This window comes from Macrobrachium rosenbergii, chromosome 41, assembly GCF_040412425.1.
Source record: "Macrobrachium rosenbergii isolate ZJJX-2024 chromosome 41, ASM4041242v1, whole genome shotgun sequence".
Lineage (NCBI taxonomy): Eukaryota > Metazoa > Arthropoda > Malacostraca > Decapoda > Palaemonidae > Macrobrachium > Macrobrachium rosenbergii.
The window spans coordinates 87959556-88031644 of record NC_089781.1 but is presented as its reverse complement, the minus strand read 5'-3'; the positions used below and the strand labels follow the sequence as shown (position 1 = coordinate 88031644).

General features: G+C 37.8%; 2 protein-coding genes across 5 annotated transcripts; both read right to left on the bottom strand.

The window, feature by feature from the left end:
• Positions 1-35117: 35117 nt before the first annotated feature.
• On the bottom strand, positions 35118-50941 carry LOC136826964 (uncharacterized). Of its 2 annotated transcripts, none has more exons than XM_067084570.1 (7): positions 50809-50941; positions 46292-46463; positions 45611-45718; positions 45316-45453; positions 42299-42407; positions 38025-38134; positions 35118-36735 (listed from the first exon to the last, which is right to left on the bottom strand). In XM_067084570.1, the coding sequence occupies exons 2-7, from the start codon at positions 46418-46420 to the stop codon at positions 36490-36492; spliced, it is 840 nt and encodes a 279-aa protein (XP_066940671.1). In that variant the 5' UTR covers positions 46421-46463; positions 50809-50941; the 3' UTR covers positions 35118-36489. The 2 variants fall into 2 exon arrangements, with proteins under 2 accessions (XP_066940671.1, XP_066940672.1); XM_067084571.1 differs by having other exon boundaries at positions 36475-36735; positions 50715-50819.
• A 3052-nt stretch (positions 50942-53993) lies between these two features.
• Positions 53994-61822, bottom strand: Sce (E3 ubiquitin-protein ligase Sce). 3 transcript variants are annotated; one of them, XM_067084569.1, is made up of 4 exons: positions 61401-61822; positions 58197-58478; positions 56131-56785; positions 53994-54716 (listed from the first exon to the last, which is right to left on the bottom strand). In XM_067084569.1, the coding sequence occupies exons 2-4, from the start codon at positions 58401-58403 to the stop codon at positions 54490-54492; spliced, it is 1089 nt and encodes a 362-aa protein (XP_066940670.1). In that variant the 5' UTR covers positions 58404-58478; positions 61401-61822; the 3' UTR covers positions 53994-54489. The 3 variants fall into 3 exon arrangements, with proteins under 3 accessions (XP_066940670.1, XP_066940668.1, XP_066940669.1); XM_067084567.1 differs by having other exon boundaries at positions 61647-61790; XM_067084568.1 differs by having other exon boundaries at positions 61635-61784.
• Between the last annotated feature and the right edge of the window lie 10267 nt (positions 61823-72089).

Here is a 72089-nt window from a genome sequence, read left to right as displayed (position 1 = left end):
TCGAATTTTATCAATTAAACAAGTAAAAAATGCGCCGAAGTTTCCTCGGCGCAGTCGAGTTTTCTGTATAGCCGCTACAGCGTATAATCAAGGCCACCGAAAATAGGTCTATCTTCGGGTGGTCTCGGTATAATGCTGTATGAGCTGCGGCCCATGAAACTTTAACCACGGCCCGGTGGCATATTCCCAAGTCTGGAAGAGTATAAGGATAGGGAAAATTTGGACCAATCAAAGCGAGCGGAGCTGATCCATGACGTCACAAGCCACGCCCTTTAGCTCCTTGGTCCCATATCCATTACTGCCAGTCACGATGCCTAAGAAAAACTTCCCAGTTTCACAGCTTATGTCTTGTATGACTTATACGTTTTAGTCAGATACATCTAAACATAATGCAACACTAATTTAACAACATAATATTCTTCAAATGAGATACACCGTGAAATATATTATGCATTATTGGCTTCTCCTCTTGGCAATAGTGGTCAGTGCCTGTTAATTCCTGCTCGCAAAGTCGATATTTACTGCATAAGTAATATTTTCATTGTGAGTTTCTAAATTATATACTTGAAAATGTATGTTTAATGCCATTTATAAAGAATTGCGATCACTCATGAATCAAACAATACACAAGATGGTAAAAATGATGGTATCTGACCTGTTTGTAGGGAAAAATAGAGAGAGAGTAGTAGGCTTACGCTACGGCTTCCTTTGGACATATGCTATTTTCGCAGTAATGCACATTACTGTGCATTGTATAAAAGCAATATACTGGTCATTACTAGGTCATGAACAGGAATCAGACTGATATAGTCCCTACTATTTACAGGGACACAGTATCAGCTTCATTCATTAAATTACTTCAAGAGCTAATGTGCCCTTAATTAAGGAAACCTATGGCATTGTTGCTTTGGCGATCTAAGTTAGCCTACTGTAACCAAATATAATTACTTGACAAACTCATCCTGTCAGTAGCTAATCTGAAAAAGGTTGTTTTTCAAGGTGTACTTGATAGGCTGTTGTAAAAATGCCTTTTTGAGGTGGATTCCCTTTTGATAACCTTCAAAAGAAAATGACGCTTAAGACTACATAAGTGTTGTGTGGTGCCCAACGCTTGTCACTTTGCCATTTCAGTATTGTGTTTAAGAATGTGTGTGTGTTCGTAATTACGTGTCCTGTTTAGGCAATGGCATCATCTAAAATTGTGTTGTCACACGCCACCATTTGATTCACTACGTTTAACAGACATGTACAGTAGAGGTTCAAGAATATTGTGCTTTTAGTTTATTTTTGATAACGAACTTAAGAATTAGCTTGAAGTTTTTTATGTTGATTTGAAATTTGTAAGTCAGGTCTGTGCTTTTAGTTTATTTTTGATAACGAACTTAAGAATTAGCTTCAAGTTTTTTATGTTGATTTGAAGTTTGTAAGTCAGGTCTGTGCTTTTAGTTTATTTTTGATAACGAACTTAAGAATTAGCTTCAAGTTTTTTATGTTGATTTGAAGTTTGTAAGTCAGGTCTGTGTTAACTCGAAGGGAAGGAGCAGCTTTTGGCCTATTTTTTTGTGCAGTTGGTCAGTTATTTGGTGTCGTGTTGTGTGTGTGTGTGTGTGTGTGTATGCTTTAGAAATGGCTATTACTCTTATTCTTTGAACTTTGTAATTTTGGTTAGTTTGAGTGCCTTTCAGTTGTAACCCCGTTTCATTTATTTCTTATATATTTGCCTGTTTGATATGTTTAACCTTTAGCTATTAAATTAATTTTAAGGTTGAATTCAGCACGTGTTTTCAATGTCCTTCCATCTTATTTCATTTTCCGGTGATCATAATTTAGCGAATGGTGAATATAATTTGATCAGGTAAACTTGAGTATTGAGTCCTCTAAGGTCTGAAAATCAACCCATGATTACTACTGTAGTAAGATGTATATATACAGTATATATATATATATATATATATATATATATATATATATATATATATATATATATATATATATATATATATATAAATGAAATGAGAGAGAGAGAGAGAGAGGCGCGTTCCTCCGTCGTATCTCACAGACTTACGATCTGAGCCCATGTCTATAGGGACTGTTCAGTAAGGGGAAGTACTTAATTGTGGTACTATTCATTAATAAAATTAATGTGTTATTCTTGTTAGTACTGAATTCGGTTGAGATAGATCTCCCTGTAATTTAGAAACCGCAAAGGGCGCGTGGTGGTGTTACATAAGGACTTTGGCGGTTTTGACATACATACATACGTACACATATATCTATCTATCTATCTATCTATCTATCTATTTATCTCAAGGCTTCCCCGAGTGCAAGGTTGCTTTCCTCTGCGTCTGAACTAAAATTGCCTTTATTCCATGTTTTTTGCCTTCGACTTTCTAAAGAAACACCAAGCGTATATATATAATGTATGTGTACACACACACACACACACACACACCCTCTGGTGATCCGATGACGGGAAACCGCGTCTATAAATTTTTCGCCGTAAGTGCTCCGATGACGCGAATTCCGCGCCATTCGTAAGTTATTTTCGTAAGAATTTACTTTTTTTTTTTACATATATTTCTGTCTTTCAACAACATTTCCGTCTTTCAGCTTCAATTGCTCAATTATTTTCTGGGAACACATATTGCTTTTACGTGGGCTATTTATAGCAAATTTATTCAGCTTTCCATTGCAATTTTCAATATTTTCTTTGCGTTATGCATTACCGAGTAATTACGAAAAATGTAAGCGTAAATATGACCACTTGAGAACCCAGTCGAGCCGCGTAGTTCCGCCTAGGGTTTACGAGTGCGTGAATAATTTTTGTACGCCTGTTTGTGTATCTGTAAATAACTTCAGTGTGCATGTATTATATATCATTCGAACGGCCATTCTTTTTACTTTATCGAGCTGAACGCTGAACGGCAAAATGTAAAAATATCAACGTTTCTATATAAAAATCTTTAGAACAATTGACTGTACGTGAAACAAAACTTATCTTTGAGCTTCAATTGCTCAACTATTTACCGGCAACACATTAATTTTAGGTATTATATAATGTAGGAAATTTATTCAGCTTTCCATCGCAGTTTTCACTTTTTTTCTAGCATTATTTATTACCGAGTAATTACGAAAAATGTCGGAGTTGAACGCGTTGAACGCCGTAGTTCGGCCGGATTTTATGCATGCGTAGATAATTTTTGTGCGCTTGTAAATAACTTCAATGTGCATGTATTATATCATCCGAACGGCCATTCTTTGCACTTTATCGTGCTGAACAGCAAAATGTAAAAATATCAACGTTTCTATATAGTAGTTGCCGCATATTTTCGTAGAAAGAGAGAGAAAAAGATTGTCCGTAATCTAACGACAATTGTTCAGTTTTATTCCAACAATACATATATCTTTATTTTATGCGTTTTATAATAAATTTATTCAGCTTTCTAATGCCACCTTTATTTTTTTTCTATCGTTATTCCTTACTTAGGTACGATACGAAACGTTAACATAAATAGGTTGGAAAATCTGAAAATTGCACTCCGTAAAAAATTAGCATTTTTTAATCGGTAACAGCTAATTAGCAACCACATTTATAGCAAAACGATTCATTCCATGTGAAAGTTCAAACATTCCCACACAATTTACGTGTCAAATAGACTCCACAAACCTAATTATTATATTTTTAGTGATTATTTAAAAAAAAAGTCTACGAGTTTCCTTAAAAAAACTTTTCCGCCCGAACCCAACTTTTCCCTCCACGGCATAAGTCGCGTACACGGTAGCGTTACAGGAACCCCCGTAATCGCGCGAGGCCTAATAAGTCATGTTAAGGTGGTAAACAAAGTACTTAATAAACCATCTTTTGTAATAATGTGAAAAGCCACGTATCAAAGACGCTTTTAATTTCGATGTCCTGCCCAGCAAATGTGAACAAAGATTAAGAAAAGATGGAAAATCTGTTGATGATTCTCATTAAAAAAAATAAATCGCTATTGTAAATTTGTACAGTACTTCCAGATGACCACTTTTAGACAAGTCTGCGAGAAAATTAACTTAGCAAACTGAAAAAAGACATAGACATGCAGCCAAGCTGCCACTCTCATCGTAATGTCTAGGTAGACGAATATGTTTTGCGATTAGCGAAGTTAAGCTGCTTTGGGTGTGGTCAGTAACTGGATGGGTGACCGTCACCGAAGCCTTGTTTTATGCTCTCGTATGAAAAGTGTTGCTTAGTTTCATTATGAGAATCTGTTAAATATATAAATATACACGTAAATAATTAGTAAAATGAGAGGAACTGAATTCTGTGGTGGACTGGAATCCTACACATCAACAAGTACGCCTTAACCACTTGCTTATAATACGAAAACAGGGGAAGGTTTCGACGTCACCACCGACTTCAGTTTTTTTTTTAGTTCTTCGTTTTATGAATTTTTCGTGTAGATTTACATCCATATATAGAATATAGTCTCATAATGAAAGAAAAGAAGCCTTTTAAAATCCGAGAGAGAGCATACAATAGGGAATCAGTCGCGGTCACCTTTCCAGAGTACTGACCACACCCAAACCTGCTTAACTTCGCTGATCTCAAAACGGCCGTTGCGTGTTGTTAAAACGCCGTTAGCGACGCAAAATGAAGGTTATTCTATCAAATAATATATTTATATCATGGAACTATCGTGTGCGGCTGCAAAGAAATTCCGATCGTATAGGGGAAGGCCTTATACGATCAGTATTTCATTGATTTATGGTTGTCGGGGTAGAGAGATATGACCACTCGGTTATGTCGCTCTACGAAGGAATATGTCTTGGAACTCCTACAGTATCTAAAGGCTGACGAACCAACGCCAAATCAAATCGCCTTAAATTACAATTATATTACATCCTGCCAACATTTACTGTTCCCAAAACACTTCTGCCACCAACAAATGTCTTCTCTTTATAAAATCGCGCATGAAATCCACCTTGAATTATATTAATTGCATCGAAAACATTTCAACAACGAGCGCTATCTCGAGCACCTTGCCATCGTCGTGGCGATGCGATTTTGTTTTTCTTCTCTTCGTCTTGAATGACGACGTCCAATGGAAACAAAGATGGCAGCTTGCGATCGCTTCTGCAAGTCCTCCTTGCTTTTCATTTTGGTCAATTTGGACGACGTGCTATATTATTTCCAATTTCAGTCTCACAGTGACCTCAATAAAAATAGCACGATTTATTTAGTCTCATAAAAATGTCCCTTTAGGTGCCGTAGATTTCTAAATTGGGAGAGTGAAGACGCAGTCTGGTAGTCACCACAATATGATATTACACAAAATGTCGAAAAAAAACGAAGACTGTTTATTTAAAGGAAATTCAAAACATCATTTTTCTACATATCTACCATCTAACTCTATACACTTTTCAAGGCACTGTTTCCACCTCTGCAACCCCTTCTTTTTTAGAAATTCAGGGCCTTTCTATTAAACCATGTTGAAACTGCATATTTAGCAGCATCCAAAGATTCAAACCGGACTCTCTTAAGTGTTCCTTGAGTTTTGGGAACAGGAAAAATCTGAAGGAGCAAGATCAGGACTATAAGGAGGATGTGGAAGAGTTTCCCACTAAATTTCCATAGGACCTCTCTGCAACCCTTGATGAATGTGCTGGAGCGTTATCATGATGGAACAAAATTATGTGCAACTTTCCTCGACGTTTTTTAGCCAATGCAGTCTTCAGTTTTGCAAAACACCTGTGTAGTAGTTCCCGTGATTGTTTTTTTGTCCTTCAAAAATCAAAGAAATCACTCCTTTGGAGTCCCAAAACACTGTTGCCATAACCTTCTGGGCAGATATCGCCACTTTGAACTTCACTGGTGCAGCTGAACCTCTTGGTAACCATTGCTTTGATTGAATTTACTTTCTGGGTCATATTGATGGATCCAAGTTTCATCTCCAGTAACAATCCGTCAAAAACTCTGATTCATTTGATTCAATCTTAGTTAAAACTGCAAGAGAAAGTTCAGCTCTTTGATGCAGTTGGTCTCGGCAACGCTTTTGGGACCCAACGTGCTGAAAGTTTCTCAAAACCAAGATTTTCATTTAAAATTGAAATGCGGAACCATGGAGATCCCAGTTTCATTAGCTATCATATCGATAGTAATCCATGATCTTCATCCACTAGATTCTGCACCAAAGCCACAATTCTTTCATTTTTTGCAGTCGATGGTCTTCCCTCATGGTTGTCTTTGAGGTCCTCCCGACCATCCTTAAATCGCTTTATCCAATCATAAACAACTGATTTAGATGGAGAAGAATCTCCATAAACTTGTTGCAAAGCTTCAATAATTTTTCCTGGTTTCCAATCAAGCTTGGTCAGGAACTTGATGTTAGCTCTCATCTCAAAATTTTTATTTTCCATGGGTTCAAGAAGTTACTTTTCTGAAGCAGATGTTAACACCACGGTAGCAAGAGGATGACTGAGGTAAACAAGTCTATATGGATCACTACATCACAGATAATTGTTTACTAAGTATTTAGGTTGTTTCATTCTGTAAATACATCATTCAACAATTTTTCCTGGAACTTTTGACTTACCCTCGTATTTGGAAAGTTTATTGTTGAATAAAATAATTTGCTTCAAGGACCAGAAACTGTATGAGGAAAATGTTGCTATGCTGATTGTGAAATGGTTTAATTTTGTTCTCAGCTTTCCAGTGAATTTCCTTGGATATTTTTATTAAATTTTGAATTAATTATTGAATTGTTTTGTTAGGGGAATAAATAGAATCTGGAGATTTTGGAAGTTATTGCAAGTTATGATATTGTGCATTTTCTGGTAGGTCATATGGTGAAGTAATGAGCCAATTTTGGGTCAGATGTTACTCAGAAAGGAAGGCACGCTAAAAGAACCAGTCAAGAAAGAGACTGAAGAAAGTTTTCAGACAACTATGGTAGATGGAGTAGATTTACCTGTTCAGGGAGATAGTTTAGATGTATCTTTGCGTTATTGCGAAGGTTCATGAGAAATTGTGTTCTAATGTTTTCTGCTGTTGCTACCTCAGGCAAGAAGGCAAGGACAGTGTGCTTTGTCTGCATCATATTATATGTTGACTTCATTCTGGAAAGCCTTTATTTAAGCAGAGATTACTGTATTTCATTTGTCTTTAAAGCTTTTGTTAACTGGTCATTTATAGTGTAGTCTGTACTAATGAGGTGTAAGATATGGATAAAGAGCATTGTCTCTGTTTCCTGATTCATATATGTACAGTAAGACTCATTAAAAATTATTTATTAACATCCAACAAATAAAAAATATAATACAGTATATTGCAACTGACAATCCAGGTTTAATAGAATAGAATAAAGTGTAGGATTTATGACAAAGGCAAGCACTCAAACTTATGAGATCATTCAGCACTGAAATAGAAATCGACTATAAAAAAGTTTGTAACATGAGGAAATCCCTTGCAGTTGCACTACGAATCAATTGTTAGGAGAGGGTGGAAAGTAAGATGGAAGAAGAGAATAGGAATGGAGGTACAGTAAAAGGAATGAGAGGGGTTGCAGCTAAGGACTGAAGGGACACTGCAAAGAACCCTAAGTAATGCCTACAGTGCACCGCATGAGGTGCACTAACAGCACTAATCCCCGTAGGGGGTCCAGGTTTAATTGCTGGATCTTTCCGTTGTCTCAAGTTCACTGTCATTCTGGTCAGAAGTTAGAATAACTTTGCACTGGTGCAAATGGAGGTTGATATTAACTTAGCTTTCAGGTTTAGTGTTGTGGATTTCTGTTACTCTTAATCACAAAAGAGGGTTTTCTTATTCACATACCTAAGGAACTTGCATTACCATTTTTCTTTGGTGAGGTTCACACAGAGATTATATTTGGAAGTATGATATTTAGGGCAAAAGCCCAGGCACTGAGGCCAAGAAGGCCATCCAGTGCTGTAAAGAAGAGAAAATAAATTATGTTAAGGTAAATGAATTTATGAATTAGTGAAGGAAATGATTAATAAATAAAATGAAGCGATGTGACCTATAGATAAAGTAAAGATATGAAGTATAATGAATGATGTGATATACGTATAATAAAAAATTTAATGTCATTAAAATTCTGTACGATGTAATATATATATTAGGAAAAAAATTAAATATCATTAAAAATTTTTATACACTTTAAAAAAGAGATGATAGCAGAAATATCTGCTTCATCTCCCAAAATATCTGAAAGGGATTTATCCTGGAAATATCTTTCTCTTTGGTTAAAATATCTGGGACAGACCACCAGAATATGCTCCACTGTTAGTGTCTTGTCACAGTAAGCACACTCTGGAGGGCTGCTTCCTTCTAAAATAAACTGATGGGTTAAACGAGTGTACCCAATCCTTAATCTGATTAAAATAACCTCTTTTCGTCTGTCAAGCTGGAATGACGAAGACCATGGCAGTATATTATCTCTAATATTTCTTTATTTTTTATTATTGGCAAGAAGAGAAGTCCACCTTTCTTGCCATTTACTTAAAACATAAGAGCTAATAGGACCTTTTAGGTATGTATGAGGCACTTTTCTGAAAGTGGTTTCTGGTAAAATATTAGCAGCTTTCACTTCCCTGTCTGCCATCTCGTTTCCATGAATCCCCACGTGAGAGGGGACCCAACAGGAAGACTGATTTACTCCAACAATAGATACAAAAAAGCTACTCCTGAACTTTTTGAATTAATGAATGAAAGCTATTAAATTTTTTAATAGCTTCTAAAGTGCTTTTAGAATCTGAGTATAGGACAGAATTGGTGTCACTACTTTGAAAAACTAAAACTAGGGCAAAGATTATGGCTGTTAATTCGGCAGTAATTATTGATGCAGAGTCAGGTAATTTAGCTGTGTTCTAAGAATTTTCCCTTAATCTCTTCTTCAGTGCAGTCCTTTTTGTTAAACAATTTCTTACATACTAATGCTTCTGGAATATGCCATGGAGGATTTACAGGATATTCTACTTCTAGGACTCTCTGGGATTTAAGATGATTATTCCTAACATCCTCATTCAGTCGAATTTGGAGTGGTTTAGAAGCTCATGTACAAGAAAACTTCTGAGAGTCTGTTTCCTTTAGTACTTGAAAGGAGGGATTTTTGAGAGCACTTTTCATTCTAGCCACATATCACAACCTTAGCTCTTGCCTTCTTAGATCAAGGGGAAAATGATATGTATCGATGTACATGCTTTCAACAGGTGGAGTTCTAAAAGCCCCTGAGCATATTCTCAACCCCATGTTGTATACAACATCCAGGTCCTTTAGCTTGGTTTTACAAGCTGAGGAATAAATTTGACAGCCATAGTTTAGTGTAGATCGACACAGAGTCATATAGCCTCAGAAGGGATTTCTTATTAGCCCCCAACTAAATCCAGAAATAATCTTTAAAATATTCAAAGATTGTTTAACATGAATATTTAGGCATTTATGTGGCTGGCCCATGTTAATTTATAATCAGTAGTCATCCCCAGAAATTTTACTTCATTTTCATAAGGAAGGATAGACCCTTTTAGACTAAGTGTGGGAAACTCCTCCACCCCCACCACCTGGTAAATCTTACTGCATCTGTTTTGGAAGAGGAGAATTTGAAACCATTCTCATCAGCCCACATAGTAATAGCATTAATAGACCTTTGTAAATGTTTACATACAGACAAGGAATCTTATCCTGTGCAGTATATTGCAAGGTCATCAACAAAAAGCAAGCATTTAACAGGGGGCAAGATTTTTTCAGCCACACTATTTATTGCCACTGGAAAGAGTGTTACACTTAAAACGCTTCCTTGGGGAACTCCTTCCTCCTGCATAAAAGGTTGGGAGAGGGAATTTCCCACTCTTAGCTTAAAAATATCTGTCTGGTAAAAAGGAATATATAAACCTGATCATTCTTCCACATACGCCCATCTTGTGCAATTGTTTCATGATGCCAATTCTCCAGGTATTGTCATATGCTTTCTCTAAGTCAAAAAATATGATGATGGTCTGACATTGTTTGGTGAATCCTTGCAGAATTTGGTGGGTCAGCCTCAGCAAGGGATCAAGGGTGGAGCGGTTTTTCCTGAAACCAAATTGAAATGGCGAGATTAATCCTTTGGTTTTCAGGTGCCAAACTAGTTTAGTATTTATCATTTTCTCCATCAGCTTACACACACACAGCTGGTAAGAGCTATTGGTCTATAGCTGGTGGCTTGGGAAGCATCTTTATTAAGCTTTGTAATAGGAACAATTATGGATATTTTCCAGTCCTTTGGTAAAATTCCTGTTTCCTAGATTTTGTTTATAATCTTGAGTAAATATTTTTTGGCATCGTCTAGTAGGTGTTTAAGCATTTCATATATAATTGTATCCTCTTCTGGAGCTGTGGATTCACTTGAGGAGTACCTCATGAAATTCTCTCGGAAAAATTTGTAGTTTTATGGTTCAAATTTTCCCGAATCAAATTTCAGAGTCATTTCAGAATTCCTAATTCTTTGAAATTTTGGAGAATAATTGGTATGGCTGGAAACTTTAGAAAAGTATTTTCCTAGCTCATTGGCAACTTCAGTTGGCTCTGTGATTAGAGTGGTATTTATTTTTAATGAGGGTAATGGTGATGCAACAAATTTTTCACTCAGTTTCCTTATTTTGTGCCACACCACTCTTAGTGGGGTCTTAGAGTTTATTCCATTAATATAGTAAAGCCAACATTCTCTTTTGGCTTTCTTAAAAAAGCGCTGCTGCTTGACTAAAGCACATTTGTAGGTTAATTTACACTGAGGGGAGCCACTAGTCTTGTAAGGTCTGTAGCACTTCCTAGTCACTTTCCTCAGAATACCACATGTCTTATTCCACCAGGGAACTGCAGGTCTACAAGGTTTTGCGTTTTGTTCATGAAACTTACCTGTCAGATATATATATAGCTGTATTCTCTGTTAGTCCGACAGAATTTCAAAACTTTCGACACACGCAGTGGGAGATCAGGTGGTTAGTACCCATTCCACGCCGCTGGGAGGCGGGTATCAGGAACCATTCCATTTTCTATTCAGATTTTTCTGTCGCCGGTACTGTCAACACTTGTTTTCAGTACCTCCGTCTTTGGATTTCGGATAAAACTTGATTGTCACTTGAGTATTGGTTTGATTTTTGGTTTTTTGACTTGGACTTGTGGCTAGGCATACGCTATTGTGGATTGTTTTGGATTTGGCTTTGTTTTTTCCTGGGAGTAAGATGTCTGAATCTAGTTCTTCTAGTTATCGAGTTTGCCGTGTGCAAGACTGTAAGGTGAGGCTACCGAAAATTTCGCAGATCCTCACACTGTATGCTCGGGTTGTAGAGGACATGTTTGTTTGTTGAATGACCGATGCAAGGAGTGTGAATCTTTGTCTGATGCTAGTTGGAGGACTTATGATTCTTATGTGAGAAAGCTAGAGCGAGATAGGCTCAGGAGGTCTTCCTCCAGAAGTGGTAGGAGTCAGGGTAGTGTGCTTTCACCTGTTAACCTCCTGTAGACGTAGCTCTTCCTAACCCTGTGGTGTTGCCCCAACCCTGGGGTTGTGTCTGCGGATGGTGATGCCCTGGCGATGATTATGTCTTCCATTCGTACCTTGAAGCTAATATGCTCGCTCTTCAAAGTGCTGTGAAGTGCAGTGATAGTGTCCGTCCCCTAGTGTTGTGGAGGGCGTCAGATCGGCCGTATAACGCCTCTAGGTCTAGACCTCTGTCGGACTCCCAGGACTCAGGGAGTGGGCAAGTCGAAAGCCGCAAGAGGGTTACGCGGACCCCACCGATCTGGCGCCCCTTCGCATGTCCTGATGACGCTTCCCAGGCTGCCAAGGATCGTGCACGGCACGAAATCTTGGGATTGCTTCTCTTCCCCCGATTCCTCCTCCCCGCCGGGAATGGAAATCTCGGGATTCTCGCCCTTTGAAGAGAAGCTTCAAAGAAGGGGACGCCCACGTCCCTTTTCTCGTGACGCCGCTCTTCTCCGGAGGATTTTGACGCCATCCCACCGCAGAAGAGGACCAGGGCGTCATCGGACGATGACGCTTTTGAGCGCTCCGCCGCTCCAGAAAGAAGGCTGTTGCTTCCCTGTGAGAAGCAAGAAGGCGCCCTCGCCCCTCTTCTTCTCATAGGATCAGTCCTTCTCCTGAAGTAGAATCTTCTCCTACTCGTAAGCTGCTCCTTGGCATGCAGGAGCAATTGGCTTTTTAATGGCCCAGAAGGAGACCGATGCGTGTCGTCGCCGAAAGGATTCCCGGCTGCCGATCAAGAGGTCTAAACCTTCCCCTTCTCCTTCTCCTCGCTCGCCGTCGTCTGCGTCATGCCGCCGCTAGAAGTCCTGTTGCTCAGCGTTTTACTGGACTTGGCAGGGATCGCACTTTCCGCTTTCGATACGCTTCACGCTGCCAGGCTTGACGCCCCTCGCTACGACGACCCTCTTGTTTCTCGTCATGACGCTTCTCATGCTGCCAAGCGTGGCGCTTCATGCTGCTAAGCGTGACGCTTCATGCTGCTAAGCGTGACGCTTCTCATGCTGCTCGGCAGGGCGCCTCCCTTGCTGCTCGACATGACGCCTCCTTGCTGCTCGTCATGACGCCTCCCTGGCTGCTCGTCAGACGCCTCCCTTGCAGTTCGTCAAGACGCCTCCCTTGCTGCTTTCGGCACGACGCCCTTTCTTGCTACGAGGCATGACGCCTCCTCGCTGCTCGCTCTCACCAGGACTCTCGCCGGATCGGTCGCCAAGAAGCTCGCCGAGTTCTCGCCAGGAAGGGGGAACTCCGGATGTCGAGACTCTCATTTTGATTCTTCTGCTCGTGACTTTCGTGACTCCTCTCGGACTTCTTCCAAGCAGAAGTCCCTTTTGCATGTTGGTCTGCAAGGACTTCGTCCTTCCGTTTCTTCTCCTGCCCCTTCCGTTGCTCCTGTGGAAGAAGGAGAGAGCTTTCTTCGCTCGGATCCTGCAGTTGAGGATCAGACATCTTCTTCTTCAGCTTCTGCAGACTACCAAGTCTTAACTAGGCTGCTGAAAGACTTGTTTGGGGACAAGTTTCAACCCTCTGCTCCTCGCCCTCCCCTCGCAGCTTACCTCGTCTAAGTCACAAAAGTCTTCTGGTTTTGTGAAGATGGCTACGTCTCTCTCTCGAAGAGGGCCTTTAGCAAAGGTTCAAGAGTGGATGGACTCCAGGAAGGCTCAGTGCAAGACTTCTTTTCGCCCCTACCTCCATCAAGATTGAGTGGAAAGGCAGGAATTTGGTGCGAGACAGGAGAGGAGGTTGGTTGGAGAGTTCCTTCCTCTTCCCAAGGGATTTTGCCAGCCTTGTGGACGCTCCCAGAAGGTCTCTCCTTTCTTCAGCTAAGGTGTCCTGGTCTTTATCTGAGATTGATCACCATCTGAAAGGCCTTTTCAGGTCCTTAGAAGTTTTTAACTTTTGGACTGGTGCCTGGGAGTCTTGGATTTGCAGGCTCAGTAGCCCCTGACTCCATTAGCCTGGGAGACTTGTTTAGTGTCCTATCCTGTATGGACAAGGCGGTTAGGGATGGCTCAAGAACTGGCTGCCCATTTCTGTGCGGCCCTTTTAAAGAAGAGAGCCATTTACTGCAACTTCAACTTCAGGCGAAGTCGGTCTCTCCTACTCAGAAGGCAGAATTGTTGTTCGCCTCCGCTTAGCCATCTTTTCCCCAACCCTTAGTCAAGGATATGGCCTCCACGTTGCAAGAGAAGGCTACTCAGGACCTCCTGGCCCAGTCTTCTAGACGTCCTGCAGCCCCTTCGACTTCTTCCCTGGACAGACTTCCAAGATTCAGAAGCCCTTTCGTGGAAGACCTTCCTCTAGATCGTCCTTTGAGGCAGAGGTCCCTCAAGAGGTAGAGCCCTTCTAAGACCAGGGGCAAGAAATGACTCCTTAAACCTTCAGACACCGGTAGAGCCAGGCTCCTTTCTTTTGCAAAAAGCCTGGAGAGAGAGGGGACGGACAGCTGGTCCCTCAAAGTCATCGAAAAAAGGATACAAGATCCCATTCCTCGTATTGCCTCCATTGACTACGGTTCCCATAGATCTGTCGCCATCCTATCATCAGGAGAAACAACAAATTCTCTTCAACCTGCTCGATCAAATGCTCGAGAAGAGAGCTGTGGAGCAAGTCTCCGATTTACAATCCCCGGGCTTTTACAACAGGCTGTTTCTGGTTCCGAAGCAGTCAGGGGGTTGGAGACCAGTTCTGGACGTCAGCAAGTTGAACCATTTCGTTCTGAAGGAAAAGTTCGTAATGGAGACGTCCCAGTCGGTCATAAGAGCCCTAAGACCAGGCGACTGGATGGTTTCTCTCGATCTCCAGGACGCCTATTTTCACGTCCCTATACATCCTCTATCGAGGAAATACCTGAGATTTGTCCTGCGGGGACAGGTATTCCAGTTCAGGGCCCTTTGCTTCGGGCTCAGCACAGCTCCTATGGTTTTCACGATCTTGATGAGAAATGTTGCAAGATGGCTTCGCCTTGGAGGAATAAGAATCTCCCTTTATTTGGACGATTGGCTCATTCGAGCCCCGTCAATGACAAGGTGTCTGGAGGATCTTCACACGACTTTGACCTTGACGAAGTCCCTGGGACTTCTGGTGAATTTCGAAAAGTCCCATCTGACCCGACTCAGTCCATCGTTTATCTGGGGATTCAGATGGATTCAGTGGCTTTTCGAGCTTTTCCGTCTCAAGAAAGACAACTTCAGTGTTTAGAAAAAGTTTCAGCCTTCCTGAGGAAAGAAACATGCTCGGTGAGGGAATGGATGAGTCTGCTGGGGACCATTTCATCACTGGAGAAGTTTGTTTCCTGGGGAGACTGCACCTCAGACCGCTTCAATTCTTCCTTGCAGAGAACTGGCAACGACAAGGAGAATCTGGAAGCTTCTCTGAGTATCTCGCCAAGGTAAAGAATCACCTGAGGTGGTGGCTCGATCCTTCAAAGTTGGCAGAAGGCCTTTCTCTTCAACTTCAGAACCCCGACCTAGTGTTGTTTTCCACGCGTCCCATTTCGGGTGGGGAGCAACACTGGGGAGGGAAGAAGTGTCGGGCACCTGGAGAGGGGAACAGGTGTCCTGGCACATAAACCTCAAAGAATTGGGGCGATTCAGTTGGCCCTTCTTTTCTTCGAGGAGCGAGTCTCGAACCGAGTTGTCCAGATCAACTCGGACAACACCACGGCCCTTTCATACCTCAAGAAACAGGGGAACTCACTCTCGGTCCCTGTTCGCCTTAGCAAAGGACATTCTTCTGTGGGCACAGGCCCGAAATATTACGATCCTCACGCAGGTTTGTTGCAGGCGTGAGAACGTCCGTGCGGATCTTCTAAGTCGGCAGCGACAACTGCTCCCGACCGAATGGATCCTACACCAAGAGGTGTGTCAAGAACTGTGGAAGCTTTGGGGACGTCCCTTGGTAGATCTCTTCGCAACCTCCAAGACGAAGAGACTTCCTCTTTACTGCTCCCCTGTTCTCGACCCAGGAGCTCTCTCAGTGGACGCTCTTCTTTGGGATTGGTCGGGGATGGACGTGTATGCCTTTCCTCCGTACAAAATCATCGGAGAAGTCATCAGAAAGTTTGCGCCGTCGGAAGGGACGAGGATGACGTTGATCGCCCATTTGGCCTTCGAGGAATGGTTCACAGAGGTCATGTCCTTCCTAGTAGACTTTCCGAGATCTCTGCCCATGAGAGTCGATCTACTCAGACAACCCCACTTCGAGAGGTACCACAAAACCTCCCGCTCTGTGTCTGACTGCATTCAGACTACCGAGAAGCTGGCCAGAGCGAGAGGTTTTTCTAGACCAGTGGCGGAAAGCTATTGCCAGGCGAGAAGACTCTCTTCCAGCAATTTGTACCAATCGAAGTGGTCCGTTTTTAGGAGATGGTGTAGAAAGAAGGGCATTTCCTCCACCACGACCTCTGTGAGCCAGATAGCAGACTTCCTCTTTTTTCTGAGGAGTGATGTGAAACTTGCAGTCTCGACTATAAAAGGGTATAGAAGCATGCTTTCATCCGTTTTTAGGCATAGAGACTTGGATCTGTCTAACAACAGAGACCTTCACGATCTCTTCAGATCCTTTGAAACCTCGAAGGTGCCTCGGCTAAGGACTCCTTCTTGGAATTTGGATGTTGTCCCTTCGGTTCCTCATGTCCAGTTCGTTTGAGCCTCTTCTTCTCGTCATTGAGGAACATTACTAGAAAGACTATTTTTCTAACCGCTCTAGCAACGGCAAAGAGGGTTAGTGAACTGCAAGCCTTTAGTAGGCATATAGGCTTTAAAGGGCATAACGCGGTTTGTTCCTTAAGCCCTTCCTTTTTAGCGAAAAATGAAAGCCCGTCTAACCCTTGGCCCAAGAGTTTCGAAATCAAGGGTATGGCTGAAATCCTTATTCAAGAGCCAGAGAGAGTCCTTTGCCCTGTTAGGGCTCTCAAAGTCTACTTAGACAAGACGTAAGGAAAGTCGAGGTCCCTCAGATAGTTTATGGTGTTCCGTAAAGAGACCGGACTTACCTATGTCAAAGAATGCTCTGGCTTTCTTTCTGAGAGATACGATTAAAGAAGCCCATTCATCCTGTCAAGACTCTGATTTGAAACTCTGAAAGTCAATGCTCACGAGGTGAGGGCGGTTGCGACTTCAGTGGCTTTTTCAGAAAAATATGTCACTCAGCAACATTCTGGGTGCCACATTTTGGCGAGCAACTCTGTGTTCGCTTCACACTACCTGAGAGATGTGAAGACGACATATGAGAACTGCTTCTCGCTAGGACCATACGTTTCCGCAGATACTTTCCTGGGGCAGGGGATGACACTCATCCTATCCTATAGTAAATGGTTGGATAGTGTTTTTTATGGTTGTTGGGTCGACTGCCTGTGGCGGACTTCCCAATCGTTAGCTTTAGTTGCAGTTATCCTAACTTAGTTAGGCTTGGTCAGGTGGTTGGTTTTGCTTCTTTTGCCCTCATTGTATGGTCAATATGGTCTTGTCACACTGTGGTCACGCCCCCGTGGACAGATCATCTAGAACTCACCAGCTATACAGGTCACACCCTTGCTGGAGACTCTAGTTAAGCAGAAGCGGACTTGGGTGACAGTAATCACGGTCAGCTATGCTAACAGGTAAGGAACCAAAATATCTTTCACCTACTTGTAGTGTGTTTTTTCCAAATCCTATTCTGTCTGTACCCACCTCCAATGGTGGTATTCAGCTATATATATATATCTGACAGGTAAGTTTCATGAACAAAATGATATTTTAATGATAAAATAAAGTTTGTTCATACTTACCTGGCAGATATATATATTCATAGTGCCCGCCCACCTCCTCTCAGGAGACAGTGGCACTAGAAAATCTGAATAGAAAATGGGAATGGTTCCTGATACCTGTTCCCCAGCAAAAAAATGGGTACTAACCACCTGATCTCCACTGCGTGTCGAAAGTTTTGAAATTTGTCGGACTAACAGAGAATACAGCTATATATATATCTGCCAGGTAAGTATGAACAAACTTTATTTTATCATTAAAATATCATTTTGTTTTTGGAATCGAGCCATCAGCACTTTTCAAAGTAGATTCAATAAAGCAATCATAGGGATCTAGATGAGAAATGAAAGGGCTCAAACTCCCTATCTAGATTGACACCCTTACTGAATTTATCCCAGTCTGCATCCTCTACCTCCCACTTACGTAAAACTTCAGATGGAGCATTCTGAGCATATTTCAAATGGTTCGGGTAGTGATGTAGTGATCACTTCCATTTAAATCTTCATTAACAGACCAGTTAAAATCAAGGTGGATACTTGTTGAAGAAATACTAAGATCCAGTGCAGAGAAATGATTATCATGAATGTTGTGGAAAGTCATTGACTCATTATTATATAGGGTAACATCATTCTTGTCAATAAGGTCTTCGATTAATTTCCCTTTACTGTCTAAAAACCAATTCCCCAAAGGGGGTTGTGGGCATTAACATCACCTAGGAGAAGTAAAGGAGCTGGAAGTTGGTTAATTAAGCACTGCATATCTCCAGTGTTAAAAGCAAGGTCTGGTGGAAGGTATAAGGAGCAGATTGTTATCCTCTTTTCCAAAATGACTGAAATAGCAACAGCTTGTAGAGTTGTATTTAATTGTATTGTGGAGTGCTGTAGAGATTTATTAATAATTGCAGCACCTCCATGGGCATGATCACCAATTGGGGATATGACTTAAATATGGAATAATTTAGTCCAGGATCATAAGGAGAGTTGCCTAACATTGTTTCCTGCAGGCATATAATCCCTGGATTGATGTTTCCTGCAGGCATATAATCCCTGGATTGAATTCATGCATTAAAACTTTAAGGTCTTCTTTACGGGCTCTGAGACCTTTACAGTTCCACTGAAGGATATCGAGCATGAATGCTAAGGTGGTAAAATGTGCTACTTCCCACTGCTTGGAGGGGAAGTACTGTCCCTAGGGTAGAGTGGCAAATTCTCCTTTATTAGAGATTGTTTTCTTAATCCCTTTTCATCTAAATTGGAGTTCGGGGTCTATGGTTGATCTTCATATTTTTCATTATGATCCTGATGTTCAGAATTTCTACTGTGATTCTGTGCACCACTAATCCTATTTGTCTTAGGGCGGCAAGACTGAATTGAACTCAGATGTTTTTGGTCTGAATCTACTTTTGGAACCACCTTTCTATGAGGAGAGATCTCTTCCAAAACACTGAACCCATTTGAAGTTTTTATTGTAAAACTATCATTATTTGGGGAAGTATTTCTTGTGTGCTTCTTGGTAGTTGTAATTGTAGCTTTGTTATTATTTGTGTCTGTGGCTGTGACGTACCACCTATGATGGCTCTTGAACTAGCTGTATCTAATTGGGATTGTTTTAGCTTATTTTTGTTTGAAGTATTTTTTTTTCAGAACACTTCCTGAATTATTAGTTGATTTTGCACTTGTTCTATATTTTTGGAAGATGAATTCAGCTATTGTAGAGGTGGCATTTGTATGACTTGAAGATAAATTTTCTGTGCTTTTTGAAGTTTCTTTTTGTACTGGACTTTAAAGCACTTGCTGACAAAAGTTTGACCGTTTGGAGGTTTTCATTATTATTCTTTTGACAGTCCAGAAATAGCAGGTTTGTGATATCTGCTATCAAAGCAGTTATTGATGGCCTTACATTGCTGGAATGTTTATAACTATTTATTAAGATGCAAAGGTAGAGTTGGCTCTTTTTGTTTGCTCCATTATGGTAATATTGTTCCGAATGCTGATATTTTCACTTGTCAGCCACTAAGCCAACACTTCTTTTATTTTATCCTCTGTTGGGCAAGCCAATCAAGTTGAGGAGTGGATCACCTGTGAAGAAAAACAGCCAGGAAGTTACAGGATAAAATTATCATGCTCTGAAGAGCACTTGGTATCAGAACACCTTTTATTGTTATCACAGGAATTTTGAAAAATGGCCATTTCTTAGCATTTATTTGTACACTGTGTCCAAAGTGTTTTATATTTTTTAACCTGATCCTCTCATATCACAAAATGTGGTATCAGGCAGGTAATTGGAGGAGGAGGAGGTTAAAAGGATAGCTCCATCTCAGCTTTTTAAAATTTATTTATGAAGACCCACCATGCAGCACTTAAGTAAAGTTATCCCTTTCAGTGTGTTGAAGAATTTGTGCCAAGATGAAAATGGATTCAACATTTCCATTTTCAGGAGGTTTAAAGTCAGATAGTAAAATTGCTTGAGTCTCATTACCAGCTTTATATTAGACTGTTCTTTCCATAAAGTATGATTTTAAATTTCCAGTGGGAATGGAACTTTAGTCTCAATACATTCAGTGGCTTTTATTAAATTTTTATTTCCCAACAAGTAGATAGCAACATGCCATAAAGGGGATGAAGAGTTTCTTAAATATAGCAGGCTGGGCCCATTTCTTCAGTCTTAGGAATAAAATCAAATGGCTCATCATTTAGGTTTTTTCACTGAAAACACTTTCATGCTGAGAACATTTCATCAAAAGAATGTGGCACTCTGGAGCAGAAAATTTTGCAATCTTTTTTAAATGAATCAATTTAATTTATTCTTTTTACATCTTTGCCAAATTGTTTTAGTACACTGTATAAACATTCATAATCTAATGACAAGCCTACATTGGTGCAATTAAAGGACTATTATTTGAATCAAATCCACCAGGAATTTACTAACACCCTGGTGTCTCAGTGTTTTGGTTCTGTCCTCCAAAAATTCAGGCATATATGTTTATCCATGTTCATGTATTAGTTGCTTGATGTTTGCCGTTAAAACTCCATTTTTAATCCAGTAATGGAAAACTATAGCCAAATCCATAAATTTAAACCAGTCTGCATGCAGAAGTCCAAAAATTGAACAGCCAACACCCAAGAGCCCCATGCACAACCTGACAGCATTGAAAGAGGGCTCAGAAAGGAAAAACCTTGAGGCAGCTTCTACTGTAGCTTCCCACCCAACACACTGCCAAAACCTGAATTAGAGACCCCAATCCAGATGCCAAGCATTTGCACATCAGACCACCAACACAAACTGGCTTCAAAGACCCACCCAAAACTGCTTTGTTATGTCAAGAAAGTATGTGGATTAGGTATTTGCATTCTCCACCAATGACACAAGTGAGTGTTGACTCCAACAGTCCACCCCATACCCTACCCTTTCAGGATATTTTGCACCAATACATTGTACAAGATTGTGGCCCAGGTATAAGCCAAGACGCCTGCACATGGGTTTCTGCCCCCAATTTAATGACGACTGACTCCCCCCAAACATAATGGTGGGTTTTAAAAAAAAGCCAAGAGTCTCATCTTCTGAGTGAACCAGCCCCCTGGATTCTGATGATATCCCCCAGAGATGGTTCTTTAAAAGAATCCCAAGATAGCAATGGAGAATCCCATCACTATCTTTTCAATTAGGTCCAAACCTTATTTTTTCCAACTATCACCACAACTCCACAATTAGTTTCAACTGCAAACCCTTCCAAAAAACAATCCTTCTCAGATTCACCTAAGCAGTAAAATTTTGCAAATGTGGAAATGTCCACACTAGAATTTAAACCAAAAACTACATAGAGAATTAAATCAGACCAAGACCAAAGGCCAGGGTTCCTTAGCCAGATTTCACCTCGTCAAGGCGTCCTACTCTGAAGGTAAAGATTATATTTGAATCATTGGTGGGGTTCCATCTTCCAGTTTTGTGTCTGAGGGTTTAACAGAAAAGGAACCAGCATACAATGAAACAGAAGTAGTTCCCACTGATGTAATCATAATGATGATACAGAGCAGGATGTGTTGAATAGATAAGTGTTCTTTGGCCAAATTTACTAATTTCTACAGGTGATTTTGTTTTATAGTTGTTGAATAGTTGATGGTAGTTGATGGGGTTGATGGTACTGTCAAAGAGCTAAGCCCATGGTCCATTTCAAGGAAAGCTCATATCATGGTTGTTAATTGCCCAGAAATGGTTGTGCTACTGAGAGTGTTCCTGAGTCCACTGATGTCAACAGAACTGTGAGGAAATATGTGATTTTTTTTTTTTACAGTATTTACAATCTTAATTGTATCACATTGTTTCTTTTTTAAAAGTAAAAAGTATACTTCACCATTTATAATCTTGTGGTCATATTGATAGCTTGAGCTGCATGTTTGTTAATTTTTTGTAGATGAAGAAGAGACTTTGGCTTCCTGGCAGGAGATTCTCAAGCAAAACATCTAATGCCCTGTATGACAACTTGAAGAATAGGATGTTTGTTTGAGCACTTCTTTAAACTTACTTTTGTCCTTAACTCTTACAAGTTTTTTCTCACTTATGAAACATGCTCATGTTCATGCATGTTTAAGTAACAAAAATTTTTTGTCATAGAACTTTAATTAATTTATTTAATCATTTATTATAAATTAATTACAAAACTGCTTCTGAAGGTCTTCAACCAAGGTTTTTGCATTTTTTCTCAACAGCAATGAAGGAAGAGACCAAAGGCAATAGATGTCTGAAGTAATGGAACAGAAAACAATTCAGCTAGGGGCTGAAGTTTTTCATTGTACTCTATTAACATTGTACCTTGCAAGACACTTTTAATGATCCCCTGTGCAGGGACTGTGGTTTGACACTTGTCTTTCATCTTCTTCTAACAGGAGTTGAGTAAGTGTATGCTAGAGTACAGTATTGAAGATTTTTATTATCTCTTTACATGTCATTACAATTGGTGGTTTTGCAATCACATGTTCTGCTCATCTAGACAGAAGTGCTGACAAAAACTAGCAAAATGTAATTGCCAGGTTTTTTTTTTTTTCACTGTTTTGAGCAACAAAACTTACATACCTATCATTTGTGAAAATATATTAGATTTAGTTAACTTTTATACTGTACAATTGTAATTCTAAAGTCTTGTGTTGCAGTAATAGTTTTCAGCTTTATACTTTATCACAACCATCATTAGCCTATTTGACTTTGGATTTTCAGTCATTTTAGAGATTTAGAAAGAGAAGTTCTCTCCATTTATTTCTGTCTTGTGATCTTTGCCTGAATATCTGTTGATTGATCTTCATTTAAGTCATTTTCAGAATTTTTTTGTCTTATGTGAATAGTCATGCTTTTGAGGTTTAACAGATGGAACTGTTTGCTACATTTAGCTAAGTTTTAAAACTTGAAATTTTATACAGTATAAGTAACTTACCCAGTAATTACATAGCTATTAGTTTCTTTTAACCGGCAGCTTAAAATTTTGAAATAACAGGTCACGCTAATTTGTTTTGGTTATGGCGACATGCCCCGCCCACTTTCGGGTGTAAGAGAAGGTGCAACATAGCAAAGAGCTTCAATTTGTTTCTGCCGGCTGTGGTTGAAGGACTGTGGTTGGCAGCAACTTGAATTTTGAAATTTATACTTTGCAGGTTGTTCGCTCTATCTTTGATTGGTGAAGTATTTATTTTCGTAGCCTTTCGGCATAATTAACATAGTGTTAGGCAAGTTTTGATCATTGGTTTACGACTCTTTGCCCGTTTTTTGGACTTAAATAAGACTTTTCCAGGATTAGAATTTTCCAGGATGTCTGACACTAGTAGTTCTAGTATTAGGTGTTGTAGCAAAGGCTGCAATACTAGACTGCAATAAAGAATCTAAAGATGACCCTTTCACACTGTTTGTGTTCAATGTTGGGGACAAACATGTTCAGTAGATATTCATTGTGAGGAGTGTAGTGACTGGGATTTAAAGAAGTGGAAGACTTTAGATTCACATCTTAAGAAACTAGCTAGAGATAGGAAGAGGAAAACTATGGCTAGGGAATCTAGTAAAGCTTTAGCTAGTCAGGATTCATCTGCTAAGTAGGATGCAAGTGCACCTGTAATTTCTTCTGATCCCGTTCCATCTCCTCCACCTGTGCAACCCTCTCCTTTACCTGGCTCTCACATTTCTGACCCCAACACCATCGCCAGTCTGGAATTGAAAATCGACACTCGTTTTGAATTAATTGATTGTGCAATCAATCGCTATATTAGCAGCATTGGTGAAAAAGCTAATGGATAAAAGTGAGTCAGAGCGCCCTGTGGCACCCAGTGCAAGTGCAGTGGTAGTGGAGGTGGTGACTGTTCGGCCCCGTTGATTCTCCTAGGCCAAGGTCCCTGACATACTCCCCAGCACCTGGGAGGAGTCAAACTGGCAGCCTAAGGGAGGTCGGTGGGGTCTGCCCCTGAGCAGCCACCCCCTTGGTTCAGTCTGTTGATGAATCCCAGACTGCAACCAAAGGCCATTGGAAAGGCCTTCAAGTGAGTGCTCAGTGTATGTCCTCCAACTCCGAAGATTTTAGTCCCTGGTGTGCACGGCGCTATGCGGACAAGTCACGCCCGCTGAAAAGGCGTGCAGTGGAGTTTGAGATTTCTTCCCCTGTTCCTTGTAAGAAGGGCAAGGATTCAGCTGCGCCCATCGTGTAGTCATTGTGATACCCCGGAACAATTCTCTTCTGCTTCTTCTGACGACGGTCGTAAATTGGCATCTAAGCACCTTGTGGTGTGGAGAGGTTCGTTGTCGAATAAAGGAGCTACTGCATCAGGAGTTGCAAACCCAACACCTTCATCTCTACAATCAGCACCAGCAACTAGCGTCGAAACGCCCAAACTCCCGTTTGCGGTTGAGCGGCACCCACGGCACCAACAGGTTTTGTGCTACTGCCTGCCTCCATCCCTCCCCATTGGCCCGCTTCCACCGCTTCAGTAGTGTCGTCTTGGACATTGTTCCTCCTCCAGTTGACCTGATTCAGAGCAAACTGGATAATATTCTCAGTTTGCTTCAGAAGGCTCCTCCTACAGCTCAGACGACAGCGGACTTATCACTTTCTCCTGTCTCTTCTGAGGAAGAGGTTGCTCCAGAGCAAGATGCTCCTTCGTCAGCGTACTCTGCGCTGTTAAGGTTCCTGCTAGCAGTTTATCCAAGCTTCTTTTCGCCAGCCACTCCCTCCGTTCCTGCTTAGACTTTCTTTATGGAAGCCCCTTCAGTCGGTTCTTTGAAATTACTGAAATTGGTTCTTTCCTCTTCAGCAAAGAAGGCACTGGATGAAGTAGAAGGGTGGTTTTCTGAGAAGAGGGAACAAGGCAAAGCAGTTTTTTGTTTCCCACCTTCCAATTTATCTAGATTACATGACTGGAGAAGCTCCTTCCCTGGGAATCTCTGCCTCCTCTCAGGGAGACTTCTCTGGCGTTATCAACTCAGCTAGGAGATCAGCATTCTCCTCAGCCAAAATTGTTTTCAGCCTCGGAGCTTGCACACCTTCTCAAGAATATTTTTAAGGTGTTCGAAGTGATGAGCTTCCTAGACTGGGCGGTGGGCACTCTGGCGTGCAAACTTAGAGAGTGCTCCTTGTTACCTCACGAAATCTCGTCGGATCTCTTAGGAGTACTTTCCTGTATTAACGGGCGTTCGCAATAGTACGCAGGAGTTAGCTAGTCTGTATGCCATGGGAGTACTTAAGAAAAGAGAGCTTTGGTGTTCTTTTACGTCAAAAGACGTCATTCCGTCTTAGAGACCTGCCCTCCTATTCTCCCCCTTGGACAAGATGTATCATTTTCCACAGGCTATAGTTCTGGACATCGCCTCTGACCTACAAAAGAAGAACACTCAGGACCTGCTCTCCCAATCTACGAGATGCCCCAAGGATTCTTCAACTCTTTCTCCCAGATCATCGTCTACACTGCAACCTACTCCCTTTCGGAGCTCCCGTTCTAGATCTCAAACTAGATCAAGATCATATACCCATTTCTTACAGCATTCCATCAAGAAGTCCGCCTCCAAGTCTTACTCCAAGAAATGAAACCATAGTCCTCCGTACTCAGGTAGGAGCGCGGCTCCTCCGCTTTTGGGAACGGTGGGAACAAAGGGAGTGGAACCTTGGATAGTGTCTTTCCTGAAGGAGGGCTACACTATCCCCTTTTTGAACCAGACCTCCTCTAATCCGTAAGCCTGTCAAATTGACAGCTTACTCTCCAGGCTCACAGAGATTTGCTGCTCTCTGCTTAGAGGTCGAGTCCCTTGTTCAGAAAGAGGCTATAGAGGTAGTAGAGGACATTCATTCTCCAGGATTCTACAACCGTCTTTTTGTAGTGCCCAAGTCATCGGGGGCTGGAGACCCGTTTTGGACATAAGTGCTCTAAATGTCTTTGTCAAAAGACAACATTCAAGATGGAAACAAACCAGTCGGTCCTTGCGTCCATCAACATGTAAGACACATACTTTCACATTCCAGTGCATCCGAATTCGAGAAAGTACCTGAGGTTTGTGTTTCAGGGCAAGGTGTTCCAATTTCGGGCGTTGTGCTTCGGTCTCTCAACAGCGCAGCAAGTGTTTACCAGGGTATTGGCTCCCCTAGCGAAATGGCTTCATTTGAAGGGGATAAAGATCTCCCTATATCTAGACGACTGGCTACTACGTTCCCACTCAAAAGCTCATTGTACGGAGGACATTCACATGACTCTTCTCTTGGCCCAAGAATTGGCAATGCTTTCTCATCAATCGGGACAAGTCTCTCCTGCCTTCTCAGGAGACTTCCTTATTTAGGAATGACGATCAACTCTCGGGATTTTCAGGTTTTTCAGTCCCAAAGAGAATAGAAAAAATGTCTCCAGGCAATGGAAGAATTTCTGGATCTAAACTTTTGCTCTGCCAATGAGTGGATGAGTCTTCTAGGCACCCTCTCATCCATGGAACAATTCGTCATTGGGAAGACCACCTGAGACCTCTCCAATTCTTTCTCAGAGCCAGCTGGAACAGGAAAAAGTTTCCGGACTCGTTTGTGTTCCTGATAACGGTAGAAATCAAGGAGGACTTTCGTTGGTGGAATTCCAGGAAGAGACTATCAGAAGGGAAATCTCTTCAACCTCTGAACCCCAGCCTAGAGTTCTTTTCAGACGCGTAGAACCTAGGTTGGGGAGTTCTTTTGGGTTAAAAGAAGTGTCGGGGACCTGGTCTCAGGAACAGCAAAACTGGCACATCAATGTAAAAGAGTTACAGGCTATATTTCTGGGCTGCAGTGCTTCAGCGTCAGAAATTCAGGGGAGGACAGTAGCAGTGCATTCAGACAGCACGACAGCACTGGCGTACATCAAGAAACAAGGAGGAACCCACTCTTTCTCCCTGTACAAAAGCAGCAAGGGGTCTTCTTCGTTGATTACACCAGAATGACACTCAAGTGACAACATGTTTTATCCAGGGGAGACTCAACATTCTGGCAGATGAGTTGAGCAGTCAAAGGCAGATCCTTCCCACAGAGTGGACATTAGACCCGTTGGTTTGCCTGGATCTGTGGAAGCTCTGGGGGAAACCCATGATAGATATGTTTGCTTCCTCCAGGAGTCACCAACTTTTCTTCTGCTCACCAGTACCAGATCCCTTGGCATGGGCGACCAATGCAGTGTTGCAGGATTGGTTGAACAAAGATATGTATGCCTTTCCCCATTCAGTTTAGTGAGACAAGTCATCAACAAATTCTGGTCTCATCAAAACCTGTCCATGATCTTGATAGCCCCTTCTGGCCAGCAAAAGAGTGGTTCCTAGATCTACTAGAACTTCTTGCGAACTTCCCAAGACTGCTGCCACAGAAGCAACAACTTCTCAGACAACCTCACTTCCGTCGGTTCCACCAAAACCTATCTTCTCTGGCCCTAACAGGATTCAAACTGTTAGGCGACTGCTCCGAAAGAAGGGATTTTCAAGAGCGGCTGCAGACACAATTGCGAAGTGTAGAAGATAGACATCAGATAATGTCTACCAGGCTAAGTCGTCCGTCTTCAGGTCCTGGTGCAAACGAAATAATGTGTCCTCTTCTGTCACTTCTGTAGCAGAAATAGCGGACTTTCTTTTGTTCCTACGCTCCGCTAAAGGACTTTCCACCTCTACCATTAAAAGGATACAGAGCTATGCTTAGCTCAGTCTTCTGCCATAAAGGAATGGACTTATCGTCTAACCAGGATTTGTCCGACCTTATTAAGTCCTTTGATACCGCAGAGCTTAAAGAAAAACCTTTGCTGTCCTGCAACTTGGACATGGTACTTAAGTGGCTGTCCAGTTCACGTTTTGAGCCCATGCAATCTATCTCTTTAAGGGATCTAACCAGAAAAATTCTTTTTCTGGTCACCTTGGCCACCACCAAGAGATCCAGTGAAATCCATGCTTTAGACAGAAACATCGGATTTTCTCAGGGGAATGCAGTTTGCTCCTTTTCCCTAGACTTTCTGGCTAAGAACGAATCGCCTTCAAATCCATGGCCTCGTTGTTTTAAGATCAAGAGCTTGTCCGAGATAGTAGGGCCATCTGAAGAAGAAAGAAAACTCTGTCCAGTAAGGACCCTTAAGTTTTATCTTCACAGAACGAAGGACATTCGTGATACTTCAAGGAATCTTTGGTGTTCTGTGAAATATCCCTCCAGACCCTTGTCTAAGAATGCCCTTGCATTTTTTTCTGAGGAACCTGATTTCAGAAGCACCTTCCATGGGGAGCGAAGACTCTCTCTCTGCTTACAAGGTAACCCCATGAGATAAGAGCGGTCGCTACGTCTTTGGCGTTTAAGTGCAATTTATCACTCACGTCAATTGTGCAAGCGACGTTTTGGAAGTGCAAGTCGATTTTTGCATCGCATTATTTAAGTGATATTGAGACTACTTACAATCAGTGCAGTACCTTGAGTCCGTTTTGCCCGTCTGGCGTGGTGTTGGGTGAAGAAACGTAGAAAGCAAAGTCCTCTCTTTAATCTCTTTGCCTTGCTTAGGGTGTTAAGATTTTGGGGAGCCTGGGAGTACTTGTAGTGGAGTACCCTCAGTCTTTTGGTTTTTATGGTTGGGTATTGGTGTTTTTAATTTGGCTTTTGGGTGGTTATGGGGACTATTTACTCTGGTTATTTTGTGTGGTACTGGGCCCTGGGCAGGGGCATTTTGTTGAACTTTGCTAGCCTTCGGGATTTAGTCCATCACTACAAAGCACCCACTGTAGTAGTTGGCCCTCAAGGCTTTACCGCCTCACTTCTACTGGATAAGATGAGCGCCAACCAGAGGCAGTATCTACTTCTAGCAGCTCTCCTATCAGGTAAGGTTCAACAACATTGATTCAGTGTTAGTAAATTTCTATTCTCAAACTCATTACTATTAATAATGTTTTGGGGTAGATATGTCTAACATTCCCACCTCCATTCAATGTGGGAATCAGCTATGTAATTACTGGGTAAATTACTTATATAAAAATGACATTTTATAATAAAATGAAGTTTTATATATACTTTACCTTGTAATTACATGATCGGGCCCACCTGCCTCCCCCACTTGGACATAAGGGCATAAACAAATTGAAGCTCTTTACTATGTTGTACCTTCTCTTACACCTGAAAGTGGGCGGGACACATTGCCATAACCAAAACAAATTGGTGTGGCCCGCAACTTCAAAATTTTAAGCTGCCCGTTAAAAGAAACTAATAGCGTAATGATAACCGAAAATCGCCGACAACCGAAAATTGGCGATAGCACCGCCGATCCTCGGTTATTGGCGCCAATAACCGGGGATCAGCAGCACCGATAACTGAGGATCAGCGCCAGTAACTGGGAATCGGTGTCGAAAATCCAATCATCGTCGTCGCTAGACAACTGCCGAAAAACCGATTGCCGATAATCAGGGACTGCCTATACAGGTGAGTCGCCGACTTTGATTACGGCATTAGGTTCTGACAGAGCGGACGGAAGTCGATCTCGCCGTAAGTCGGCCAACCACATATGTACATGTATTCTGTACCTACTTATATTATCCATCATATCTCCTAAGTATGACTGCCTTTCATATACATTTTATATTATCCAAAAAATGTGCATGTATAGTACCTATTTTTACGTTTAGCATATGAAATCTTATCATGCTTGAACTCCTTGATTAATACTTACTTTTATTACTGTATTTAACATTTTTATTGTAGGCATTCAAAACCATCTGTCTGGTCTGTTTACATTTTCTTATCCAGCATTTGCATTGCCAATCTGATAGTTACACGTATGACGGTTGTTATTTACTTTTGTTTATTTATAGGTTTGAATTAAATACATACCGTTTTGACGGCGTATAAGATGCACTTTTTTAAAAAAATGGCCTAAAAAAATCCCCTGCTTCCTATGTACATAATGTAGGCTCAAAATTTAAGAATTTTGGCCGACAATATTATACATGAAACATCACGTAGATGTTGTAGCCTAGTTTAAAAAATTCGGTGTTATCCTAGTAACCTATTAAAAACAAAGTTTATTATAATTATTTATCATTATCACACTTACCATCACCGCAATTACTACTGCTGGTATTATAATCAATATCTACGTTGTTATTATCGATATTTTCATTAAAATGTTAATATCATTATCGCTATTATCTTAGCGGATTTTTCATTCCACATTTATAGATATAAACAGATAAGTTGAACCACCTAATTGGTGATTATCTCGAGAGAAAACGAATAACAAGGCTTCGTTCAGTTGGTAGTTGGCAATGTCCTGCTAACATTCTCTTTTGGTCTAACAACATGGCTTCATCAATTGGTGGTTGACAATTCCTGCTACCATTCTCTTTTAGGCATAATAACAAGGCTTCGTTGAGTTGATACTTCCTAGTAACTGCGCTAGGCATTCTCTTTTAAGAATAATAACATGGCTTTGTTCAATTGCTCACGACTAGTGAATTACATAGAAACATTTTTTATTTATTGAATTTTAGATTGCATACATTTATAATATATAATGGATATATATAAATATATTACTGTAGGTAACATCTTTATTAATGTTTTTGTTGATTCTGGCCCTAAACAATGTTTACAAATGAATATGTTGCGATCTATTGGTAACCCTAATGAGGTAGCTTTTCCTTTCAGACGAAACATTCGATCTTAAATGGCTGATTGTATAAACATATTTTGATAAATATAAATATGGTAAATAAATACTTTATTAATGTTTTGTTGATGATGTTGGTAAGAAACAATATGCATATAACCTAATACTACAGTTTTACTTACCAAAATCATATTGAGCATAGGCTAGAAACCTTATTTTTTTCCTCAGTGTCCTGCTGAAATTGGGGTCGTCCTATGCAGACATGCGTATTATAAGCCATCAAATACGGTTTTCTTGTTATTACATTTATTTGCAAAAAAAATAGAAATACAAAATACATTACAAAAATATGAATCTTTTACCATTTTGAACGACACAAACACACAATGCTGCCGAAAGCTGAGCATCTCGGATATGAGTGCGACTGGCTCTTTAGAAAAAAGTATCGTGAGACATTAATGATTTTTTAGCAAAATATATAAAATTAAATATTATATATTATTATATTGTCTTGATGGTGCATTAAGTCGGTCAAGTCGTAAGTCACAATAGGTCGTAAGTCGGCGACTACCTGTAATTAAAAATTTATTTTATTATAAAAAAGTCATTTTCAGTTCTCAATTGACAAAAAAAATTTGAGTGAACTAACTTTGAAAGTCTGACAGTCTGGGCTTACTAAACTACAGTAGTAAGTCAGACTGTGGGACTAATTTTTGTTAGTAAATATTTCAAAGGTAAGATGAATGAATTGGGCATTAGACATGTGACTTCTTCCCATATCATCCAGAAAGTCAGGGTGCTCTGGAGAGGTTCCATCAGACCCTGAAGTCAATGATAAAGAAATATTGTTTAACTCATGGATCCGATTGGGACAAGGAATTGCCTTATTTATTATTTGCCTTTCATGTCGGCTCAAGTCAGTCCTTAGGTTTGTCACCTTTGATTTGGTCTTTGGACATTGTTGTAACGTGGTCCTCTTGATGTGGTAAGAAACATAAATGAAGGTGATATCCCCCGACATCAGCTTGTTAGATTATGTTACAAAACTTGGGTGACAAATTGTTCAAAGGCTTGAAATTTGCTAGAAAATTTATTGTCTAGTCAAAGAAGGATGAAATACTTTTTGATAGAAAGGCTAAAGTCGTAATTTCAGCTTGTTAGGCGATAGGGTTTTGGTACTTTTGCCATTGCCTGGTAATTCTTTAAAGCTTCTTTCTCTGGACCATGGAAAATTTTGAAAAAGTTAGTGAAATTAAATATTTTAGTTGAAACTCTGGAAAAAAAAGCCTTTCCAATACTGTCATGTTAACATGTTAAAAGCATATAAGGAAAAGAGAAAGTTATTCGATAGCAGCTATTACGGATGGTGTTTCACATAATAATAATCTTTATTCCTTTTCAGAGGGTTTTAATAATGATAATTATGATAATGAAATTTGCTTGTCTAGTAATAAGAATTATTTGGAGAACTTTGATGGTTTAGTCTCCCATCTCAGTAGCGAGAAAAATCTTTAAGAAAACTGGTTATGGGTTATAAAGAATTGTTTTCAGAGGTACCAGGTTGGAAATCTATTTTGGAACATGACGTGGGAGGCTGCCACCCCCATAAAACAGTCCCCTTATAGGTTAAACCCTTTTAAAGCTAAGGTAGTAGCCAAAGAAATTGACTATATGTTAAAGCATGGTTTAATAGAGCTGAGTAAAAATTTCCATGGTCCTCTCCGGTAGTGTTGGTGAAAAAGCCTGATGGTGATTTTCGTTTGTGCTTCGATTATAGGAAAGTTAAAAATCACGCAGACAGATTGTTATCCCTTGCCTCGGATTGAAGATTGTATCGATGCATGGGAAAATCAAAGTTTATCAGTAAATTTGACTTGCTAAAGGAGTATTGGCAAGTTCCTTTATCAAAATTGCAGGCCAGGGCTTTATCTGCTTTTGTGACTCCACAAGGGTTATTTCAATGCCGTGTAATGCCGTTCGGTATGAAAAACGCTGCTGCTGTTTCAACGTTTAATGAACACATCGGTGTATGGTTTTTGAAGGTTACACATATTGATGATATCGTAATTTATAGCGATGACTGGGAAACGGTCTGAAGCGTATTAGGGCTTTATTTGAGGTTTTAAAAAGGCTGGGTTAGTAATTAATTTGAAAAAAAGTGAGTTTGTCAAAGGAAGGTAATCTATTTAGGGCATGAGGTTGGTGACGGTAAGGTGGCACCTAAAAAAGCCAATGTAGAGGCCATTGAGAAAATATCTATACCAAAGTGTCATTAAAGATGTCAGAAAATTCCTGGGTCTAGTTGGTTATTATCGCAAATTTGTAAGGAATTTTTCTGACATTGCTGATCCGCTCACTAATTTGTTGAAGAAAACTGTTCCTTTTAATTGGACTCCTGAAACGCAAAAAGGGCATTTGAGTGTTTAAAAGGTGTGCTTCTTAGTTTCCCGTTTTAAGGGCTCCGGTTTCGACCTGCCTTTTTGTGCTTGCCACTGACGCAAGTGATGTCGGTGTCGGAGCGGTCTTATTACAGAACAACGAGCAAGGCGTTTCTCACCCGGTCACGTTCTTCTCAAAGAAATTGAATTCCGCTCAACGAAAATATTCGACGGTCGAGAAGGAGACACTCGCACTCATTCTGGCTATTAATAATTTTTTCCATTTATCTTTCTTCCACAGGAACTCAATAAAGATTATGACTGACCATAACCCCTTGACCTTCATCAATAGATACAAAAATAAAAACCAACGTCTGATGCGTTGGAGCCTCATGTTACAGGAGTGGAATCTAGAGTTCACTCATGTCCCGGGAAAAGACAACGTTGTGGCCGATGTTCTCTCTAGCAGCGTTGAGTAGGGGAAGGATTCTTGCAGAGGGCTATCACGGATATTAAGGTAGTATCTGTATCGTTCTAGTTACGGTGTGTGTACTGTTGAAGTAGGTGCTAGGTTTGTATTGTAAGAGTAGATGAGTGTATAACAAATATGTATTAATTATAATTTTCCTTTACAGGAGTTCTCTAAATGCCTTGGGCTATAAAATTAAGATTAGTTTAATATTGAGGTCTTAGGTAAAGGTAGAAGGTGCTACTCGGTGTTTATATTTTGTGACAATGTTTATTGTAATGAAGGTTGGTGAAGTACTTCTAATGCGTTATGGAATGAGTGTTGTAAGAAACAAATGGGTAATATCGTAAAATTGTTACTGAAAAGTATTATATAATGATGTTGGTATACAATGATGTTGGTATTTGTTGGTCTTTGGCACATGGTATAATATTATCTTGAGGTGATTAATTTGGTGATTAGGATATTAATCGAGAATTTACATTGTTAGCGGACAGCTACTAATCCGGGCATTCTTGGTTTTCAGGCATAATTACGCTTCACGAAATTTTGTAATAGGATTGCGCAATAGGGAAAACTGTGTTGGTTTTCTCTGTGTTGTCCAGTGTTAGTGTATGTATTCGGCAGGACACTTTTATAGTGATATAGTGTTGTCACTGTGTTATCAGGACTGGTTCGCTGAACATTGTTGCAATGAGCGATGTGAAACAAAGTGAAACAACGTTGAGTGTGTAAATTATGACCTATGAACAGTTATATGGAATCGGATTAGAGCATTGTAGCTCTTAATTATGCGTATACTTATGTGAGAGTTTTGAAGCTCTTCGGTTTAAAATAATATATTTAGCAATGGTTTTTGAGGTTTTCTGTGTTATAGATTTTCCATTGTATTAATGATATTTTAACTTAGATACCTTTGTGAGCTGCATCCTTGTTCCTTTGCCACCCCTCCTGTTGGATATCAGGTTTTGTAAGTTTTATTTTTTTTTGCAAATTCATACCTTTGTTTTTTCCTTACAGGGTTGCATAAAACCTTGTGCTTGGCTTTATCGGTCTTTTCAATGACTATTTAGTTTTTTTTTAAATATTCCAAGTTATTTACTGTAAAAAAAAAAATATTATATATATATATTTTTTTTCTTTTGGGAGGGAGTGTCACTTTGTTGTGTTATTTATAATTAGTCATTTTATTCTAGTTTTTGTAAAGCATATGAACTGTATTATTATCCATTTAGTTTGTTTTCCTCCTCCCAGGTGGTTTGTCTGTTTAGTAATTGTCACTAATGACCATTCTGTCTTTTCATATATTTGTGAGCGAGTGGTGCTGTCACCATGGCTGTGTCGGAGATTTTTTCGACTGAAGGAGTCAGTTGATCTCTGAGCCTTATTACTCCTGGTGACTGCTGATTTTGCTACTCTAATCGCCTGCTTGGATGTACTATTACTTAAAGGTTACACTTCATCCAGCCTCACCCTCGGCTCAGTAAATGTCGAGGGGCTCTCGCTTAGCCAAGGTATAAGTGAATGATATTTTTTTGAATAGTCAGGCAATCTTTGATTGGTCTCATTTGGACGTCCCGGTTTCCTGGAGGATCATCCTTGTGGACGTAGGATCGCTGTTGGATGGGTCCTATCGAGTACCCTAATTATATTCATTTGCTTTCACCACTTTCGCCCCTCACTTTTGTCTCTGGACGCAGAGACATATAAGTATCTAAAAGATCACGGCTATAACTCCAGTGTTACAAAGGACAGCAATATATGATTAAGGAGATCACGGCTACTGCTCCACTGTTTCGGAGGAGGGAATTATCATTAGATTAATTAGTTTGTAATTGATAGGTTGTTCTTACTTTCGAATACCTTCTCCTATCTGAACCCCCTTCTCTTTGTGGATGTATCTTTGCTTTTTCTGTCTTAATTGGGGTAAGTGTGTTGGTTTATAAAATCTTTCAGGTTGATTGGTGTTCATTAATAATTGTATTCGAGTTCAGGAATAACTTCTATCTGCATATTTTTGTATTAAATTTAAGTGTTTTTGTGGTGTTTCCACTTTTCCCCATGAATTGATTTTTGCACTATTAATATTATTTGAGAGCTATTCCACTGACTGTGACTTAGCTTGTGGTTGTGAACAGAGTTTGATAAAGTTATTTAATTTTTAGTAACGGAGGAAAAGGACCGTTACACCAAGCATGCCATGAGGCTTGCAATTGGCCATTTCCCAGAACCTGAGGGCTGAACTTAACCCCAAAAGGTATAAAACAAGACTTGTACCAATATATCGTACCTTATCGCCTTAACCTGTGCAGCAAAAGCCTTTACTACAGATAGGAGCATAAGTGTTCTCACTTCTTCTAAACCAACTTAGTATAAGCACGAGAACATTGGCCTGCAGCTCAAAAACGAGTTAAAAACTAACACTCTTCCTTGCTAAACTCCTGCTGGTGCCAAAAACCCTTAAAGCTGGCTTCACAAACTCCCTAAGCTTGTGCAAAAATCACACTAAGCTGGCGCCTAAACCTCTCTAAGCTGACGCAGAGAAGAGGCAATATACTGAGCAAAAGTTCAATAACAGATAAAACTTCAAGAATCTAAACTCAGACTCTTTCAGCATGTCCACAGCACTTGTCAGTCTCGAGTTTGTCTCTTCACAGGAAAGAGAAAATCGAATCTTCTACTGAAGACGATTTAAGCACCGATTAAGTGCTTGTATCCTACAGGACCTGACGTTCTTAGCCTTGATTCCGGCGGAGGCATCATAGGGAAAATAAATGTACAGTACTGTGATAGCAGCAAACAGCCATGGAATACCATCAAGCACCTGCACACAATGGCAGCAAGGAGAATTCTGCCAAGAGATAAAACATTTAAAACATACCTGGTGGAGAACAAGTGCACCAGACAAGTCATCCGGGCAACCAGTCGATCTTTTGTTTGAATGCTGACTCGCCTATCGGCAGGGAGATATAAGCTAACTTTAACAGTAGGTGAGATTCATCCCAAATAATAAGATTATAAAGTTAATAAAAAGATGGAACTTAAAAGCACAAAGCTCCATGAAAGCTTGAATCCTGGAAAATAAAAAACTGAAAAACATCCGAGTCCCACCAATGAAGGCAACACCTTGTGCACTGAGGTCTTTGCATTTTCAAATCTAACAAGTTAATGAGACTGGGATGAGGTTGTATGGAAGTAAGGGTATTTATGATTAATGGGTTCATCATGAACAAAATTTACAGATGGAACCAAGTAACTGGCATCTACATTATGAGATGGTCATTCAACAACAACAGCAAAGGCCACTGTTCTTAAAAACAACCAAGACCAACTCACAACCACTAACAACAAAGGATGGGAACTCATAAAAAAAAAAAAAAAAAAAAAAAAAAAAAAAAAAACACTTACTATATCAAGGTCCAAATTCACGCCAAGTTCCTGGAGCATCTTTAGCTTCTTATTGAAATTCTGCATAACTCTCACTGCCCTTGAGTTTACTTGTTTCATAGTGCGCCTAGCATTCAACTGAAAATACAGTAAAATCAAATATCATTACTGTAATTACATATGGAAGTATTTGTACTTAGGTAAACTTCATGATTATAAAATACAGATTTATGAGCAATTAGCAAGTATTAATAAGTCACATACCCTTTGCATTAGGAAAAATTACTTTTGTTGACAGATTTCAGTATAATAACAGAGCTTAGTTATTTATTAAAACATCTTTAATCTTTCACATTCTACAGATTCTGATATGAAATAATAATGAAAAGTATAGGAACATTTTTGAGATGACACATTTCTATTCACTTAATGGCATAGCTTAAAGCCTTTTAAGTATAAAAAATTTAATTCATAACTTTCTAGTTTTCAGTTCCTTTGATACTTTTCTTTTTGAGATACTCCTGTTTGTAACACTTTCATTTTCAACAATGGTAAACAAATACCTCATACATTAAACATACAATTGGACTTTATATGGCAGAAGCTCAGTAATGATGTAGAATCAAACATATTTTCAGTTAATGTACAAATTATGAGGGAACAAGATGGGTCTGATCAAATAAATCACTTCAATTTGAAGGGGTAGAAAACAATTATTAAATACTAAGGCATACAGCCCTATATTAGCTATTAAGCACAAAAATACACAAGCAAACATTCACAGTATAGCTTTGTTACAAAACATATCACCAGTACTCAAACAAGCAGAGCGAAATAACCTTGAACAAAAATTAAAACAAACTACCTCTTACTTAATGGTAGTTAAAGGATAAAGAAAGGTAACTGTCCAGAACAAAGTGAAAGAGGCTAACCCTGCTAAGAAACTGAACAAAAACAAAAAAGAACAATTAAAGAAAAGGAAAGGCTGAATTACAGACACAGAGGAGTAATTGGCAAAATGCTACATAGAAAAGAAAAAACAGAATGAAATGATAATTTCCAAACTTGTCTACACACACATTCTCTCTCTATCTGCTGGTTTTGCAGCTATTCTTATATCTTCAAGACTTCAGAAGCTGTATCATTTTGGAATTTAATACTACTAATCAGGCAAATTAGGACCGATGGACTTGTTATGAAACAACTGGAACACTACTGGGTCAAGCAAAATGGCTTGTTTCATTATATGAGTGCAACTAATACTGCAACAGATGTTTATTTGCAGCTATCAGTATGAACTGTGTAATGGAGGCCTTTATGTCTTCAATGTTCAATTGTACACATGTATCTTGATAAACTTTATGCATGAATCAAGAAAGAGTAAGTTCTAGTGTTAAAGGAAAATTCAACACAGCAGACATACTTACACTTTTAATGGCTTTTCCTCTATTTAAAACTTTTGGGCAGTTTTCAGGAAGAAATGCCTCTTCACCAAATAATTTCTCTGACTTTTTTTTGGTGTATGTTAGGAGTCTACCTGCAAGAAATAAGAACAAATTAGGGAAGTCTTTCTCCAACATACATCTGCATTCCAGTCTGACTGACTGGGCAGATCTTGGCAGTATTGTCTGGTTACCTCCCATTGCAGTTAACAATAACAATAAAATAATGATACACGTAATAAAGCACAATTTAATTCAAAAGGTAAAAAAAATTCAGAGAAAAGTGATTGCTTACGTCTTTCCTTGAGCATGATCCATTTTCTACTGAATTCTGTACTAACAATTCTCTTGTAACTTACATGAATAGGTAATACACTAAATACATAAATGTATAGTAATCCCAGTTATAAACAAACATTTCAATGTTTGTAGCAAAGTGCTTTTTAGCTAGCTAGCTATTTTCATCTACGTGTTTTTTACCTTACTTCTGTTTTTCCCCTTAACACTTCAATGACCTAAGCTATATTAAATTTTTTAATACCTTGAAATTCTTATTCTGGCTTTCACCTTGCCATTCAGTTTTTTTTACTGCATTTATACAGGATTTTTTCAGCCACATAGATGGATGGTTATAAGTAGGGACACAGCTTTCCTGTGCACACTAATAAACATATACAAAAAATGCTACCTGAAACTTCTGCTGAACAAGTTCTGTGAAGTGAGTTGTTTGTATGATCATATCAACAGTGCAGCAATTTTTAACAGGCAATAATCATATCAACAGTGCAGCAACTTTTACCAGGCAATGTAAAGAAAACCCTAACTGCACACAACACAGAATTTTGTAAATTAGCCCTTTTAGTCAGTCATATAAGATTTTCCTAATTTGAATAGGAAATAGGTAAAAAATGTCTCTCTTATGCTTAATAAACTAAGGCTCTCCTGATTGCACATGGTCTTAAGGTTTTACTTCGCTTATGAAGACAGATATAGTCGTGAGAACCATGAGGATGGGAATTTGGTAAGTGAAGTTAGACCACACATCAAAGACTGACTTAGTAGCTCATAATCATAGGGGAGAGAAGAGCTGAACTCCATTTACTGTAGGAATCTCAGGCGAATTTTGAAAAGCTATACCAAAAGAAGAGATGGCATTCTTCCTTCCAATGGTATCCGCTAATTAAACACAATACTAATCTGGAATGTATTCTATTAGTGACAAAGCTTTTTACTAATATTACATATGAAATGCACTCATCTTCAAAGATTGAGTTAGAAAACAGACAGTGAATATGTTATAATCGGAGTCATGTTTCTAGACCAATATGGCTGGCCCTAAGGCTTTCTTTTTCAATGAAGTAAAAACAAGAGAAAGAAACAGTAAAAGCAGTACAACTGCCATTAAGGGCTTAAGGGAGTTCAAAAAAACCTGTGGCACAGTCAGGAATGTCTCCTTTACAAAACCTTGCTGACCATTAACATAAAAAACAGAAAGGCCCAAGGAAGAGGCTGCAAAACTTTATTATTAAGACAAAGAAATTAAAAAATAGTGGACTGATAAGAGTATAATATTAGGCGTGCTGCCTACTGCCAATGGTCCCAGGACCTAAGTCTACAACACTGCATCAGCAATGTTCTGCTTCTCAACCTTGTAATTCCTAATCATCCTTTTGGGAAGTTAGAGAGCCTGCAGAGTCTTTTGGTCTTCAGCCCTAGATGTTGGAAGTTTCCTGTTTCAGTAACTAACTGCCATTACTCATCCAATTGTGAAGGACTATGCCACTCCTAGAGTGAGCACCTGACATTAGCAAAATTCCTTTGCTAAGTTTTACCTTCATAATGTCATTCCTAAAGTTCTGGCTGTGTACTCATGTACTTTCTGCAGAGAGGGACGCAGCTAATTCATCCCCACTCTTGTCAAGATTCATTTGAATTGAATTGACATACTGAAGTTATAGATAGCTTGAAGTAACTTTCTAAGATTCACCTTCCATTACCAATCCCATTATTTACTGAGAACTTGGTCTAGTCCACAATTGTTTTTTTTTTGGAACTGGACTTCTTGCTACTATATTCTCCTCATTCAGCTCATCTGCTTTGTCCTGCCTCATAAATTTCAGAATATCAGTGACTGAGGTTCTGTAATGACAATGTCTGTACAGTAAAATAAATGATTATACAAAGCCATTGATCATAACTTTTAGTGGCCCCCTTTCCACCTCTCTTCAGCTGGGTGTTTCTCAGTAGAGGCAACAGTACGATGTCATGGAAACTGTACAATGGTTTAGGCAAGTGCAGCTGCATCCTTCATTGCAACATTTACAACTGGAGTCTCATTATTGATGATTAATGGATTTGTACAAAATGTTTTATCAAAAAACATTCAGTACATATTCATATCCATAGGTTTTACCTAGGGGGTTTTCCTTTATGACATTAGATATACAAGTTCTCATCCCTCTCTTCAATTTTGCACTTACTGCTGTAACTCACATCTGGTTCAGCTCTTCAAAGTAATTTCTCCACATTTTTTAAGGAATTCCTACAAGACTTTACCCTGCTATTTCTTCATCTACCATTTTTCTGATTACATGAGCCTCTCCCCTTCTCAAAACATGCATGTGCTCTCTTTGTGAAATATCATCAAATTTGTTTTGTAAGTGACCATTTCTTTTTATACAGAGAAGTAGAGACCTTATCTATCATGGGTTTTTACTCTACTACAAATGATCTACTTTTATTTACCCACAGACCATGACCTTTTCCACTTCACATCACACAGCTGATGCTTTTATTACTTTTCAACCAAGCATGTTTCCAGGGTAACAGAATATTCTACCTCCTCTTAATACTGTAGTACCACTACTTTTCTCCATCACTTCATTTTACACGTTTTTTGACTTTACAAATTCCTTACTCCATTTATATTTTGCAATCCTGAGCAACTGTGACATTATCTGATACATTCAATACACAGTACTGAATTTACCCTTACAACATCTACCATGAACACTTTACCAACTATGTTCTTTCCCATTAATTCCTTCTGGTTTCCAAAGCTCAGTTATGCTTACAATGATTTTCAAACCTTTCACCTTTCTTCTTCATTTCAATTTTCTAAACTTGAAGTATTTCTGTGACTTCTTCAGATTATGCAGTTAACACCAGGTCAACTAAAAACTGAGGATCCCAATTGTGAGACCTTGTTGCACATCTTTGTAGCTTTGTCCATTACTATAATAAATTGTCCATTATTATAATAAATCACGCAAGGCTCAGTGCATATCTTTAATGGACACCTACATCGATCTTAAGATCTTCTGATATACTCCCAATGTTTCCATTCTCCTGTAGATGTGTTCTGATCTGGTGACATCACTTTCTTAATGGGCTTTTTCAGTACCTTTTACTTTTGTAGAGCATTTCTACTTGCTTGTTTAACTGCAAAAACCACATATATATATATATATTATAACCTAATTCTTTATGCATGGTACTTTTCTTATAGTTACCTTATTATAAAGACCAGCCGTTGTGCTGTTTTCCAGGCATGATGCTAACTAAACTGACTATTGTTGATCTTGAAGATTTTTTCTCCATCACCACCTCCAATACTTCTATGACAAACTCCTACAATTATCCTTTACACTTTCCACTTGGTAGTGCATCCCCTTAACATATTACCATGTCAACATTCTTTTCCCACTTTATGATTTTCCTCAAAAGATATATTAAAAACAATTAGTGAGAGTTGGCAAAAGTTATTTACAATTAATTGCACACTGTAGTCAATTAGTATAAAAGTTGCTCAACTATGGGGGAATAAACCTTTCTAATAGACTCCTCCCAGCTTACATCAATATTAGAAACCCATTATCTGGGTGTGTCCATTCCAGCCACAGAATATGAATTTGAAGCACTGTTTGTTTTCCTGGCTTATTATATCATTTCCACACTTAACATTTCTTGCTTCTGAGCTTCATAAATGCATTTGTATCTTCCCTCACAGACATCTACATATACAACAGAACCTAAAACTGTAAGTGAATTCATTCACTTCCATACTAACAAATAATTTCTGTAATGCAATGGCAAACCTGGAATGAGCATGCACATCTAACAAAAGCTGGTAGGTAATTTTTGATGGATAATTTGATTTGAAAATCAATTCTGTATCAGAGAACAGCTGGTCTAACTCATATAATCTAAAATGTTTTACCTTTTAAAGATAAACTTTCTGCAAAACAGCCAAACCTTACATTTGATTAACTTCCCATATGTTAGGTAATTGTTCATAGTCTCAGCTGCAATTTTGGCAACGACTCCATCCTTGAACTCCACATATGCATAGCCACAGCTTCTTCCAGTCTGGAATATGAATAAAGTGTCAGAAAAACTAGCACTGCACTAAAACTAGAAACAAGGCCTTGAAAGCAATCACGCATGAGTTACTCATAATTTATGTCTGAATCTATTATCTAAGGTACAGTGAAACCCCTGTATTCGCGGAGGATACGTCCCACACCCCAATGAATAGGTCAAATCTCTGATGCTAAAACCCTATAAAAACACTTAGAACTGCCCATTTTGATAGCTTAAACCAAGAAAAACCCTGTAAAAATGCTTATACCTGAACCTGAGTATTTTAATAGTTTTATCACAAAAATGCATTTATTCATGAAAATTATATGAAAATACAGTAATTGTTGAATATTTCTCAGTGAAAAATACCGCAAATGGGCAAACTTTCTGCGAATGATGGCTAGATATGTTCCACAGAGAAACCGGCGAATGAGTGAGTCCGCGAACCATGAGAATGCGAATACGGGGGGTTTACTATAAATTCTTTCCACAATACAATGTTTATAGAAAAACCTGACCTTCAAACTAAATTTACATCATATCAAATATTTCTTACATTTTCTGCTTCATTTTACTGCTTTATCAGTAAAAAGACCACTGACTATGAGTACTGTGGTGAAACTTCCTAGAAAACTATAATTTACAAATTAATGTGTTATTTTTTGGCAAGAATAAAAACTAATATAAATATGCAAGAGTTCTACAATTAATAAATAAACATTCTTTAATTTTAATGTTCCAAAGATACAAGCCATTACTTTAGAAGCCTTCCAGAAAGGATGTAAAAGTAAAAGAGGAGCTATGGAATAATTTAATTGAGAGAAAATAAATAAAACAGGTTACATGTTAATGATATAATGATTTAGGAAACTGAGAGGAAAGTAGTAACTTCAATCAGTTTTTACTGACACCTAATGAAAGAGTTGGCGAGCAATTGGGGTGGACTCCACCTATGAAAGTAAGATCTCTCATTTGTTGCAAACAGGACAGATTCATCTGGATAAATAACTTACAGATCCCTTGTGCGTGTTAAATGTTAAGATTCTTTAGGAAGACTGTATTACAAATCAGGAACGGGCGAGATTGGAGAAAAGACAGATATCTCATTGACAGATAGTTTGGACATTTAATAATTAAAGATAATGAACAGTCGATGAGAAAAACAGTAGATAAAGAAGTAGAAGGACAATGGCCTATAGTAAGCCCCAGGGGCTCATTGAAAAAAGGAGATAGATGAAGATCTAGACATTATATGAATTCAAACAGTAAAAGAAGAGGACAAAAGAGAGTGGATCACTCATTTTATGTCTTAACCCCATGAGGAAGAGAAAAATTGATGGGGTAAAACATACATCAAGATGATTTTCCATCTTATCCCTTTTCAATTCTGATGATATTAGTTGCCGATGAGTTAAAATGAAAATATCATCCACAACATTTCCAGCTAACTTCAACTCACTAGTTGGGACACACTACAGTACAGTGAAGTACAAGTATGCAGCTTCAAAATAATACCATAGCTACATTATACAATCGGGAATAAAAGAAAACTATTGCTAAGTTTGTGAATATTCAATAGTGTGATTTGCTTTGTAAAAATTTGGGACACTAATTTCACAAAAGATTAACATTTTGGGAATTTGGTAAGGATAAAAAAATGATTTATGTTACTGGTTACCAAACTTAATGATTTGCCCTTCCTAAAAACAAGTAACTATAACAAAGTCTACACAGGAAAAAAAAAAAAAAATTAGATATATATATGTATAATTCTCACAGTAAATGCCCAGCATGATCCAGACAGTAAAACAAAATGAGACAACTATAAATTACTATAAATTCCTTAAACTTAGGAACAAGGAAAACCTCAGCATGTATCTCTGAATACAATGCATCATTTATCATTTCAATAATGACCTAAATATTCTACACATAAATTCATAATATAAACTGACAATGAGTATTTTTAAGATGATGGGGTACTTGATCTTCAGCAGCATATACAGTACAGGTACTGCAGTTCTAAGACAGTTCTGACTGTTAACTCAGCAGTCTGGTTAAAGGTCAGCAGCATATACAGTACAGGTACTGCAGTTCTGAGACAGTTACAACTGTTAACTCAGCAGTCTGGTTAAACTATTTATTAATATTCTATATTGCATCTCCAATGCACTACACACTATCTATAATTCAATGCTTAAAACATAAAAAGCACTACACTGCGTAGATACTATAATCCATATGTAACAGGTATTTATCATTACATAACATACTCTAACCTCCCATGTATATAACATTGTATATTGATAAGTGGCAACTATAATCTTGCCTCACATGTATATTGATAATTGGCAACCGAACACACTCAGTAAGCCATTTCCCCTTTCTGAGTTTGGTTGTTCTCATGTACTTTCCTTGTTATACTGTAACCTTACCTAATAAAGAACCTAAATTTTAGACGAGCTTGTTTCACGTCTCATTCCAACACATTGTACAGATCAGTTTTTGCATGTAATGTTGAGGTAGCTAATGCTGTACATAAATACGAGCTACATGAAGCTCAAGTATGAAATGTATCCTGAATTATCCCTGGTTTACATCTAACGGTCAAGAAGAAAACCCAGTCATATTGACTTAACTCGGGTATGTAGAAATGATATGAAAAGTAGAGAATAACCACAATGTCTACATGACACATAGGTTAGTGCAGCAATGAAATTTATAAAGCAATGATGAAGATAAAAGGTATGTAATTTGTGGGGACACAAATCATCTAACACAGGATTTCTGCAGATCACAGTTAGTAAAATTAATTGTCAATAACACAAGACATATTATGATAAAAAAAAAAAACTGATATCGAATACAGTTTATAGCATATAGAGTCTCAGTAATAAGTAAAAGAAAAACCTACCAATTTACTTCGAACAACTCTTGAATGACTGACGTCGCCAAACTGACCGAAGTACATCATCAACTCTTTTTCATAAAAACCATGTGGTAAGTTGGTAAGACAAACGATTCCTGGTCCTGATTGATACACTGCTTTTCGCTAAAAAAGAATGAATGTAAATGAATTTCACCAGCAAATAACAAAAAAAAAAAAAGATTAAAATAGCACAAAAAAGGAAACCAGAAGCATTTTGTAAACTATTTTCAATGAGGAATTATCAATGGTACAGATATACTGTAAGCATTCCCAAACTTACCTTCTTTAATCTCTTCTTGACTGATTTGTTCTTCTTCTGAAATGAAGCAGCATTGCCTTTTTCAAGGGCTATGTTACCAATAGGAACTTTTCCCTTTTTTGACAAACCCTGTAAAAATAAATATTGTACAGCAATAACCAGAATACTTAACAACTGAACAGAATATAATCATAAGCATACCTATATAGATGAAAATGGCATACAATTACACATACACAGTTACAGTATTACAACACTACCAAATATCAATACTCTCTTCTTTGCTGCATCGTTTCATGCAAAACCTATAGTAAAATTATTCAAATGAAGTAATTCAGAACCAAATTTATATTCAGAAAACTGAGATAAAGTAATTCCAATTACCTCGGTCCAATATAAGATGAGAGGTCAAGGTTCTGATCGTATGTTTAAAGGACTTAAAGAAATTTAACTGCTTTTTATTCAACAGATTTTTGGTAGAGGTATGGTCAACAATAGTGCAAAGTGAATTCTCATTACTTCACATATTTTGTCAAACAAATGAGGTTTACAAAAGGGCTTCATTATACTGTATGTGTATGCTAAATACTAATTCAATATGAATAAATAATCTATCCACCAAAAAAGAATGCTTTCTGCATTCTCCATCTAACGCCTATATACCGGTAATACCTAACTGAATTACAGAAGCTTAGGGTTTACCTCCTTCAATATCTTTTTCTGAAGAACCTTTTCTTCTTTTGTCTGACTAGGATTCTTGTAGATGTTTTTAGTCTGCAACACTGGTCTACTTGATGTTTTGGATGTTTTATTTCCTTTCTTGGGTGCCATTGTGGATGTGAGAACAAATAAATGGAATTCCAAACTTGCAAACCTGGAAATGTATACCAAAAAATATTCATTAAAGGGAATTACAGAGCTACTTTACAAATAAATTCATATTTACAAAAGGATACTCACCCAATAGAATGAGTTCTGGTGTAAAGAATACAACTACATGTTTCTTGGGATAATAACCATGGTGCAAACACCCTTGAACTGAACAGCACCAATTCCATTTTTTTTAATGAATGACAAACATTTGATTTGCAAACATCTTCCAATGAATAAAAAAAGAAAAACCATTCACTTTTGTGCTTTAACTGACTTTTTACGAAGCATAAATAAAAAGAAACTGCATTTTAGGAAACTTTCATACTCTCAACCAGCCTTGAAAGAGGGATAAACGTGATACTACATTGAAGGCGGTGTGATGTAAGATGCGGGTGACAGAGATATGCCGTTGGTGACGCTTGACATGTTAATGAAACCAGCCTTATCAGCATAAAAAAAAATCCAGAATTGTTGTTGATTAAATGAAATAACAAAATGCACATAACAGTGGCGTGGTAGCTTATCCTGAATTTTCTTCTACATATCTACAGCACACTAAAATCTACTAAAACTTTAGTGTTATCAAGATATTTACTGTCTTTTATTTATGTTTTACCATTCACTCCCATAAGGATGGAACTAAATAAGGCACTCGTGGGAGTGGTTGTGGTATTCAAGTAAAAATTTACCATTAGCTAAATGTGTTCTTGGACTGTATGATTTACTGACAACACTGCAGTTATGGTAAATTGATGGTATATATTACTTTACTTTAACCCTTAATGGACGGGAATCTTCATATGAGTATCTTTAACAGGTTTTGGGTGATGAATGGGAATCCTCATATGATATGAGTATTAATATTAAGCGCCATACTGTTTGAATGAATTTTGCGGGAAAGAGGTTCATAGCACTTCAATGGTCCATACATGACTTATGGCAGCTTATTACCTCGGCACGGGAGAGATATCGATCAGTGTGCCTTGAGATTTCAGAGGAGGATGTACTGCCTCTTTGCAGCTCCAGGATGTCTTTTCATTTATTTGCTCATAAATACACCCAGGGTTTGCTGTTGGTTTTAGTTCTTATCTTTTATGATAGTATGTCAGCTATAATTGTAATTTTGCAAAGAAAAGTGCACAGAAATATTAGAAAAACTTGTATACCTCACAAAAAGTCACTGCATCTCACCATCTCAGTAAATCCCATAAATATTTTACGACAAAAGTACTCAGAATTTGTTACTGATTTTAATTCTTGTCTGTTATGATACTGTGTGAGCTGTAATTATAATTTTCCAAAGTAAAATAAATTATTAGAAAAACATGCATAACTTGGTAAAATTAACATATTTTTATAAATGTCTTGTAAAAGAGGCCCCACACAGGGTTGTAAATAGTCACTTTCAACTTCCCGTGGTAGGTAGGGAAAAATAAAAAAAAATGTTTTCTTACACCATGTGCATTTGCATATCTTTCTCTTTCCATTCATGCATTTTTTTCTTTAATTGGCCAACCTTAAAGTTTGCCTGGTCTGGGGGTGTGCTTGATATATATTTAGCCTATCCCTAAGGGTTAACCCATTATTGCATTGTGTTATAATGTATGCTTTGAAATTTTCGGGCATTTTTTTGTTAGAGAGATAGTTGACCCCACCTTTAAATCCTATAATATGGGAGGATCACAATAAGAGAGACAGGTTTATGGGTGAGGAAAAGAAAACAAATAAAATAAAGACCTTAATCCCATTGATAGTTCTCATTTATTAAAGTAAGTTTATGGAATGTTTTCAAACTAATACAGGCAGTCCCCGGTTATCGATGGGGACTCTGTTCCTGACAGCATGACAACTGAAAATCGCCGAAAAGCATAACAGCACTAATTCCTGGTTATCGGCACACCGATAAGTGGGGATCAGCGTCGATAACCGGAGGTCGCACATCTTGGTGTCGAAAATCCAGTTATCGTCGTCACTAGACAGTGCCGTAAAAACGGATTACCGATAACCGGGGACTGCTTGAATAATGCACTAAGGTAAGGACTTGGTTCCCTTGATTAGGGTAGGTTAGGTGTTACTTTTTAGGTCGTTTGCTAATTAAACAATTATTGGAAATGCTCAAAGAGCACACTAAAGCATAGGAAAACAATATTTTCATGTTGAAAATGTAATGCATGATTTAAAAAAAGAACTCTACCAAACTGACTACTTTATCTTGGCATGGTGTCAGATTTAAATACTCCAGATAGGGGGCATCCGGGCACTGTGAGGTCACAACAACTTAAGCTACGATTCTGGTGTATTCCTGTTCAAATGTCTCAGATCTGGTTTTAACCTGATGCCAACACACAGCAACATGCCCAACACTAAGGCCAATGGACTTTTATCTAATTTATTTACATGTACTTTATACAAAAAGTAAAATTAAAGAGATCTTGCACACAAACTGTTGGGGCCTCCGTAGCTTATGCTCTCCTTGTAGAACTCTCAAGTGCCAAATATCTACCTTGTAGGCATAGGTGTGGTCAAGGAGGTTTCACTAGGCCTATTCCTATTCTCAAATTCCCATTCAGTTCACATAAGCCTACATCACAAATCAGAGACAAGTAGTGTAAAACGCCTTGCTTGGGGACAAGGAAAAACTAAAGAACAGCTATGCATGGACTACCTATTACCTTGGAAATTGATTTTTCCAACACTTTTGCTGCTTCTGATGAAGGAGGCGGTGCTGTTTATACTGTCAGCCTATAACTGGTATAACTAAATAATAGCTCCCCATGGACTAGACCTATGGAACGGTTCCGTGAATACGAAAGTCACTAGGAAGACCTATGTTCAAGAAGGGGTAGAACTAAGTAGTAGCCGTGGCGGCAACTACCTTCTAACTTGACCTTTTCTACAGTTGTCTGGTTGCTAATTATGGATTCACCTTCGATTTTTGTCAGACGAATGTAATTCCAACAAGGGGTTTCCATACGCGATCTTCACAATACAGAGCACGGGTACGTCTGTTTGGAACAGTTCATACCTCTTCCGGCAAGTGCAATGACTTGTTAATGTATGGGGAACCCCGCAGCCCTGGGCCAGTACTAAACACAGTGAAGGGATATTCCATTTGGCCGACAACAAACAAACCTTAGAATTACCCAAGAAGGGATTGGCTAAGGAAACCTATTATAAAAGGAACCATACTGAACTAACGTACCCTAATCTAAACTAGTAGGTCGTGTTGCTAAGCTGGGGGGGCAGAGCTCCACGGAGTCCCCGGTAAAGAAAACCACTTTTTAACAAAAGGGTAATTCTATATATTAGCTCTGCACCTGTTTTTACCTTTTCAACTGGTTTTTTATACAATTTTATGGGTTCTGATACTGGCGGTGCATCTGTTTGTTGTCAGCCAAATGGAATGTCCCTTCACCGTGTTTAGTACCAGCCAGGGGGGGAGGGGGTATCCATACATTAACAAGTCATTGCATTTGCCGGACGGGATATGAACTGTTCGAAACAGAAGTAGCCGTGCTCTGTCTTATGAAGATCGCGTATGGAAACCCCTTGTTGGATGGACTTCAGGGGTTAATTACAGGTTAATTACACTCGAGCGCCAAAAATTAAAGGTAAATTCATAATTAGCAACTAAAAAAATCTCAAGTTAGAAGACAGTCGCCGCTGCGGAGCTACTATATAGTTCTACCAACAAAAGTTTCCCTATAACACTGCGCTTGCACGAAGCCATTCCAGGATGGCCAGCATACAAAAACATATATTTTTAAGTATTAGCTCTGCCATATGTTCAAGAAGGGACTGGCTAAGGAAACCAATTATAAAAGGAACCATACTAACCTAACGTACCCTACCTAACCTAGTAGGTCATGTTACTCAGCCAGGGGGCTTCCCCCGTGAATGAAACTCCACTTTTTACCACAAATTCCGCTATAACACTGCGCATGAGTGATATAAAAAATCCCGAGGTTAATTACTGTCGAGCGACGAAAAATAACGCTAAATTCTTGATAAGCGACCAGATTACTATAAGAAAAGTCAATTTCCAAGGTAATACAAGACGCGGAGTTAATACATGGCCTAGTTCTACTGCAAAATACTAAAGAGTAAATTTCCAAGGTAATACCCGATGCGGATCAACCACATAGTTCTATAGGGGGCAATGCCTTATACAGACCTCAGTTAAAATGGGCTTTTATATAAGAAAGGTTAGCCTAACGTGGCTGTCAACAGCGAGAGCGTAACGTTAACCTACTGTAGTCTAGGAAGCTTAAGCTTTGGATATACTTATTCATGCCATACACGTCGAGTATTTCTTTTTGACGATGCTATTAATCTTGCGTACTTACGTCGAATAATACTTTCCGCCGGGATAGGTTTGAAAAATGGACCCTATCACCAAACGTCCAGGTTACACACGTGTAAATAGCGTTAGTAGTAGTAGGTAGGTTCCAGCTACCGGAGAGAAATCATTTAAGCTTTAGAACGGCTCTTCCTAATGACTAGTATAGTCATTCTAGAGGTTGTCAATTTTTATATTTTGCCGGGATTTACTTGTATTTGCAAATTATGGCTGAGTATTTTCACTTAAAAATATATTTCATACATACAGTTTTATGACGAATACTCATAGTCATCGATGGCATTTCCACAGCTCCGAAGGCACACTCTTAAGTGCCAAGAGCTGATACCTAAAGCACTTCCTTTTCATTCTTTACAGCAAATATCTTTTTTGTTTCCATTACATTTATTATAACTTTTGGAATCTCTGGAGACTTTTGCAATCAAATATACGACTGTTGTGCCCTCTTCCCCACAAATCAGCTTAGTATATATTCATCATTCATAATTACAATTTTAGTTTCAACGTATTTGGTCTAGCTTTCGTCTTTATTAATGGATCCCTTGTTCCTAATTTATCTATATATTCACTTCTATCCCTCCCCCTTAGTAAACTTCAATGATGATACATTTGACACTGATACTTTCGTTGTACATGGTTTCAATTCTATATTAATTTCATACTTTTTACATGTATATAATAGTCATCCCCACCAAAAATCTTAGTTTTTCCTTAGACTTCTTTTGGCAAAGATACTAGTTATTACCACTAATCGGAAGAAACATGTATGGGGTTGGATAACTATCTTTTAAAAACAGATCTTCTCTTTTATGGTCACAATGGTCTCTTCCCAGCTCAGTCTCTTGACGACGCAAAGCAGGTGTTATTATACTTAAATAATCTATGAATGCAGACTTAAACCAAATAGTTGTGATATCTGAAGAGGAATGAAGCACAGTCCCATAGCCTTTGTCTTCGCCCAGGGAGAAGCCTGTTCTTATTTGTAGCTGTGTGAACTGGTGGGCATTGGACTAGTGGCAGCCTGGTGGTGTGACAGGTATAATGTTGATATTTTGCTATTCGGTCATGGTGCCCACACTGACTAGTTTGGGGTTGCCTTGTCCCTGCACCTGTGATAGTTGGTTATGCTTTGTGCAGGATGGGCAGAGGAGCTGACACAGCCTTGCTCAGCTCTCTCTCCATCTCCATGGTTACATTAAAGTTTTAGGATGAAAGAAAATTTGAAGAGACTGTTTTGGACATTTATACTATGGTTTGTTGGTGAAGGGAACTGGAATGAAGAAAAGGACTTAAAGTTTGTGTTCACCAATGTGAATATCATTTCTACTGAGGTATGAACAGCAGTCACTTCTCTTGGTAAAAAAAATGTATTGAGACCACATTTTACCTGTTATATAAGCTTGTTGCACAAGCAAGAGACACATAACCTGTGGGTTGTTTCACGTCACACTTGGTTTTGACACTTCCCTCTCACAGGTTAGGATAAAACAAATGCAGATTTAGGTTTGGCAATATTAGATAAAGTTATTGGTGACGTCCTTCACAAGGTCCTGCTGACTGGTTCATTTCTATTAAAAATTAGGTCAGTCACTGTCGTGAAGGTTAGGCGTAGGCTATTCTCAATAAGTGACATCCTAAAAATCCTCTAACACTGTATTTTGTTAAACATGTTGACCCTTGGTGATTTTTATAATTCTTAAATATCTTAATTTGTATACAAAATTTCAGGTATCTCAATCTAATTTTTAATAAGTAAGTCTCAGCACTGTCATTGGGAACCTATAGACTAAGTGTGATTGTTCAATGCATTTTTTTTTACACAGTGCACATACAGCTAATGGGAAGTATGACATTGAAAATTTGAGACTTCCAGAAAACTGAGGGTGTCCATGATGTTTGCTTTATGCTTAAACTGTCAGCTATCAGTACTCAGCTAGCCAATGCATGGGTACATACCAGCCAAACTCTCAAGCCCAAGTAAAAATTTTAGGGTGTGGTTGGATTCAGTATGGCCACCTGTCAGGAAACCATTTGGGGAAATAAATAATGAAATGAGCTGTTGGACAGAAACTAGGGATTAAGCTCCATATGCTGGTAATGGAGAAGTACAGAGACAAGCCAAAGGCTCATCATATGAACTTTACTGGCTCAGAAATGGCTTATTATCAATAGAGTACTCAAACAGGATGTGTGGAGAGTTGAAATGAGCAGGTAGCACCAGAAAAATATAAGTAATTAATGAAACGTATAGACATTTAACCATCATCCATGAAGATTGCTGTAGGAATGATAAGTGCTGAACCCATTCTTGTTCAACATCATGCTGGATGAACTCACCAAAGACCTAAGGGAGGAGCCCCACTGGTGAATAATCTATGCTAAGGACATTGTTTTGATTGCAGAAACTAGAAAGGAGCTCAACAGCAAGCCAGATAGTTGGAGATATGTGCTGGAGAGAAAGCTAGACTGGTGGAGTTATGTGATGGAGAGAAAGCTAGACAGGTGGAGATATGCGCTGGAGAGAAAGCTCGACTGGTGGAGTTATGTGCTGGACAGAAAGCTAGACAGGTAGAGACATGTGCTAGAGAGTAGAGGGATGAAGACATGTTGAACAAAGATTGAATATATGACATGGTACAAAGTTAGACACAGATGAGGATGGTTAGATGACTGGGTGGAGTGATGAAGAATGAGGATAAGAAATGATTACGTCAGGGGATCAGCAAAAGTCAGTGAAGTGTCAAAGAAATCCTAGGAGTCAAGACTTGAGATGGTTTGGGCACCTGATGAGGAAAGGAGATGATGATCAACATGTTGCAAGAGAGATCCTGGAAATGGCAGTGCAAAGAGGAGAATGCATTCAAGAAGGCATGATAGACAAAGGTTAAGACTAAGTGAGGACACAAAGTAGATACACCTGGAAAAGGCTCATTTAAAACAGCAACCCAACTAAGGATTAAGCTGAGAACCACCACCCAGCTGATCAGTACTGTTGTGTATCCACCAATGTTGGACTTAACTTGTAATAAAATCAAACTGGTTTTGCCTCTTGAAAATGTGCCTTTAGTGAATAACTTTCATGAAGGGAACAACAATCAAATTCACTGGGGATGGCTTTGATATAAACTCCACTAAGATCAAGGTCATTTGGAGAAAAAACACTCACAGTAATTTGATATCAAATGTGCATCTTTAATTGCCTCCATAACAAGGGTGCTTGGCTTAATAATTATTACTGTATAATCACATCTTACACTTATGATGCTCTTAGTGTACTCCAAAACTAGGACAGAAAGCATTTCAAAAAAGAAATCTTACTTGCCAAATACATCAGTGGCACTATTAAGTGAAATGATTGAGTTTTTAAAATGATTGACTATTGTCCTGTTAAAAGTCTGTTGCATTTACAGAATCAAATTAAAACATTTACAACTGTACTCAAAACATTCAAAAGTAATAGTAACTGAGAAGCAATGGAACTTAAAAATTAGTCAAAATGTACGATGTTCATTAAAGACATCGCGTCCAAATATGGTCTAAGTTTTCATGGTCCTGTATTACAATACAATGAAGATATGTCACTCTTAAAAACACCTGTGTAAGTCTCATCAACTAATAACTACACCTTAATGGACTAATGTAATCTCACTTGCACCTTTGCTTATATCTATTCCTTTTTCCATGAGTAGAACATCTCCATAGGTTTATTTACTCTCCAATATTTTTCATTGATTTGTTCTAATGTCAGAGACCCACCTACACCAATATACTGGTCTGGTGTTGGAGCAATGTATATACAGAAATTATTCAGTGATGATGGAAGTTCAGTTTCTAGTTCCCCTGTCCTATTTGCCAGAGTCAGCCGCATGGCAAGGTATTTGGAAAGGTGGTCAACTGCAAAAGAAAAGGAAAAGAAATATTAACAACAACAACACTACAGTTTCTTCTCATATCATTCTGTTGTCTACTTATGAAAAAACTAAAAAATCAAGAATTTCATTACTACCTGTGTTATATATATTAAATAGAACAAACACTACATCACTGCAGTTATTATGAGTACACAAGAGGTTCCTGAGATCACCAAATCACATGTTCCTAACAATCCATCTTGGCTATCTGATCCAGTTTACAGTTATTTTTATTTGCTGGATAGCAGTCTTGAACTGCCATAAACATGGTTTTCAATGGAAGCCTCTTTTGCTCTTTTGCCTGTTTCACTACTTCTATATATCTCTTCTATCTCACTGGGCAACCTTCTACAGTCTGGTATGTGATACTTATACTTTGTCTATTTTGTTTCCTTCTACTTTTGAAGTGGATGTTTCCATTTCAAATTGAATTATATTATGGCTACTTTGTAAATGCTAGCCTTCTGTCTATGGTCTATGCATTCCTGTTTACTGAGCAGATAATGTCCCCAGTGACAATTATATCCTATTTGATGGGGAGGTCTAGATTTGAATTTATGTATAGAGATTCTGCCCAAAATTGGTAAACATTATTCCCAGGTTTTCATGTTTTCTATGACTTTCAGTTAAATGGATTCCACTATTCTCTAATGCATAGCAATAAACCCCATATTTCTTGGCTTAACATATCTCAAAATGGATTCTACTATTCTCTAATGCATAGCAATAAACCTCATATTTCTTGGCTCAACATATCTCAATGAACATTATGTATCATGATTAATTATGTTCCCACTCAAAATCCCTAGCATCCCAGGCTGCTCTATTTCCAACAAGGCTCACAATAAGTAAAGTTTGTTTCTAATAGGAGAAACATTAAATGCTAACATTGCAAGGGATTTTTTTCTGATGTTCAATACCCTCCAAGTCTCCACTAGTTATCCTCTGGTAAACATATGAGAGTTTTCAAGGCATCTGGAAACTGAAATGGCAGGTCTTATCTGAAGCGCCTTCAACATTTTGCATCTCAACTTGAGATTTCTTCAAACTTTCTGTGGCCAACATCACTAAAGTACTGCCATTTATCTACAAATCACAGAATTTTACTTTCCTTTTGAGAGAGAGAGAGAGAGAGAGAGAGAGAGAGAGAGAGAGAGAGAGAGAGAGAGAGAGAGAGAGAGAGAGAGAGAGAGAGAGAGAGAGATGTTATTGAAAAAATTCGATTTATCCTGATTCATGCAAAGTCAAGCAAGCCAAAAGGGTTGGCAACTCAAGTAAACTGGACAATCAAGAGTCACATTAGATAAGTGTTATTATATATCTAATTCATAACTACATATGTTCATAATGCTATAAAAACTTTATACCCAACCATATTGTGCTTAATCCTGACTTACTTGTAGCGTTGGCTGTAGTTTTGATATATCTGATTGATGAATCTTTCAGTTCTCTTATGAGTTCATTATCTTCATTCATTTCCAAGGGGTGGGGCCTAAACACCAATTCAATTTCCCCAGATTCACTTGGGCCTTCTGCTTCTTCACCAGGATTACCATCATTACTTGATCCAGGACCAGATTCATTCTCTGAGGTTCTCCGCTGCTTTTTTAGTCTGGGGCCCATTGTAGATGATGAGGTAGAATTAGTGGCACCTGAAGTTGGTGTAGTGGCTGCAGATCCTGGTGGGTTCCCACTGTTGGTGGTGGTTGGAGTACTTGGGGGCTCACTTGGTGTAGGTGTGGAAGGAGCTGATGGTGTGGGTGTTGGTGTGGTTCCATCGTCTAGCATGCTCTTCCGGTTCTTCTGTCGACTTGCAATCTGGAGTTTGATTCCCTCCTCAATAGAATTAATAAGTGATGCATGATTGTGGTTTTTATTCAACTTTGCAAAAACTCTTTCTTGATGTTGCTCGTATTCATCACGACTTGGATATATTTTAGATATCAATGTGTCAAAGTTTGGGTCTGGTCGAAGTGATCTCTTTGATACCAACTTCTTCCTACAAGTTGGGCATTCTTTGTTACCAGACCTAAGGGCTGTGATAATGCACTCCTGAAAGGAGAAAGAAGATATTAACTCAAATCTACAGCTTCATATTGCAAATCTCTTTCCCGTACTAAACAGAACTAAAAAAAATCTATATCCTATACTTTATACAGAATCATAAAAGTAGTGACCTTCAAACATCAGTCATTTATCTATCATAGGTTTTAAGAATGATTAAACTCTTATGGGAAACACAACCAACTGATAACTAAAAACTACATAAGATCTCCAACATCAATTACACAAAAGCAGCGAACACATTTACTAAATACTGTAGATATATGCCAATACTGAAACTGGTACAGTACTGTATTTAATGAAACCACAATACAGTACTGTACTATTTATAGACTCAAAATTCAACATGATCCTAATGTTATCAAATGAGGACAATGATAATATCAATAATGAAATTCAAACCTTCAATAATACTCTAGATTTTCCTCATCCAGCCTGCCAGTATCAGCTTACAAACAAAACAATAATACATTATTAATAATATCCTATTAATACCCTCACAATTATCAGTGTAGATACAGATGTTTTCATCATCACTAACACTATGATAGCTTTCATTAGAATTATCATTATCAATATTACTAATATATTACTCTATGGATATACATGAAAAAACTCAGACTTCACAATATGAAATAAGAGAAAAACAGAATGAAGGCAAAACACTAAAACAAAAAACTGGGACACTGAATGGTTAAAAAGTATGCTGTACATCAACACTTACAATACAAATCTAAAACTCTAAGAAACTGTGAAGCTTCTACTGAACTCTCAGGTACTCAGTGCAGGTTCCTATACATAAAATAGAGAGAAGGGAACAGAAAACCTTTAATATCAATAAATATACCACAGCACCTCAAAAGAGTACAATGATACTCAGAAAAACATGCAGCTAGCATTACGGACAAGGATTACAGAATTATTACGTAGGAAAAAGGGAGTTCAGAATTAAAATTAACTCATGGAAAAGATCCAAACAATAGCTTCTGTGACAGTTTTAATTCAAAAAGGTAATTAGGGATTAGAAAACTATCACTATCATTAATTTTGTGTATAGGACAGAGTATATACCTAGTAGCTTCAGGCAACAAAAGTGGAAAAATACTTAAATATGGAAGCACATAAAGCCTAAGGAATACATGATAGTTCTAGAATTACTGTTTGTTAAGCCGCTTGTACATTCTATAAATTCACTGAAGTACAATTATTAAACCTACTTACCCTCCAAGAAAAATTAACATTATAACAAATGACAATACAAAAAAGTGCAAATAAGGTGTGATGTTTAATGCTGCTACCAAGAGGCAGGAGAAATACCAAGACTTCATTACCTGCTCTTCTCACAACAGTAGCTATCAGCAAATTTACTGAGAAATATAAAAATGGGAAAGAAGCTGACCTGGCAAAAGCGATGCAGACATTCCTTAGTGGTCATTGTGTTTTTCAACATATCAAGGCAAATAGGGCACATAAGTTCGGAATGCAAAGAACGGGGTGAAACTGCAATTTCTGTGTTGTCTGTGATGGCTTCTTGAGGAGTGCGGTGGAGCTCATACAAAGAGAGCTCCCACGACTTGTTGACAGCACTCTGCTCTGTGGTCGTCATGGTGCTTAACAAATATTCTTTATATGAAATACATAAGATGTCTTTGAATACCAATCTTCGAATTCAGGCAGTTACCTGAAACAAAAATGAAAAGATGTACTGTATTAGCGATACAGCAATGTTAATAGCATCTACAATAGATATGTATAAATATACATGGAAAAACTTTCCCATCCACATTTTGAGTACACATAAATAAACTACCTGCTTAATTTGTTCAATACAGGATAGCAACAAGGACATTCAGTACTGTTCACCACTTGTGTGATGAATAACTAAGATTATTATCATAAGCATGGACATCATACATTACAAACATACAGCAAATACTGTACAGTACTGGGAATGAAAGTAAACACTTTAAAGTCCATTCATCTATAGTTTCCCTTTAAAAAATTCTTTATAACTGTTTACCCCCCCAACTATAAGTGATGAAACTGAATTCAACTATCAAGTATATTTCACAGCAAGCTATTTAAACCACAGAACTTCTGAATCTTCCACAACAAGAAATGCAAAACATTTAACAAAAGGGAAAAATTTTACTAAAACTTAGTGGCTTCCAAAGATTTTCCATTACTAGATCTTGCAATGTTCTCAAAACAGTTGAGAATTTTTAAACATTTAATAAATGAAAAAATGTAAAAAATTATACTGTATATCTAAAATTACTCCATGAATTTTTTACCATTAGTGCTCCTAACAAAAATTTTCATTGTACCCTTGCCTATTTCCAATGGTCATAACAACATTCAGGACATTTATTTAGAAAAGCCTGATTGATTCTTAGTGGCGACATCTAGCAACACATGATATTTACTGTCAACCAGTGAGGAGGGGTTTTTCAAACATTTTTGAGTCTCGACCATTGATATGCTCCTTTTCATTCTTTGTCAGACTTGTGGTATTAAGTTTCATGGTAAATTAGTTTTATTTATATGAAACTGCCAACTTTGACTAATACCTGTGCATTACTTTCGATTTATGTTAATATATGAAGATTAGGGGAGTTTTTCTTTAAACTGCATTGAACTGCCAAAGACTGTAAACAGGTAAAAATGCCCTACCTGAGGGTTCACTTGCCTAGGCTACTTAGGAAGTACAGGTTAAAATGAAATAGTTTTTGATGTAATTTTAATGAATCCTACATTCTTTTCTATTAAAAATGTTTAGTTAACTCATTATACATCACAGTTTGATATTCACCTTCGTTGAAAATATTGGGTTAACTCAAGACACCCAACTTATTCTAAAAACAACAGGAGACCTCAGTGGGAACTCTCAAGGATGACAAATAACCAAGCCAAGAAACAAAGACTGTTTACTGTTCATATTCACTTATACAATGTAAGAAGGGGTTCCAAGGGGAGGCAAGCAGCTCTGAGCATCAGGCAGGGAATGGTGCCCTAGGTTAGGTTAGGCTGCAGCCATGTGTTTCACTTGTTTTCATTCTGTAATGCCCAAAACCCCTGGTTACTCCCTGTGGTCACCCAGTACTGATGAACCAATGGTGTTTGTAATTTGTTAACCTAACCAAGCACTTCCAACAGTAACAAACGTGTTATGTCAAAATCACATAAAAAGCTACCAGAAAAAGTATGTCACCCCCTTGGAAATTTTTGTACATTTTCCACATGGTTTATAGAGGGGCAAGTAAATACAGCAGGTTAAGAATTTTGTGAAGGCTTTAATTTTGTCTTAAGTCGATGGTTGTTGTTTACATGGCTTTTAAAAATTTTAGGCATGTGCCACCCATGTGCAACACAGGATTTTGTACCATATATTTTTTTCTTATGACATAACAGTTAACTTTTGAGCCATTAAAAAATATCAAAAGTTTTCCTGGTGAAGTTCCATGATATTTGCTGATTCTCTCTAGTTTTCTATCTTTTCTGTAAAGTCTGACTTGTTACAAACTGGTGTCAGTTCTAAGTGTGAATGAATTATTATCAAACAGCTCTAATCAAATGTTTGAGAGAAATGAACTATAAATAAAAATAGTGAAAACTTATTTACTAGTTATATTCCAAATTTTTGCTAGAAACAAACTAGCGAAGGGTTCTTTTGTTTCTTGGTAAAAACAAAGTAACTTTCAAGTGTCATAAGCCATTACTTGGGGATGAAGATGAAATGTCAAAGGAGTCTTGTCTTTATGCAATCCCTGACAGCAATCAACACCTCATCTTTACTGGACAGGGAAAACTTTGACCTTATGTCACACACACACACCATGATGTCTTGTAGGATCAGATAAACTGTTTGTTTGGGTTAGTATAAATTTTATACTCCAAGGTCTGGTTGGGGAAGGGGGTCCAGGGGGCACTGCCCCTCTCCATAGGTAACCCCAGTGGCCCACTAGATTAGGTTAGGTTGGGATATATCCCAGTACGCTAACTGTCCTCATCATACCTTCGTGCTTTATAATGTAATTTAAGACTTATGCTTACTGAACACATGAATTACGGCTTTTTAAACTGATTAGCTTGTGACTTATGCCTTTCTTACCATTCTTGATGGCAGAATTTACACCCAAGGGTGCAATTCACTCTTTTGCTTGCCCACCACTAAAACCTCCAGACTATCACTGCAGCCCAATAATTGTTATACATAGGCTAGGAACCAACGATAATGGTAACAGTAAAAAAATAAGGTAAAACTGAAGACCACTACTGCACCCCACTGGTTCATTAATTACCAATTTATGTGCAATATGGCACCGTGTTTAGCACCAGCTCCTTGGGATGAATGTAAATGATAAACAAACCATAGTAAATGTCATAAACATAAAGATAATGCAGTAAATATTCTGGCCGGTGACTGGCGGGAACCAGACCGTGGTAGTAGCCTAATTTTCAATTATACCATTATTTTTTACCCTAAAGGATAATTCATATTCCTTCTGCATTACAGCTTTAAAAGTACATTCCACCAACTAGACAGTCTACTGGGACTGATCATCAAATATCCAAGGGTAGCCTATCTAAGCTTTAACCTTACCTTAGCAGATGTGGCCTAACTCGGCGTCACCTTCAGGAAGGTTGATTTTTCTATCTTTCTCTTTCTATCTTCACAGACTGCAAAATACGTCTCAAGTTTTGGATAGCTACGAAAGTCTAACCTATTCTTGAAGGCTAGCCTAACCTAGACTGTCAAAAGTTATCACAGGTGGGCTACGCTATCCAGGCTACCCGTCTTCATCACGAATCTACTCCACAGATGGATATCTCTTACCCATATACTCACTCTCTCAAAACATGGTGCACGTCGTTGACAACATTCCCATGCCAACGGCTTATTTAGCTCGAGAGAGACCAGTCCTCTGTCACTTACTGGCCACCAGGCGAACGCGTTTGTTTTGTTTACAATTGTCAGATCATTCATAAGTGACGAGAATATATAAGGTGTTCAAAATCCTTTCCGAATAATGACGCGATGCTTAATTGTTTTTTAAGTGTCCAGAGACAAATGAGCATAAAGTTTTAGGGGTATCGGTTTATTTTCCAACTTATATGTTTCTCATAATAAATACTTTATGTCAAAATGTTTAAACAACAAATGGGACTATTTTTGTAATATACATGGATATGGGCGTTTTCCTTTTCGGTGTACACTGCGCCGAAAGAGGTTGAGGACGAAAGTGCTTCTGTCATGATGCATTAAAGTCGTCAAATATCTACCATCGTATTTGGTCCACATGTATATAATTGCCTCTAAATCCTAAATGAAACAATCCAGACTTTAACTAAACTTTACATTGAATTCTAAAAAGGACAAAACTCTTGAACCATTCTCTCACTCACAGGAATATCAAACATCAATCAATTTCAGGACCGAATTGATTGGTGGTTGTAGATTAAACAAGGCTTACGCTGACGCGGGTTCTAGTTCTTGGAGAAAATCCGTAACGGCTTCGACTGTGTACAGCACTAAGCCTTGATAATAAATTCCAATATGTATCCAGCTGCAGGATCTGTACACCGAGTACTATCTGCATGGGGGCACTTCTAATGAGATACTTCTAGCCTCCTGTACCAGTGTTCTTTGTATATGGGCTTAACCATTATTTACTTTTCAAACACTTCAGAATATATCTTCACTACATGATGAATTTATTTGGTTGATAATTGGTTGTACTGCCAAACTTGAATCATTACGCTAGATAACTTTATGTTTATAGTAAGGTATGACAATACACTTTATTGCAGGATGGGGCAAGCTATTTTATGTAATGAGTACCGACGTGACGAAAATTAGATGAAAACTTTGCACAGCGCATGCAAAATTTTCTTCTGATTCCACGGAAACTTAGGTCTATAGTAATCTCTGTTTAATGAAAATGGTTTAAAGAGGAATGATAGGCATTTCGAAGTGAAACGAAAACCAAACTGCCGAAAAGAAGAGGAAAGTAAGAGTAACTTTGTTTGGTTTTATGTACAGCCCTCCACGGGGCGGGCCCTTGTACATATGCAAAATAAGGTGCTTCTTATATTTTATTATTGTCTTTCAGTGTTTTCTTGTCAGCATCGTAGCTCCTGCAGAATAAGAGAGTCCTTAGTTCTTTTTAAAATTTGCTTTCTTCTTGTATTAAATTACATTGAAGATTATTAGTCAAAGCCATGATCCGTATTATTTTTCGCCTTTGACACATATTCTTTATATACTGTGCACTTACTGCCATCATATGCTTTATCTTTAGTATCACTATGACCTTTCTTTATACTTAAAGACGTAGCTAGCACATTCATTTGATTTGTAATTTTCACCACATCTAGGAAAAGCTTGGTCATTTCTACAATCTGCTGCGCTGTGACCAAATTCCTGACATTTATAGCATTGATAGCGCATGTAACGTTCGTATACTTTGCAACGGCTATACAGTGTACACAATTTGTCACCTCTATCATAGATAGCCTTTCGTATTTGTGGTGTGCATTTGATGATATAGTGTTTATATTTGTCATCTTTGGCTATCATTTCCTTTACAATTTTCAGGTTTTCATTTTTAGAAATGAGGCTACCTGTCCATGGATTTTTCTTTACAATGTTATCGACAATGTCATCTTCCTCCTTCGGGACATAGACTACTTTTATTTTTGGTTTAAGTTTATCCTTCTCATTTACTGATATATTGCTGATTTTTCTGAATCTCCACTTTTGTCCATCTCTTGTTGTTTTCACCTGTTCAAGGCGCCGTTATTTTACTCATAATTTGTCTCTTTTCATTTGCTGCTGTGCTCTCTTCGTCTGTAGATTTGATCAGAGACACTTTTTTTGCCATGTTTGTCATGGTCTTTACATCTTTATCAACATTGTCAATTTTGTTTTGGATTTCATCTATGTTGATCATTACGTCACTAGTTTTCTGAGCCGAATCCTGAATCAACTTTGTTAATATCTCTGTGTTTTCTTTTATTTCTTCAAGTTCATCTGCAATGAGTTTTTGTGTGTTCTTTGTTCAGACCTCTTGCAATTATTACAGATGTACAATATGTTATCACTATGAAGTATGGGTGTGTATCTGACCTCGATACCTAAACATTCATAGTGGAACCATACATCACACATTTCACAGCAAGTTCCTTCGTCATCAACTTCCCCAGAGCAATGCCTGCAGGTTGCTGACTCTCTCGATTTGGGTTGACTCATCCTTCTCCAGTATTTTATTTAGTGTTCAATCTTTACGTGCTGCTTCGATAATTATGAGATAATGTTCGTATGATAGTTTGATCTTCCCTTTACTTGATTTAATTCCTACAGTATTTATTTATTCTTTTTCCTTCTTCTTCTTTGTATTCAGTTTGAACACTGTGCAAGTCAGGCACTTTTCACAGAGCACCTCACAGACAAGTCCTACCTGCACGAAAGCTACCAAGTCAAGGAGCAAGAGTTCGTGCTGGCATAAAGCACCTTCATCGAACAAAAGGCTGTAGACTACGCTATGAACAGAGGTCTCTGATTCCATTTAATGATTTACTCACTATCATTTGTGATGGTGTACCAGTTTAGCAAATTATAAATGTACTAAGTTATTTTTACAATAAAAGTTCCAGGTTCAATATATCTAAGGCGTTAACGTATTACATAAAAAATCTTTTAATCATATAATCACCTCTGACTACTGCAGTCTTCTCCCATGCTACCGTTAGCAAAAGGGATGTTATTTAACGTTATGGTAATGACGCGTGATAAGCTGACATTCATAATATACAGCATAATTCAGCGACTGGCTCTATCTCTCTCTCTTCCACGCAATTCATTATACTGTGTCTCATTAATAGTCAATTCTACCCATACGTTTAAAGAATATTACTTCAGGAAATGAGGTCATGAACAATCAATGCCAGGACTATTTTCCAATCTTAACCTGGGATGAGGAGGAGGAAGCTAAAGCGAGATAGACCTATGATCTCCCTACTTCCCTTCTCTATTTTTCGTATTCTCAATGTCCATTCTCAGTTCTGTTGCCTACATACCCCTACAAAGAAGGGAAGCACCTACACCGCCCTACCCACCTACTTCCAGTCTCTTCTCACTGAACTTGCCACCACACTATTACTCTCCCTCCCTACGATGAGGTCCGAAAGGTTTTTAAAATGATTCCAAAATTTATATGGCCAACCGAAGATAGTACCACTTTGTTCTAGAAATGAAGAGCGAAATTCATTTAACTAAAATGTACAGAAAATTATTCTTAATGATCTTTTGATTAGGTGAGCAGTGTCATATTATTATTTTTATTACTGATATCATTAGTATTACTATTATTGGTAGTATTTCTATGCACACATTTTTATGGAACCAAGACAAAAATGTCAAAAAAAAAAAAGACAAAAACAGATCCAAGAGTAGTTAAAAGCGTAAGCATCCATATATTAAGATAATCTACAATAAGTAAAACATTTAAACAATCTAACATATATTTCAAAATGAAATGCAAAAGCTCAATATAACCTAATCTGATAATTTTTTATGAAAAGTCAATTATAAAGATTTTGCGGAAATGGGGTCGACTGATTGGAAGAAAGAATTACATTAATTTAATGATGCCTGGGAAATGATGTGAGAGAGAGAGAGAGAGAGAGAGAGATTGTTTAGATCTGACAGCATGAGAGAGAGAATGATATTGAGTAAAATCAATGTTTCATTTGTTTAATATCTGATTACATTGCATGAGAGAGAAACGCATCTTCCGATATTGTTTCCAGTCTTGGATGGTCTTAACGTGTTTCATTGTTTAAACAATCCTCATTACACTACAGGGGATGAGAGAGAGAGAGAGATTGAAGAGAGAGAGCAGAGAGATGAGAGAGAGAGAGTGATTAATGTAAGAATGAATGTTTCATTGTTTAACATCTGATTACACTGCAAGAGAGTTTTTTGAGAGAGAGAATCTAGAAAGAGAGAGAGAGAGATAAGAGTTCCATTGATATTTTCGAATGAATGTTTCTTGTTTAACATCTGATTACACTGCAAGAGAGAGAGAGATTCTCTTCACTACTTTCAAGACAGAGAGAGATAACTCACAGGCCTTAAGAGGTTCGAGAGAACTTCTTCTATTCTAGAAATGACCTTTGTAGAGAGAGAGAGAGAATAAAGATAATCATGTGTTCAGAAGTGCCGTAAAAATAGAATGTATTTGATCATTGCATAACATGTTTAATATCTGATTACACTGCATGAGAGAAATACCATCCTATTTATCTCTGATTTATATATTTTATTTAGAGAGTTCCTATCTTCATCACAAGAGATCTGAGAGAGAGTCTGCAATCATAATCACAAACAGAGAGAGAGTGGTAGAGAGAGTCAACAGAGTTTTCTAATTTTTTCGAATATATTATGATCTACCTTGAAAAGAAAGAATGATATTGTATTTTTATATATGTATGAATTAATGTGTTGTCATTTGAACAATTTTTCATTATATTTTTTTTATTACCGACATACTCACAGGCCTATAATTACTTGCCTCTAGTCTTGAACCACTTTTGAAAGTAGGAGAGGATCATAAATCTTGCCTGTAGTCTTAATAATATTGCAGCGAGAGAACCACTTTCTTTAACAATATGACAGGTACTCCATCTGGTCCTGCTGCTGATCCATTTTAATTTCATTAATAGCCTGCACAATATCGAATATCTATATCTGATAAGTATTCAGTATTTTCATCTCTTATTTCTGTATCATTATCTTCATTTTCAATTCTAGGTGTAAATTCACTCTTATATCTTTCTGAGTTAGTTAATCGCCCTTCAATTCTTAGAGAGCATATGAATAAAAATTTTAGGGTTTTGCTTGATATTTTGAGATTTCTTCTAGGTTCCCTTTTCATTTTCTTTTGATTGTATAATCTTTTTGTTCTGCATTTTCTATCTTACTTTTAGTTCCATCACTTTCCATGCATTCTTTTCTTTTTGCAAGAGCTTTTTCCACTTTCTAATTTTCTGGAACAAGATCCTTCTGTCTCTTGGAATTCGTGACTGATGATTACTTTTTTCTTCAGTATTGTAAAATCCTTCCCATGAATGTATTCCACTGTTTAATTTCTATCTGAATATTACAATGTTCACTAATTTTTCATATTCTGCTATTTTCAGTTTACTATATTTCTGTAGATTTTTCGTGATTGAAAAATATGTATATCATCACTTACAAATATATTTTCCCATTCTTTGTTTAATTCTTCATTTATTTTTGACTTTATATTCTTACTAAAGGAAATTATTCCACTGTTTAATATCTGAATACTCTGCAGGAGAGAGAGAGAGAGAGAGAGAGAGAGAGAGAGAGAGAGAGAGATTGTTTAACATCTGATTACACTGCAGAGAGAGAGAGAGAGAGAGAGAGAGAGAGGGAAATGAAAAGAGTATTGTAAAAATGAATGTTTCCACTGTTTAATATCTGTTACACTCATGTTTCATTGTTTAACATCTGATTACACTGCAAGAGAGAGAGAGAGAGAGAGAGAGAGAGAGAGAGAGAGAGAGAGAGAGAGAGAGAGAGAAATGAAAAAGTTTTAATTAGTTCCGAGAGACAAGCATCGCCTCATTAATAATAAGAGACAGATTATGCTTGCACGAGGAGGGTAGTTTTCGACGCAAAGTGCTTGGGATCTTCTGTGACGAGATCTTTAGTGCACTCATTATAACAGACACTTTAGGCAGACGATTCCCACGTGTTAAATCGAGGACTGTTACATGCTACAAAGAGGTATTAATAAGATTATGAGAACCATCTCTTTAAGAAATTAGGGAATCACTTATCTGGATGAAGATTACCGAGGGCAGCAGAAAGAAGCAATCTTTCTTTAATAAAATGAGATCATTACAACTGATCTGTTTTGAATTGGTAATATATAATGTAGGCTATTATCCAACACACACATGTAACCTAATGTATATATATATATATATATATATATATATATATATATATATATATATATATGTATATATATCACTAAGTCCACGTCAGAAGGTGAGTGAAAACCGGCTCTTTGAACAAGTACTCCGTAGTTTATTCTACAATTTCAAGTTCACACTGAATACATAAGAAGTTGACAGAGGTTTATATACAAAAACAGAAGGTATACAGTATATATATCTATAACCTAACTATCTATCTATCTATATACCTATCTATATATATCTATATATACACACACACACACACACACACACACACATACATATATATATATATATATATATATATATATATATATATATATATATATATATATATATATGTATGTATATATATATATATATATATATATATATATATATATATATATATATATATATATATATATATATATATATATATATATATATCCCTTTATTCCTTATGAAAATGGAATCCATAATTTTTTTCAGTTATCACATATTTTAAGAAATTTTTAAGTAAAGTACATGACTGTACAGTACATTCTGAATACATTTTGTAAATATTCGCAGTAGCTTCTGGTATGCTGTCGTCTAATTTGGCAGAGGACCTCTTTAGATGTTACTGAAGAGGTCTACAGCTCGAGTAGAGGAGAACTACTGCGTGTATCTCGGAAAACTATAATGCTAACTGTAAACTTTTATTAAAATGAATATTCATCTTGTTTTGGTGACAGAAATAAAAATATAAGGATAAAAACGTAACTGCAAAAAAAAAAGAATAAAAATAAAATAAAAAAATAAAGAATTTAAACAAAATAAACAACAATAAAGCAAAAAATCATAAATAAGAAATAAAAATAAATAGTAATAAAATGAAATAATAAAATACAAAAATAATCTCTTTAACAATGGTTTCCTGAACCCGCTGTACAGAGAAGGCGCAGCGATCAAGTATCATTACCATAACTAATTATTAATTATCCATATCTTTTCACTTGGTTGCTCATTATGCTGAAAGGCGACATACTGCACAATGCATTTTTTTAATGAAGTTCTGTGATCAGATAAAAGAAATAGGGCAAAGAGATATGTCAACACGAAGATTTTTTAATGCATACGTTTCAGAATAACTGATACATTTCTGCAGAAATATACAAGCAAATGTGTGTTAATTGAAATTATGTTGCTGCTGCTGGAAAAGATTTTAAGCAAGTTAAAAAATTGTATTGACACTGTGGAGCAAAGAGTCATATGTCAACGAGAAGTTTTTTTGAAAGCATGCGTTTCAAAATAACATTCATTTCTAAAAAAAAAAAAAAAAAAATGCAAGCAAAATGTCACTTGTAATTATGCTGCTTTCTACAGACAAGATTTTAAGCAAGTCAAAAAACTGTTTTGTCACGAGATGGTTTTGACAAGTTTTTAACAAGTTAAAAAAAATGTTTCGACAATGTAGGCTCTTTCTTGGGTTCTCTAATCACTCGAGGAACCAAGAAGAAAGAATCCAATGCCTTAAAAAGCCTGACTCGTCTTGTCCTGTCCTTTCCGGAAGGCACGGACGAATTGGCAACTCGCTTGTGGGAAAGAGAGAGAGAGAGAGAGAGGGTCTTGTCACTCGGAATTTTTCTTGAACTGACACTTCTGGGACTTTCACTGTGGCGCTAGAAACAAAGGGTAATTAGTGTTGCCTGGGAATTCTCCTCGTCTCTCTCATTGAGTTCTTTTCATTTTTTGAAGCGTGTGTGTTTTGTCTTCAGTAATTTCTAAATGAAGCTGTGAGGACAATCTTATACTGACGTAATAGTGTTTTCATACGTGGGTATATTTCAATACGCACATGAATGGGTGCATACACAGGCATACACTCATACACTGTATAATTAAATCTCTTCATAGGTGTTCATATTCTCAACTTGAATGTGGAGACTATTCAAGCAAACAAGCACAAAATATTTTCGAACAGAGCTACTCCATATTTAATCAAGTAAACGTACATCCTAATCAAATTGGCATTATACACAATATTTGGCTGACAAAAGTGTATACACCATTTGCTTAGGCTAATCTAAGGCACAGACATTTGTTCAGACAAATGCATAATGTACACATAAAATTTGCTGAAGCATCAAATTTGCAATATGTTTTACTGATAACCTGCTGCGTTCTCTCTCCAAAAGACTTTGAATTAATTACATAATTTGGTGTTTGGGTATTGCTCTAATAGCTTAGGAAATTTATCGTGAGTAGGACTGCTTCCCAAACCCTCTACCCCAACAATGTGTATGCATATGCGTGTGTCCTTAAATGTGTTTTTCACAGACAGAGCGTAAAGAAAAAAGAAGTACTGGAAATAAGAAAAAATAAACTACTTCATTATACTTCTTTTTCTACTTTGTCCTCTCAAAGGGCAGTATTAATTCGTTTTCAAAAAGGAGCGTTTGATTAATTCCATACGCGTCCAGAATTTTATATCAGTTATCCTTTTGCTTCTTACGGAATTAGGGCCGTCCATTTCTCCTGATTTTTCTTTTTAATCGTTTCTCAATGCGCAGGCTAGACCTGTCGATCATTGCTGAAACACAACGCGAAGGGTTCCTAAGTTCGTGTCCATTTACTTTCAAACTAATTTGTACTTTCACCAATAGTTATTTTTAAGTAAAACTCTTTTCATTATCCTTCCCTCACTATACTTACACCATTACGTTTGCTTTGGTCGGGAGTAAGCGTCAAATCATAATGAGCTGTTCTCTTTTTTGGAAAATGAAAATCGGTGCCAAAACTTGAAAGTAGTGTATTTTATCCCATCGTACTTTTCTTGTTTTAGAGTGAAATCCCCACACAACAGACCTCATGTTTCCACTCTTTCATCCGAGCACGTAAGAGGTATGGTCCTCTCTCTCTCTCTCTCTCTCTCTCTCTCTCTCTCTCTCTATTTTATGGCCCTGCTCTTTGTATTCTTCGGACGCGCGCCAAAATAACAATAGATTCCCGAACGGGAATTAAAGGAAAAATAATGAATTTCTGGTCCTCAAAGAAGGTGCCCCGAGTTTCAATATACCGGCGGCAGTAACTCTCTCTCTCTCTCTCTCTCTGATGGACGATTTCCTCTCTCGTACTTTCACATAATTCCTGGGAAGTAGAAAACTGAAAGAGAATCTGGGAGAACTTCGGTATTGTAAGTTTAATGGATTGTGATTTTTCTTCTGAGCATTTCCACGATCTTTCTTTAAATCTTTCGTTTCTTTTCTCTTTGAGTTATTTCGTTTGTGCGGTTTTGTAACTTCATCTCTCTCTCTCTCTCTCTCTCTCTCTCTCTCTCTCTCTCTCTCTATATATATATATATATATATATATATATATATATATATATATATATATATATATATATATATATATATCAATCTCTCTCTGTCTCTCTCTACCTATCTATCCATCTATATACCAGTCTCTCTCTCTCTCTCTTCTTTTTTCATTCTTCTTGTTGCCTCTATGACTTTTCCCTTAATGAGATACACTTAGTTAATAAACAACTACCGCTAATTACGACCATCCTATGTTGCATCAAAATTTTTCCTCGGGAACAGCAAATAAAAAAAAAAATAACTTCCTTTATTATATAACTGCAAGTACGCGATCGCGTTTCCCAGCGCACGCGCGCTGCGAATTATTTGCCAACAGATTATTTTATGCCTTAAAACTAGAAAAAAAAAAAAAATTCTTTATCAAGACTACAAGCACTCAACCTTTAAAGACTTTGCATCCTCGCGGTGCTAAAAAAGATAAGTCATCCAATTTCGTAGGAGCTGCTTCCTTGCAAAGCAGATCTCGGCCTCGGGCAAGCGCTGCTTCTTCTTCTGTCTGACACAACCCTCGTTAATTAGGGAGGTCTGCTTTGATCTTTTTTTTTTTATAGTCATATTCATAATTTCATAAATAGTTTGTCTTCTCTCTCTCTCTCTCGCTTTGGGTAGATCTCTTAAGATTGCAGACTTCTGTAACACTCACACAGATTCTCTCTCTCTCTCTCTCTTCTTCTCTGTCTATCAATCTCTCTCTCTCTCCCTTTCTATCTATCTATATATCAATCTCTCTCTCTCTCTCCCTTTCTCTCTTTCTATCTATCTATATATCAATCTCTCTCTCTCTCTCTCTCTCTTTTCTATCTACCTATCAATCTCTCTCTCTTTTGTATCTATCTATCAATTCTCTCTCTCCCTCTCTCTTTAGACAGATCCCCTTAAGATTGCAAATTTCTTTAAGATTATTATAAAGATCTCTCTCTCTCTCTCTCTCTTTC

What these genes read in the sequence shown, in the direction of transcription:
- LOC136826964 (XM_067084570.1), bottom strand. Translation starts at nt 46,420, where the DNA reads ATGGCACCCAAGAAAGGAAATAAAACATCCAAAACATCAAGTAGACCA. An exon ending in TCAAGAAGAGATTAAAGAAG is followed by an intron (nt 45,454 to 45,610) that starts GTAAGTTTGGGA and finishes ATTCTTTTTTAG; the next exon opens with CGAAAAGCAGTGTATCAATC. An exon ending in ATATGGGAAGTTAATCAAAT is followed by an intron (nt 38,135 to 42,298) that starts GTAAGGTTTGGC and finishes TATTTCTTGCAG; the next exon opens with GTAGACTCCTAACATACACC.
- Sce (XM_067084569.1), bottom strand. Translation starts at nt 58,403, where the DNA reads ATGACGACCACAGAGCAGAGTGCTGTCAACAAGTCGTGGGAGCTCTCT. An exon ending in GTCTGCATCGCTTTTGCCAG is followed by an intron (nt 56,786 to 58,196) that starts GTCAGCTTCTTT and finishes TTCTCCTTTCAG; the next exon opens with GAGTGCATTATCACAGCCCT. An exon ending in AACTACAGCCAACGCTACAA is followed by an intron (nt 54,717 to 56,130) that starts GTAAGTCAGGAT and finishes TTTCTTTTGCAG; the next exon opens with TTGACCACCTTTCCAAATAC.